This window comes from Ctenopharyngodon idella, chromosome 18 (genome assembly GCF_019924925.1).
Source record: "Ctenopharyngodon idella isolate HZGC_01 chromosome 18, HZGC01, whole genome shotgun sequence".
In the NCBI taxonomy this organism is placed as follows: Eukaryota; Metazoa; Chordata; class Actinopteri; order Cypriniformes; family Xenocyprididae; genus Ctenopharyngodon; species Ctenopharyngodon idella.
Genome location: NC_067237.1, coordinates 22,523,871 through 22,595,959, shown reverse-complemented (window position 1 = coordinate 22,595,959; position 72,089 = coordinate 22,523,871). Strand labels below are relative to the sequence as shown.

The 72,089-nt window shown below is 40.1% G+C and overlaps 1 protein-coding gene across 2 annotated transcripts; it reads left to right on the top strand.

The window, feature by feature from the left end:
- Positions 1-27,567: 27,567 nt before the first annotated feature.
- On the top strand, positions 27,568-53,523 carry tle3a (TLE family member 3, transcriptional corepressor a). Of its 2 annotated transcripts, XM_051870533.1 has the most exons (21): positions 27,600-28,003; positions 28,419-28,579; positions 29,254-29,354; positions 30,511-30,574; positions 32,335-32,379; positions 39,466-39,528; positions 39,699-39,803; positions 44,153-44,351; positions 44,836-44,843; positions 47,386-47,508; positions 47,597-47,647; positions 47,801-47,953; positions 48,602-48,731; positions 49,032-49,195; positions 50,365-50,435; positions 50,695-50,944; positions 51,151-51,398; positions 51,484-51,631; positions 52,047-52,197; positions 52,428-52,504; positions 52,929-53,523. In XM_051870533.1, exons 2-21 carry the CDS (start codon positions 28,556-28,558, stop codon positions 53,034-53,036), a joined length of 2,283 nt encoding a protein of 760 aa, XP_051726493.1. In that variant the 5' UTR covers positions 27,600-28,003; positions 28,419-28,555; the 3' UTR covers positions 53,037-53,523. The 2 variants fall into 2 exon arrangements, with proteins under 2 accessions (XP_051726491.1, XP_051726493.1); XM_051870531.1 differs by lacking the exons at positions 44,836-44,843; positions 48,602-48,731; positions 49,032-49,195; ... (5 more) ...; positions 52,428-52,504; positions 52,929-53,523 and having other exon boundaries at positions 27,568-28,003; positions 39,699-39,773.
- The last annotated feature ends 18,566 nt before the right edge of the window (positions 53,524-72,089 follow it).

The following is a 72,089-nucleotide window of genomic DNA, read 5'->3' as shown; positions in this document are numbered from 1 at the left end:
ATCGCGCTGCACTACTAAGGCAAATGCTACCCATGCTTTTGAAGGTTGAGCATGGCAAGCTCATTGGCTACAAAATACAGCAGGAACCAATCAGCTGTGTCTTATAGTTAATGATGTGATTACGAGCAGGTTGAGTTAAAGGACCTATTAGCCTGTGTCATCTAGAGTTTCATGACAGAACTTTGTATTTATATATTTTTCATTAAATGTTTTTAATATAAACTATGAACAATAATATATTTTTAATAATTAACATTAAATAAATGCTGTAAAAAGTACTGTTTGTTGTTAGTTGATGATACTTGAAGCATTAACATCATACATCTTTTAGCTTATATATGAAGGTAATAATGTTTTTTACTCTATTTTTAGGATAAACACCTCATTTTCTTAAAAATAAGTAAATAAATAAATCAAGGTTTTCTATACAATGACATAAAAATCTTTTGCTCTTGCTAGCAGCATAATTGTTACAATTTTAACCACAATTTGTAAGTCTAGACTGCATGAGTAACTAATAACGAGTTATTAAAATGCAGAATATTCTATAATTTGAAGTAGATAGGCACATTCCTATTGCATAATGCATGCAGGGAAAGATCAAAGGGAAGTCATGTGTGAGACATGGTGAGATTGTCTCCTGTTGCTAACAGCCCCCGTGTAATGGTTTCTGTTGCTGTTAATGGAGGTTTTGCTCTCCTGCACTCCCCTGGCTGTATACCTGGGGGGTTGAGAGGAGGAAAACTAGCACCTGATGAGCAAGAGGCCCTCCCTTTTCTCTCCGGAGAGCACGAAGAGACTAGTCATCATGGAGCAATTCTTACAGGGACAAGACACGTTGCCCCTTTATCACGCCTCGTGGGGAAGGAGGGGTGACAGCGGGGGCAAGGACGGATGTTGCAGGGATCAATAGAGCTGGAGGGGGTGGGAGGAAGTGCTGGGATGGCAAGGACAGGTGTGGGGGGTTGTTCTAATGCCATGCTCCATTAGAGACTGGAGACTCTTGTGACTCATGAGCAGACAGCCTGATAAACAGCCTTGGGTTCTGATAATAGTCTGTCTGATCAATAGCCTGTCCTCCCTCTCTGTTCCCTGGGGGGGAGGCATGGGAGCGGGGCGGGACTGGCTGGTGACCCTGGGGTCAGAGGTCGTGGGTGCTTAAGGAGTGGAGGTGAGAGGGAGGAGTCAGTCATAAACATCACTCCAGGCCTGTTTCTCATCACACCGCAGCTCTGATCTCATGTTTTCTTAATATCTCTGTGTCTTTTCTATCTCCTTCTCTCTCCAAGCAATCATCTGTCCTTGTTATTATTGCCTCACCCCTTTCAGCTTATTGATCATGTGATGAAGAGTCTTCTAGAGGAGGAGGAAGAGTCATCGTGGCTCCACTGATCTAATGGTTTTCATTTTGCTGCTGTGGATCTATGGCGCAGGTTATTGATGGATATTCTCAGCTCCTCAGTCACTCCATCCATTTAGTTTATTTCCAGTGCAGTTGTTGGTCTGTTGTGTTCTATCGCAAACTCACCCCAGCTCAAACCCCTGATATTGGCTTAAAACCTATATATATTATTATTTTATGGAATTATCTGTGGTATTGGGTGTATGATTTATTACACCCCAAATTAGGCTGATTACTCAAAAAAATTAAGTCGCTCCAACTACCTGAGTTGTAGCCCTTGAACCAATTAATCTTATCTATTTCAGTTCAAATCAATAAGCTATCATAGCACATGCTAACATAACTTATTTAACATGTATACTTATTGAAAACTAAGATATTACTTGTCACTGGCATTAGCTCAGTCATTGCTTACAGAGTCAATAGTTTTTACCTTCATGTATCTACTCTTCAGCACAATGGTAACCACGAAAACTTTAACATTACAGAAACACTTTTAAATGTCAAACATAACAGCACTAAACACTAACAGGTCTTTCCCTTCACTAAAAACAAATAAATTAACACTTAATTTCAACATTTATTCTCCTTATCTCCTTATCCAGTCCTATGCAAAGCATTCTGGGAACTAGAAATCCACTACCTAATTTTATCAAGTTATCAAGACAGTTTCAATACGTTACTACAACTAAAAAAATTCAATTAACGCAGAAATTTGAGTTTAAATTACACATAATAAGTTGATGTAATGATCAACATTATGATTTCAACAGAACTAAACAAAATAATGTTTTCAACTTAAAAGGATTAATTAAAACAATAAATTAAAATTTTTAACTTGTAACCATGCATTTATTTAAGTTGTGGTAACAGGTCCCCTGAATTACTTAGTTCTTTTATAAGGGCTAGTAGTTGTTTTACATTTTCACTAGCCCCACCACAAAAGAATGATCAATGATTTTATTTTTAGCAATGCATTTTTAAATTTGCAAGAAATATATATATTTATTTATTAAATATTAAGTTTTTTAACATTTCTACATTTTTGTTTACTATTTTTATTCTTCACAAAAAGAAAATATGCTACAACCAACAAATTAATAAAAAACTATAATGTAATTCCATAAAGTCATAAACACATGACACAAAACAAATGCATAGAATGCAAAACATTACTGATTGATTTATACTTTATATTTATTACTCTTATATTCTTACTGATTCTGCCCTAAAACTCTTAAACTGGTCCCTTATTGTTGAACCTACTCTGAGAGTTTTAGTTAAAAACAAATTTTAAAGATTAAATCCTGTGCAAAACATCCATTTATTGATTTGTTTACACAAGTCATTAAGGTCATGTTGCCTATCTAAAAATAGCCAATTATCTTAAAGAATCTGATGTGTGATATTCCATGTCATACTATGTGGGCAGGAGTTTCAAAACAAACCAATTCACTTAATATGGTATTGTTTTTTTTAATATGGAAGCTCTGAACTTTCTGAACTGCTGGTAAACTCCAACAGAGTTTATAATTAGATATTTCTACGTAGGTTTTATAAAGGTCAGTGCTTTGGAGGTTTTCACTATTTAATCAAGCATGTTCAAACAGTGTATACAGTCAATTTAAAACTGAAGATGCACTTTAGGGGCCTCGCTGAGTCTATGGAAAATTATTTGTCTTGTTTAATAGAGTTAATGATGTTTTAGCATGCATATTCAAAGAGGATGTCATATGTGGCACAGCCGCGCTCACCCCACTGCTTGTTTTACATAGGCCGGATGGAAAGATGTGAGTCAAAGAAGCCCGCACTTTTATCAAGTTGTGTTGCGGTGTGTAAAAGTCATGAGTTTAGCAGAACTAACGAGGTTAAAAGAACAAGTTCCCTTTCTTGAGGGCAGAGTGTGGGAGGAAGTTAAATCTCCAGAGTGCGAGTTTGCAGCCTTGCACTATAACTCAGAACAGGAGGTGGAAAAAGCGCTAGCTCGCACAAGTACACAAGCTCATGTTGTCGCTGAATGAGTTGCGACCACAAGGCTGTTTTTAAAGTTCCCCTTTTTTTCCCCCTTCTATCGCAATGTGCCGCTGTTATCTCTGAGTGACAGTTGTGGCTTGAACGGTGGCGATATATCCTGACTAGGAAAGTGAGACACCATATCTTGAGAGAGAGAGAGAGAGAAAAAACAACCCACAGACCATAAACCACATGCGAGCAGCCTCTGTACTGCAGCGTGCCTCGACTTCAAACACTAACAAGTTGGAATAACATTTTGCTTGGGGAGGCTTCTGCTGGCGGTGGTGGCAAGCTGATTTGAAAGAAGCCAGATTTATTACATGGCTTGTAGACCTCAGATGCAGGCTAAACCGCATTGCATAAATAGCGGGGGTTGGGGGCGAGGGGTGTCGCTGGTGGAGTTCCTGATTGCTCGACGCAGACCCTCAGTTTTTCACTTCGATTTTCCTGCATCTTTTTTGTTTGCTCTATATTAGGCCAGTCCTCTTGGGAGACGGTGCATGCTTTCATTTCGAGCTGCGTGCAAAACATAGCGGTGCTCTTTACTGGCGCATCCGACGAGAGAAAAAAAGAGTTCCGGGCGTGTCTGATTCTTTCTGAATATGCTGACAGGGAGGTAAATTATGCCGAAGGGGGGACTGGATGTGTCAACTCGCTGTGGCTGGGGCGCAGCTAGTTCTGTGACAGCATGGGGCAGAGTGCTAGGCTCCACACTAAATTCCACTTACGCTAACTGGCAGGGCTGTCTGTTGTCATGGCAACAGCCAAAAATGTTCACAACTGACCTCCCAGCATTTCTTGCCAGAGTGTACCGTTTACCACGCTTCACAGATTTCTATCTCTTTATCTCCTTTTATCTATGACTGTCTGTTCCTTAAGCTCACTCTCATTTCTCTCTCTCTCTCTCTCTCTCTCTCTCTCTCTCTCTCTCCCTCTCTCCACACCTCTTCCACTCGCCCGGTTTCTCTGATGTGATAACAGGAAGTCAGAGCCAATGGGATCCAAACGTCTCTGTGCACACTCGCAATTGCGCCATTGCACGTAAGAGCTTGCTCTCATCTGCACCCACATAAAAACCAAAGCAGCTAAACAGACAGCAGGGCCTAATGCGATAACTGCTCGCACATGTCTGAACAAAGTTGCGGCTTTGCTGGTGGGACATCTACTCATGCGCCATCTGAGTTGCCGAAGCGAGTGTGAAAAATGTAAGCGAGAACACGCTAGTTTAACCACAACACACTAAAGGAAGTGGCATGGAAAGTATGGTTGAGACGTAGATGCTGTTTGTTTTGTTACAGAATAAGGTCAAGATCTGAGTGTGCTTTCAGTTCCTCTGTAATACGATTCCGATCTATTTATGTTTTTCCATCACACAACAAAAGAGAGAAATCACACCACAGAGAATAGTCTAGCTTTACTTTCACCTCAGGCTTTGAAAGCCAGCTTAAAGCTTTCAAGAACACTTCAGTTATTTGGAGATACGTCCTTTCAGTGGATTGTGTATGTTGCAGTATGCACAATGTGACGTTCTTGAGCTTTTGCCAAGTATCTTCGTAGTATATTTAAACTTGAGAACTTGCATGTCACTGTAGGTCAAATACATTATAGAAGCCCAAACGTCTCTATTTAGATGCTTTTCTAAGGATGAAAAAGTAGGTAGTGGCTGGAAAAAGGCAGCGGAGGCAGCTCAGACCACCCACCTTGTGACGGAAGTATAAATTGGGCAAAGTGTGGTCTGGGTGAAATGAAGCCTCAAACCAGATAAGTCTGTGCTTTCATCAACCACATTAGAGGAACCTACATCTGCAGAACATTTCCGCCTTCATACAACTCAACAAAACTCTCCATTTAGACATCACAGAGTTGGAAATTAATGATTTTATTGATGGTGATAGGAAAAATGGGCCTATTTAGTTTAATGCCAAAAAGAACACGCTGATGTTTAAAGGTGCATTCAAGTTTAAAGTCAAATAATCCATTTCATTCATCAATAGAAGATCAGTAATTTAAAAGGATTGGCTGATATAACAAGATCATGAAAAAAGGTGCTTCTTAGAAAGTGAATCAACTTTTCAAATGTAAATTGTTTATATGGCAAAGTTTTTTTATTGTATTTATAAAAAAAAAAGTTTATTATATTAAAGGAAACATATCATGATAATCTGACTTTTTCCATGTTTAAGTGCTAAAATCGGGTCCCTGATGCATCTACCAACCCAGAAAATGTGAAAAAGGGACAACCTAGTAACTTTGTTTTGGCTAGCCTTTCTCTGCAAGCATGTGAAAAAAAACGAGCCGCTTGTTGTAACTTCTTCCTGAGTCTCTCCATTGTCCGACTCCGGTTTGAACAATGTAAGGCTGAACACCGTTATTGACAATCCTCATTTTGGCTGCGTGAGATTCTCCAGCTTTGTTGTTTTTGAGAAACCGAAGCGTGAGCTGTTAAAGCTCCGCCCTCTTCTGGAAAGCAGGCCGGGAGCAGCTCATTTGCATTTAAAGGGGCACACAAAAATGGCATGTTTTTTTTTCACAACCAAATAGGGGCAAATTTGACAAACTATAATAAATTATATGTGGGGTATTTTGAGCTGAAACTTCACAGACACATTCTGGGGACACCAGAGACTTTTATTACATCTTGTGAAAAGGGGCATAATAGTTCCCCTTTAACACGTAAAAAAAAAAAAAAAAAAAAAAAAATGATGGCAATTTTCATCAAAATGTGTATATTTGTTTATATAGCCAGGAGTAGTTGGAAGCACAGTGGCAAGGATAGGACAAAAAGGCATCTTCGTGTCAAAAATAAGAAATAAAATTCTTTGTTAAAGTCGCAAATGTATATGATAGACAGAAATAGTGAACATTTTTTACAAAAAATGCATGTGCCAACCTTTTGAAATGAATTGTGTAATTTGTGTAACCACTTATGACTGTTTTCAGACAGATTTCCTAAACACTCTGTCATTGGTTAGATAAATACTGTTTCATGTATGAATGGCGAACATTTTCTTCAAAAATACATGTGCCAACCCTGTTTTGAAATGAATTGTGTAATTTCTGTACCACTAATTTTTAAACAGGTTTCCTGAACAGTGTCTGTCATTGGTTGCACAAACAGTCCCGCCCCAAACTATATTGGTTTCGTAGGGGTGCTGATAGCATCTAAGAGCTGCACTGTATACACTTTTTAAGGGAATCAACCTACGCATTACTTAGATGTTTTGGTTAGTGTTGGGGAAAGTTACTTTTAAAAGTGATGCATTACAATATTGCATTAGTCCCTAAAAAGTAACTAAGTTAAATACTTAAGTAACTTAGTTACTTTTAATGGAAAGTAATGCTTTACATTACTTTTGTGTTACTTTTTCTCATCTTGGCTGGGCTGTTTGTTTGTTTATTTTTGTAAGTTCTATTTTTGGCAAATGTAAAGGCCCTTTCACACCAAAAGTGAAATGAAAAGGCCACAGAATGGATGCTGCCATTCTGGAATGTAGAAGAATAGGACACAGGAGAAGTAGTAAATTGACTAAATGTATGCTTTCATTTAGTCTAGAACTAGTCTAGAATAAGCATTATGTTCACACAGCGCAGACAACGCCTCTGCACTCCCGATTTCTCTTAACATGGGGACAGGAGAGCTGTCAGTCAATAAATGGGAAAACAAACTAACTTGCGTTACTTATTTGAAAAAGTAACTCAGATATTTTGTTGTAAGTTTAAAAGTAATGCGTTACTTTACTAGTTACTTGAAAAAAGTAATCTGATTATGTAACTCACGTTAATTGTAATGTGTTACCCCCATCACTGGTTTTGGTGTATTAATACAGGAGAAAACTTTTAAAAGGATTGTTTCCATTGTACTTTTCTTTCTTGCTTTCTCCTTTTTGTGAGGACAAACACTAGCTGCCAGGTTTTTCTAAAACTCTCTTGTCATGGGCAATCAATACACAACCATGATTGTAGTGGTTAAGAGCTCCTCTGTTGACATGCTGAGACCTCTCCTATTCTTATTCTTGAGTGGTCACACCACAGTGTTCACTGTATTGGATGAATGGCCAAAGTTCAACCCAAAGTGGGTTGAAGACGGCAGAGAGATGAATTACGGGAGCTTGATGTCTGTGTGGTTTTTATCCTTTTCGTATTTCATTGATTTACAGCAGCGAGGCAGGCTCATTGTCCCAGCCACTAAAAATAACAGAGAAGGAAAACAACAACAGTGACACGGCAGCGGTATTGATTTTAATGGCTGGCCGCAGCCTTCCAGCCGCCCCAGGGTGCTTTTTATCGAGAGCAGTAAAATAACAAAGGAGATGGGCTGGAAGTTTTCCATGTATACCAATCAGAGTTTATAAATTGCTCCATTACCTTCATTTCCCTTGGTTACTCTGGGAACATTAGCAATTATTTTCTCGCGGGCTTCGCCCATGAAACTAATAATCTGGTGATTTAGTGCCTTGTGGCATAGTGCACCCTCTCCTGCCTGCCTTAATCCATTCATCTTGCCACCTATCAGTTTGACTTTTGTGGGGACAAATTGCTTTTCTGAGTACATCCGGGAGAAAATGGGTCAATAGGTGACTTCATGATCAGTATAAAGGTAATTTCTCTTATAAATAAGCTAGGACTGGACAGAGGGTGGAAATTGTGTGTGTGTGTTTCCTGTATACATCATGTACAAGCGGAGAGGCTTATACATTGTCTGTTTGCCTGTGTGATTATCTGTGAGTATACTAGCGTGCAGGGCAGCAGCTTATTTTAGTTCTGTTAGTACAGTAGATGGATAGCAGGCTGTGGGAGCGGAGAGGGCAGCTGCGGTGTTGTGGCTGCAGCATGCTGTCCCATTAGCACACCCCTGGGGAGGGACAGACCTGGAGGACAAGGAGACAAGCCTGGATTAGCTCATAAATCACAGCCCGGGGGACTTACGAGAGGCTGTGACATCATCATTTAGAGACAGACGACTGCTCCACACAGCCCAGCTGACTGAACACTCCTCCTGGTGTCTGATTTGGATGCAGTGTAGGCTGTGCTCCAAAACCAGCATTGTGCAAAATTTAGAAGTGGCTCACTTTTACTTTTGTTCATTCGTTCGTTCTGTCTGTTGCTCTATCTGTCGTTCTGTTTGTCTGTCTGTCCATTGATCCATCTTTCTATCCGTAATTCTATTTATCTAGCATTCTATCTATCTAGGATTCTATCTATTATTCTCTCTGTTCATAAGGCCTATAAACCTCAAGGCATTTTGAACTTTTTTCCAAAACCTTTAAGAAGAAAGCTTAATGTAAAAAGCTTATGAAAAATACAGTAAGAACAGTTATATTTTGAAATAGTATTACAACTTATAATAGCTATTGTCTATGTAAATATACTGTAAAATGTAATTTATTCCTGTGATCAAAGCTGAATTTTCAGCATCATTACTCCAGTCTTCAGTGTCACATGATCCTTCAGAAATCATTCTAATATGTTGATTTGCTGCTCAAGAAACATTTATGATTATTATAAATGTTGAAAACAGTTGTGCTGCTTCATATTTTTGTGGAAATCATGATACCATTCAAACATTTGTGGTAAGATTAAAAAAGAGAGAAATCAATACTTTTCAACACTAATAATAATCAAAAATGTTTCTTGAGCAGCAAATTTGCATATTAGAATGATTTCTGGATCATGTGACACTGAAGACTGGAGTAATGATGCTAAAAAAATTCAGCTTTGATAACAGAAATAAATTACATTTTACTATATATTCACATAGAAAACAGTTATTTTGAATTGTAATAATATTTCATAATATTGCTGTTTTTACTGTATTTTTGATTAAATAAAAAAAAAAATGCAGCCTTGGTGAGCAGAAGAGACTTCTTTCGAAAATATTTAAAATGCTGTCAGTTAGCACTGCATTATTCATATACGTTGTTGTCAAAAAATACCTTGAGATGGCTTGAAAAACACACATAAACAATATATTGTCACAATCGTGTGTTTATTGTCTTCACGTTTCATCAGTCAAAACGTTTCTGCTCTTTATTCAGCTGCTGCTACAGCGAATAGCTCGATTCCTTTGTCCATATAAGGGATTTCCTGGAACGTCATAAGTTATTACTTCTACGAATCCGTTTTGGACTTTCTGTGAGAGAGCGCCCTCCGGCTTCATGTATGAATGAAACATACATTACACAAGAGTGTTAGTGCTCCATAACGTTCAGATCGCCTTGTTTTAGATAAGAATAAAATGACAGGTCATGCATATACTATCTTGTCTCTTTGAATTTAAATCTAGATTTATTCACATTGGCATCTACGTGAACACACTTGCCAGAAAAAAGTGCATTCCCTGTATATTCTACGCCCATGTCGAATGTTATATAGTTCTATTCTATATAGTAGTCTGTGTGTAGATGGTAAATATTCTTTTGGAAACTTTGAGGTGGACGTTTGTGTCAGACATTTTGTGTTTTTCTTTGACTAGGTAAGTTCGCTTTTAAAGTTGGTGTGCGGGATGTGTTTGTTTTTATGGAGGCCTCAAATTTGTCCAGTTCTCAGTCTGTAATAAGGCTTGTGGGTCTCCCTCCTTCACACAAACTCACACACATGGATCTGTGGTAACAGAGTGATCCAGCATTGGCTGACGGCCCTGACCTCAGCTCTTCCCAGGCTGGGTGGGATGACGACCGCTGCCAGGCCGCAGTTTTACCAAAATGGGCTGAGAGCTCAGACACCACAATGTGCATATGTGTGTGTGTCCATAGCGCAAGGGGATGTGGCTGTTTCACCAGTGACCCTGTTATACCAATGCCACATACCAGCGTAGCCCACCCAGGAGCTCCTGAACACCAGTAACCTAATTACCCACCCAGCACCTGGCTGCAGCGGCTTGGTATGTGGCTGTGCATCAAAGGTAGAGGGCTTGAGCAAATGTGGTGCTTTCTGTCCACAGTAATTCATGTCACCTCCGAGGCCTTTGTGCTCACCGTAACAGCAGTGCAGTGCTGTGGGATGAAGGCTCTGTGTATAATAGGAGTCGACACCCCGCTCTTATACCCATTGGCTGGGGGGTGATGGAGTGGAAGAGTGCTTCTCTCCTAGGTACCGCAGACCCAGATCTCTCATCGAGCCATCTCAAGGCGCTGGGGGCAGAAACTGTGTGTCACCCAGGCGCGAGTCACCACTGCCCTTTGTCCCTGTCATATTCTGTTGATAGAATCTCTCAGACTAAACTGTACATTTGCACAGGATATAAGGCTGAGATAAGATTCCTTGAGGGTCTGACTTATCTGGAGGTATCAAAGGGAAAAAAGCAGGAGTCGGGCCAACTTATCTTCCCCCTCTGTCCCACCAGTGTTCACAGGCCTGCTGACTGTAAATGTTAGTCAGCTCGTAAATAGTTTTTAAATGTAACTGTAACATTGTTATATATTTATGATGCACACACTACTGTTCTAAAGTCTCTTATGCTTACTAAGGCTGCATTTATTTGGTAAGAATACATTAAAACTGTAATATTATTACAATTTAAATGAACTGTTTTTTATTTTAATATATTTTAAAGGGTTAGTTCACCCAAAAATGAAAATTCTGTCATTCATTACTCACCTTCATGTCGTTCCACACCCGTTGTGTTCTTCAGAACACAGATTAAGATATTTTTGATCAAATCCAATGGCTCAGTGAGGCCTGCATTGCCAGCAAGATAATTAATACTTTCAATGCCCAGAAAGGTACTAAAGACATATTTAAAAGAGTTCATGTGACTACAGTGGTTTAACCTTAATGTTATGAAGCGATGAGAATACAAAAAAAAAAAAAATAGCGACTTTATTCAACAATATCTAGTGATGGGCGATTTCAAAACACTGCTTCATGAAGCTTCAAAGCTTTACGAATCTTGTTTCGAATCTGTGGTTCGGAGTGCCAAAATCACTTGATTTCAGTAAATGAGGCTTCGTTATGTCATAAGTGTTTCGAAATTTTAGTAGTTCACACATGACTTTGGCAGTTTGATACGCGCTCCAAACCACTGATTCGAAACAAAAGATTCGTAAAGCTTCGAAGCTTCATGAAGCAGTGTTTTGAAATCACCCATCACTAGATATTGTTGAATAAAGTCGCTATTTTGTTTTGTTTTTTTGGCGCACAAAAAGTATTCTTGTTGCTTTATAATATTAAGGTTGAACCACTGTAGTCACATTAACTGTTTTAAATATGTTTTTGGTAGCTTTCTGGGCGTTTGAAAGTTTAAATTAACTTGCTGTCAATGCAGGCCTCACTGAGCCATCGGATTTCATCAAAAATATTTTAATTTGTGTTCTGAAGATGAACGAAGGTCTTACGGGTGTGGAACAACATAAGGGTGAGTAATAAATGACATAATTTTCACTAACTAACCCTTTAAAATGTAATTTATTCCTGTGATAGCAAAGCTGAATTTTTAGCAGCTGCATTTCATCAATGTTGATAACATTTGTGGTGCTTAATATTTTTTTGGAAACTGTGATACTTTTTTCCAGGATTCTTTGATGAATAGTACATAAAACAACAGCATTCACGTGAAAGCCTTTAGTGTCACTTTTGATCAATTTAGTTTATCCTTGCTAAATAAAATTATTTAATTTCACCAAACTTCTGAACAGTGGTGTGTATATATATAAATATATATATATATATATATATATATATATATATATATATAATGTGAAAAAAGAAAGGAAGGAGGAAAGAGCTTGATATAAATATTAACAGCTGTCACAAGTTTACTGCTCTGCACATTCCCACATGTAGGATTGTCTGTGTTTTCTGCTTGTTTGCAGTGAGTGCAGGCGAGGGACATGAACGTCTGTCTGCCTCTGGGTTTCAGAGGAAATGCTTCACTGCTACTTTTTACAGCTTGCTACCATATGAAATATCAAAACAGAGTCTGAGCAGGAAGGAAAATAAGACATCACAGTGTAAGTAGCAACTGCGCACTCATCTAAATACATCCTGTGATCTGGATGCCTATGGAACCATTATAATAGTCTGTATTACAGCCGAATCAATCACATAGCCATAGACATACCATACAACTGCAGGGGCCCAGGCACCACTCAGCACTACCGCAGTCCCAAATACAGGGTAGTCGGCTCCACGCTAAACCCCATGTTAAGCGGCTTCCCGACCTCAGCACTAGGGGTCAGAAGCGGGAAAAAACATCACACAAGAGCCACAATTACAGGCCTCAGACATGAAAAGTGTCTCTTTTTATTCCCTGACAGGGCTCCCGTTGTTAATGGCTGGGTCTGCATGCTGCGTAAACAAACTGGCAAGCCGAGGCCAAGCCGCGTCTGTATTGGCTGCCAGCAGCAGCGGCAGTGGTTTCAGTGGTGGGGGCCGATTACAGGATGCAGCATGGGCTGTGGCTGAGATGGCACACAGTTCAGTCCACTTTGGGCTTCCGTCACATTGTAAAGTGCTCTCTATCTCTCTCCATTTCTTCCTGACCCTCAGTCTCTCACTTCTTTCCCTTCCGATTTCTTTCTGGCTGTGTTTTTCAGTGGTTCTTGCTAAGGAAAGCATCATTAGCTATGTTTACATGCACTCAAATAATCTGTTTGTATTCAGATTAATGGCTCAATTGGCTCTTCACACCTCAATCAATCCGATTGAAACGGGTGGTGTAGACCTGGAATAATCCGATCAAATAATATTTGCTAAAAAAAAAATAAAGAAGCTCTTCTGACATAAATGTCAGTTTTCTTTTTAGATGTCATCAAGGCATCTTTGAGGCCAGTAAGTAATCACATAGCAACAACCCTAAATACTGTAACATCATGGAGGCAAGGCAAGCACCACTCACATTTTCTTAAAAAAAAAAAAAAAAGTTTTGCTTGATGTTTCTCTTTCTTCTGCTCTCCCTGCTGCCATTGAATATCACAGTATTTTGGAAGAGCCTTTGGGCTTTACACAGATTTAAATCAACTATCTTTTGGTTTAGGAACTGTGTGTTGTACATCTGTTATGCAGATATGGTCCCTAAAGGAATGACTGTCGTTATGCTGATAAAGTCCATGGAGGAATCACTGTTACCCACCATCAACTGAAAAATGATGCTAATGTACAATATCTTTAGTGCTGAGAACATCATTCCCCAGAGTTGGGAATTATCCTTGCAAACTTATCTTATCCTTTACATATTCAGCACAAACTGAGCCTTCAAACCTGACTTTAAAGAAGTATAATTAGGTGGAATTTGAGTTCCATGTCCTTAATTCCTTTATATGTAGATAGATGAAGTTTCTTTTCATCTTTGTGGAACATTGAGAATGGAAATATATATAAGCGCAAGCCAAATTACATATTACATTTAAGCTATCATTAAACGTAAAAAGGAAGTAAAAACAAAAAGTTGGGTTTAAAGTGCATATTGTTGTATATGCAGTTTAGATTACAAGCATCCAAAGTCCAAGATGTCTTTTAGTGCTCCTTGTAAAGTTAGCTCTTATGTTTACCAAGGCTGCATTTTTCTAAAATACACTGAAACAGTAAAATTATTATAATTTAATGATGTTCTATCCAATCTTAAGGACAGAATGCAAGCAGCCCATTTATGGCTACGTCCTCAGATAAAACAAGTCTTGTAATCTATCATACGTGCTTTTAAGGCCCCTCAACTTTTTTATTTTAATTTTTGTTTGAGCGACTTAATGATGGCTTAAATAGGCTCCTTCCGTAACACCTTTGGAAAATGTTTGATGTTAGTTTGGAGTAGACAAAAATGAAAATGAAAACACAGGACATATTGAATGGAGAAGATTACAGCAAATACAGCCCTTCCATTAGACATGCACACACAAACATCCGTAGGCTTACACACACCATTCCCCCAGCGGCCTCTGAAATAGAGAGAGAAGTGCAGCTGGTGCACCTGCCTGTGTTTGTCTCCTCTCCCCTCCTAAGCTCTGCTAATGAGGGGGATTTTAATTACTGATAGCGTGTCCCAATCCCTCCGCTAACTGTACTCGGCTTCATTAACCGCCATCAACAGGAGAGTGCTGAACATAAACACAGCTCATTAATGCTGCCTATCCTCCCGCTCAACTCGCCTCATTTTTCTCTTTCTCTCTCTCACACACATTCTCCCTCCCTCCCTCTCTCTATTTCCCTCTCATTCTCCTTAGTGGCATTCCTGTGGGATGCGAGGTCACAGTCCAGGTCAGCCCTCACTTAGATTAAGATGCAGAGTGCTGAGAAAGTGATGTTTTTTGTTTGTGCAAGGTCTATTTCAGGGAGTTCTTGAGGCAGGTCAATATTTGTCCCCATAGAGGCCACATGACTGTATAATCTCCACAGGAGAGATTCACCTTGATAGAGAAATGCTGGCTGTTGTTGTTGCTGAATTATCTTATGAAATGTCACAGAGCAGTTTGAGGAGCAAGTGAGCAGAGAGCACCCAGTGGCACGTCAGATAATATGGATTAATCTGCCTTTCACACTCCAGATACAGCGACAGCATGAGTAGACCCGGTCCCGCTCCCTCTCTCTCCTCGCTCTGGACTGTTCAGTGGACCTGAAAATGTATTTTCGCATCTCAGCCATACAGAGAGGGATGGTGAGAGGGAGGGAGAGTGCTTGGGCAGACCTCTCGGATACAAGAAGCACACAAGAGCTGTGTTTTACTTTCTCCATCTTCCTCTTTATCTGTGTACACACTCACACACAATTCCTTTACACTTTATCAGTCTGACAGACACCCCACACTGAGTGGGTAGCTGCTAAGCAGCACATTTTCTTTTGTATTCTCACCCAGAAATTTAGTTTTACAACTTTGTGAAAATGACAATAACAACAACGTACTAATGACTTGTTCATGACATACACACTGTAAACCCTAACACTCAAAATAATTAACTGGTTTGAGTAGGACAAACTTAAATTAAACAAATTAGTTCAGCCAAATGAATTTAGCTATTTAGTCTTTAGCACTTTCTTTCAAGTTCACAGAACTGATATATTTTAAGTAAACTGAACCGTTCATTGTTTTGAGTTTTATGAACTTATTTCTTTTAATTTAGACGAAGTTAAGTTTAACTGAAACTCTTATTTCCCAGCATGCTTTGCCCATGGCACTCGAAAGTTGTGTTTGTTATGCTAATTTAGAAGAGTTTTAATGTGAGTTTTTGGAGAGTTACCATCATGGTGACGAGGTGCAGGCGGTAAACGAAGCTTCAGTAAACGAAACTTCGTTACATCATAAGTGTTTCGAAACGTTTCAGTGGTTCACGTGACTTTGGCAGTTTGATATACGCTCCGAACCACTGATTTGAAACAAAAGATTCGTAAAGCTTCGAAGCTTCATGAAGCAGTGTTTTGAAATCGCCCATCACTAGATATTGTTGAATAAAGTCGTTATTTTGTTTTTTTGGAGCACAAAAAGTATTCTCGTCACTTCATAACATTAAGGTTGAACCACTGTAGTCACATGAACTGTTTTAAATATGTCTTTAGTACCTTTCTGGCGTTTGAAAGTGTAAATTAACTTGCTGTCAATGGAGGCCTCACTGAGCCATCGGATTTGATCAAAATATCTTAATTTGTGTTCCGAAGATGAACGAAGGTCTTACGGGTTTGAAACGACATGAAGGTGAGTAATTAGTGACAGAATTTTCATTTTTGGGTGAACTAACCCTTTAATTCTGAGGCAACTGATTGCCTCAATTTTTTTGTTTTGCCAACTTATTCGGGTTTACAGTGCATATAAAAATAATCACACAAACACACACACACACACACACACAGACACTGTATGATCTGTCCTTTCAAACTTGTTACTTGAACTATACTCACATTCACAAAAAATAAAGCGTGTCAATCAAAACATGCTCCTTTCAAGTGTTGGTCACTGTGTTGTTGTTTTTTTTGTTTTTTTGTACCTTTACTCTATAAAGCATGACCATATATAAGATTGGAAAAAAGTCAAACCTTTTGACTTGCACAACATTTGGATATACATAACAGTTGAATAATGCTCGGAAACCTTTGTATTGATTATCTCGACATCTTTCATAGTCCAATTTGAATCTCAGCGGTAAACCTTATACGATATGTGTCCTTGTGTGATATCAGTGCTCCAGTAAAACCAGTCTTGGCTCTGGGACGAATGATTAATGTGGCTACAAAGAGGGAACGTTTATGACATCATTTTCCCCTCTGGAACATGAAACGTGTCAGATGTAAATGCAATCATTTGCCATTCTAATTACTCTCTAACCAATCTCTTTCTCCATCTCACTGGCAGAGTGATACATTGCACCAGCATTCACGCGGCGGCACAGTCATTAGGCAAAAGTGGCGGCAATATCACAGGCCTGGAATGTCGGCCCACGTATTTGGAGCCGCATGAAAATGTTTTGGACCACGCTCCGATTCCTGCCCGCCACACGTCATCAAAGCCTTTAATGTTGGCTGGCTTAGGCGTGCACAATGTAGCAGGTACACTGTGCTCTTTGTTTACCCTCTTCTCTTACCAATCTGGTGCACAGATGGCTAACAATTATTTCTCTGTGTGCTCATTGCTGCTGGCAAACTACCAGCATGCTCTGAGATTGGTGTAATCTTTTATTATTTATGATTGTCTTAGATTTCTGGATCAGTATTTGAGCACAATCTGTTGAATAGCTGAGAGGCGCGACTGAACGGGGGAGGCGGAGGAGTAAAATTGAGTGTAAACAGAGCCGAGAGAAGTGGAGGAGCTACCGTAATGAAGCTGTGATATTGGGGCCGTTTAAACGCGAGACACACTCCTGAATTCAGCTGAATTTAATCCCATTACCACACGCTAAATATACAATTTGTTTTAAGCTTGCCGTCGGTTGTGTGTATGTTAATAAGCGGCATGCTGCAGGCGCTTTCAGGGAGACTTTTGGAGGGCACAGGCTAATAATTAGATTTCAAAAAGGAAGTCAATTTAAATCCTCATTTGAAGGAAAAATAAGAGGCTTAGTTTCACACTGTAGAACCACATTAATTTGCATGACTTCTATTCGCTCTTATTAAGATCCTCGTGCTATATGATATCAAAAATCTTAAATTAGCAAACGTAATGACCTCATTCCAGCGATATCAGTGTTGTGAGGATTCAGTCCTTATCACATGGCTGTTTTTGTTTGTTAAATGGCCGAACGGCGAGGGAAGCTATTGCGTGAACGTATAGGTCTCAGACCTGTGATCAATGTCATTTCCAGCTGATTGTTTTGCAGGCCCACTGGTGGGATCAGAAGTGCTCCGCTTCACGGATCTTCTCGTCCCAGTGAGCGGTCTCTTGCAGAAAGGCCAGAGTTCCAGCTATAGGCTAGCTCTTAACACCAGGCCTCATCTCCTGTCAGAAATCCCACTCTATCCATCGATCTGTTGTTCCACGTAAAAGACATCTCTCTCTCTCCCTCTGCCTCTTTTCTCGCTCTCTCGGTTCTCTATTATTCTTTGACTCTAGTCGTCCTTCTCATTTTTCTCCTCCTCTCTCACCGTATCACTCTATTACATTCCCTCTCTATCTTTCTCTCTCGTTTTCAACTTAATAATGGAATGGAGTCCCCCTCGGAGGCGGCACAGCACCGTAGATGGAGGAGTAATTTTTTTAGGGAGCATGTGTCAGTCAGCAGCTATAGGAGTGCTTGTGCACAGGCAATTTTGCCTGGAGGAGCAGGGCTTTATTGCTTTTGTGGCAGGAAATAAGAAAAGAGACTCTCCATGGTGTGGAAGTCATGAAATTACAGTATCTTGGAAGAAAATGAATAGGGGCCGTGTGAAGTAAGCACCAGCCTTTGTTCTGTGAAAGCAGCACGCACTGGCTGCCTGAACCTGTCCAAACGTCACCGCTTCCTGTCAAACTGAGTACATGGTCACCCTGATGGAGATGCAAATGGCAAATTTAGTTTTTTCATCAAAAAAAAAAAAAAAAAAGAAGAATTTAAAAAATTTCTTTTAAAAAAAAAGTGTAGTTATGAAATGCAAAACGTTAACGCCCTATAGTCTCAACAATATATTGAAAGTATTGCACAGCCTCTTGTATCTTATTGCTTAAAGGGTTAGTTCACCCAAAAATGAAAATTCTGTCATTAATTACTCACCCTCATGTCATTCCACACATGTAAGATATCTATAGATATCTAAGATATTTTTGATCAAATCCGATGGCTCAGTGAGGCCTCTATTGCCAGCAAGATAATTAACACTTTCAAATGCCTAGAAAGTTACTAAAGACATATTTAAAGCAATTCATGTGACTACAGTGGTTCAACCTTAATGTTATGAAGCGACGAGAATACTTTTGGTGCGCCAAAAAAAGGAAATAACGACTTTATTCAACAATATCTAGTGAAGGCCAATTTCAAAACACTGCTTCATGAAGCTTCGAAGCGTTACGAATCTTTTGTTTCGAATCAGTGGTTTGGACTGTGTATCAAACTGCCAAAGTCACGTGGTTTCAGTAAATGAGGCTTTGTTACGTCATAAGTGTTTCGAAATTTCAATGGTTCACCACTGGGGCGTGACTTTGGCAGTTTGATACACGCTCTGAACCACTGATTCGAAACAAACGATTCGTAAAGCTTCGAAGCTTCATTAAGCAGTGTTTTGAAATCGCCCATCAGTAGATATTTAGTAGATCGTTTTTAGTTGAAAACGATGTCGTGTAAACAGCCCCTAAAAAAATGGTATGTTCCAATTAGTAAGAGTGGGAAAGATGTGTATATAAGATGGCTGTTACTAGTAGCAAGAGACTGGTTGATGGATTGTGGTTTTAGAGTAAATTTGAACAAGGTTATTGTAGCTCTGCTTGACCAGAGTGAAACCCCAGCCTCAATTGCTGAAGAAGGGAGTTGGTATTGTTTTTAGTGCCAATATTGTTTTTATGAATAACTTTTGTACTATTTATGCTCTTAACCATATTTATTTGCACATTTTGCACATAATAATAAACATCTTTTTGGATGCCAACATGGCTCCTGTGTTTACATCTCAGAGTGATTGTTCTTGTGAAAGCTCGGGCCCTTATCACAGGAACTGAGAACTGGTTCTGAATGTAATTTAAAAAAAAAAAAAAAAAAAAGAATACCAGAACCGAATGTTTTTGACATTCGGTCTAGTTAACAGTTTTCGCATGTGCCATCGGAACACTGCTAAAATACTCTGAAAGTGTCCCCTGAATTACTATTCAGCGAGAAACATACACCAGTGAAGTCTTTTCCTCAAATGAAACAAGAACATTCAGTGCGATCGGTGAAGTCTGATTCTTAAGTTCTTTTTAGTGATTCAAACACATATACTGTGTCCACTTAAAGGGATAGTTCACCCAAAAATGAAAATTCTGTCATCATTTACTCACTCTCAAGTTCTTTCTTCTGCTGAACACAGATATTTTAAAGAATGTTGGTAACCAAACAGTTGATGGACCCCATTGACTTCCATTGTATGGGGGAAAAAAGAATACTATGGAAGTCAATGGGGCCCATCAACTGTTTGGTTACTGACATTCATCAGAATATCTTTTTTGTGTGTGTGTGTGTGTGTTCAGCAGAAGAAAGAAACTCATACAGGTTTGGAACATATTGAGAGTGAGTAAATGATGACAGAATTTTCATTTTTGGGTGAACTATCACTTTAAGTCCGATTTCTCATTTAATCATTTTACAAGTGAAAGACTCCCATGACCTGTTGGGAGAGTTTCTTAAGTAATCTGATTCATTCACTGAACCGCAGGGTTGTACTTCCCTTGAGACCCCTAAATCAGCAGAGTTATTGACTGGCTGTTGACAATGTGTAGATAAAGATATAAATTATGAGTTTTTGAAATAAAAGAATTATTGAAATATTTTACCACATTTTTTATGTGTTATTTTACATTTATTACTGAAGTGAAATTATCTCATCATTTGACAGCAAAACGGCATTTTTGTTTTCGAATCATTTCTTCTTCAGATTCAAAAGAAATGTTGATGGAATTGTTAAGAAACCAGAATCATTAAATTCCTTACAGTTTCCATCTCAAGATCTGTCAAAGCGTTCGTCTGTTCCTCCCACAAGTGTGGTTTGGCAGATTCTCTAAACAGAAGTCCTCTGGCCTCTGGAGCACGGGGTACAATTTTTATTATTGTCATATCTGCGTTCGGTGCTTGTAATACATCTCTATAATCACACAACACCACTGTTGGCCAGACAACTGATAACTTAATCTGCCTCCTAATCCTTCTCAAAGCATTCACTTGCGCTGAAAGCCTTTTTTTAAAATATTACTTTAATGCATTACTTTGCATAATCGGTTTTGATGTGTGGTTATCTGCCTGCAGTTGGTAACTTGTTGAGTCCAGGGTCAGGTTGACTGGACAGCCATCCTTTCATTTCATTATAAGTCAATTAGAAGAATGAACCGCCAGACTGCTTATCTAGAAGTAGCGAATGCATTTTGAAAATATGAGTCATCGTTTATCATACGAACGTACGCTGTTGTTGTTGTTTCTTTTGCCGTGGATTGCACTTTTCATACTTGTTCCCATGGCAACTATGTACTGCACCTTTACAAAGAGATTATGTTTTGACTAAAGCATTCTTAAAGGGATAGTTCCCCCCAAAATTAAAATTCTGTCATCATTTACTCACCCTCAAGTTGTTCCAAACCTGTATGAATTTCTTTGTTTTGCTGAACACAAAAGAAGATATTTGGAAGAATGTCAGAAACCAAACAGATCTCGCCCCCCATTGACTACCATAGTATTTATTTTTCCTACTATGGTAGCCAATGGGGGGAGAGATCTGTTTGGTTACTGACATTCTTCCAATTCCAAATATCTTCCTTTAACTATCCGTTTAATTCCAGGTTTGAAAATGAATATAATTTGTTTTTAGATAATAAGTCTTTATGAACAGATGAAATAATAATCGCTTTTGATTGAACAGTAGCATTCCGGTGTGTTGGTGTGTGTGTGTGCGTAGCGGAAAGCAAGCATAGCGGCGTTCAGTGCATATGACATTCTGGAAGTGAGTAACAAGCACGTAGGAGATAACAACTTGGCATGTAGACAGCACTCGAAACCTGCGGTGAGTCTCCTGGCATGGAAAAGCATCCAGCGACAGAGCAGTTATGAGAGCAGACAGCACGCAAAAGCTGTTTGTTGCAGGGGGGTGGAAACAAGCTGCGCCTGCATCTTCTTTCAGCATTAGAGAGAATTTCTGGATGGACACGGGGTCTGGAGCCCCCTAAAGTCTAGAGTCCATCAGGCTGGCACGTGAAAATAACAGCCTTACTGTTTCATGCTTATATATTGAAAGTCCCTGCTATGGTTTCTGGCACATTGATGACATGATGACCCAGTCAACCACCTGCAGCGCGCCCCGAGGGTGGCGTTCTCAGCTGCAGACAGACGACTCCCCCTTCTATCTGCTCAGACAAGTCTCCCTGTGATTGACCCACAATCCACTGGGCTTTCAGTTCCCATGGCAACAGATCTCCATGCAGTCTTGAAGTGATCTACAAAATAATGCACATCAACGTTCCTGTAATATGCTCCGCTGTCTCTCTTCCCAGCAGCTCAGCGCTCGCAGACGAGCGCGCACACGCTGGAAATCTGTCAGACAATTAGTTTTGCTTAGATTCATCACAGAACTGTCAGGCACAAAGCTTACATCAATCACACTCCATTGATTTTATCTAACTGCTACGGCAAGAAACGAGACCTTCGCAGATGTACAACAGATAGTGTTGATTTGTGCTAAAATACAAGAGAGGCAGAATCTAATTAGAATCGGATTAATCTTTTAGGGGGGGTGGATGTAAACTGACAGTGAACAGAGAGGGGGAGGCGTGTGAAAAACAGCCTCCCCCATTTTTAAGATGCTAACGGCTTCATCTTGTAAGGTGTGGTGGGTTTACACCTTGATTATGGCCCATTGTGTTCTTCATCCTTTGGGGACAATTTGAGCTTTTACGAGCCCAAAGAAAAATAGCGAGAATCTGCGGTAGCGGTAGTTTGGGGGGAACAGTGGCGAGTGAGAGGGCCTTGTTGATCAGTGTGGAATAATAATGACACAATACTCCATTAAAATCCCCCTCCCAGTGACTAATCCCTCTCCGCTTTAATGAGAGCGAACGAATCCAACAGAGACACGGAGCGGTTTGTGCTCCGGGAGTTCAAAGGAAAGGCTCTGGGAACTTTAGCGGCTCATTGTGAAATTGATGTAAATGCCGAAGTAAGTGTCGCTAGCAATTATCTAACGGCTCTGCTCTGGCCTAGTCTGAGTGAGATGTGACTCGAAGAGAGCGCGGATAACAGAGGGCCCTTTTGCCGCTGCAGCCACGGGTTTGACGCTAACAAGAGAGCGGAGGGGGTCGCGCCATGTTTACAACAACACTGAAATCCCTTCGTAGGAGAAAAAAAATGTATTCTCAAGTGCCATCGTCTCGCTGGTTTGCGGTTAACCTGAAGCTACGTGATGCTCTATATTAATGGATTGCTAATCAACAATGGCACAAGAGAGGCTTTCAGTAGCTTTTTGTAGCTAAGAATGCCTGACAGGAGGTCAGACTTCAAGGGTTTGATATCACACAGTCTGCCAGCCTGAGCGGAATAAATGATGGCCGTTACCATTATGGAGGAGGAGAGGCTTTGTAAATGGGAGCATACAAGCCTCTTGACAGATGAGTCAGTCGCTGCGCACAATAGTCATTAATGCGGCTGTGTTCTCAAAACGGGACTCATTGTAGCATTTTATTGTCAGAGGCTGAATAGCATTAACCCTTGCTCTGAGAATATGAATATACTCTCAACAGATCCTCCAAATGAGGAAAAAATGACCATCGGACTGGTAGTGAAATATTAACAGGCCGGAGGGAGAGTGTGTGTGAGAGGCGTTTCTTTGGCCGTTAGGCCCCTTCTAAAGCCAGTGTAGACAGGGCTATTGATTTTTACGACAACACAGTGAGAAGGTCATTGTGGTTGAGAGGTTTTGGGGGATCTTTACTGTTCATGCTGCCGGCATTTTACCCTTGGCGGTTCCAGCAAATTGCCGAGGCAGCTGTACCTTTCAGACACTCGCGTGTAATGAGATCTTCACTTGAAGTGATATCAAAATGCTGAGGAATGAGTAGGATTGCGTTCATTAGCGACAGCCAGAGAAAATGATACAAAAAATTAGACGACTTAAGGCCCGTTCACACCAAGAACGATAAAGATATAGTTCTAAAAGTCGTTCTAAATATAAAAGAATAGCACTGTCCACACCACAGCTATAACGATATAGAGAAATTATATCGTTGGGATCACTTTCAGAATGATTTTTTTCCAGCTGTTGAACGATAAAACACTGACAGCCAATCAGAATCTGTTGTAATTTAAATTGCGGAGAAGTTAATCGCAGAGGTCCAGAAAAAGCCACCACTTTTTGACAAGTCAACCCCTCTTTTCAAGGATACTTTAAAGAAAATGGATATATGGAAAACAATCGGTCATACCCTCGGAATAACTGTTGAGAAGTATTAATGATGAGATCATTATGCCAGGCTAACAGTGTAACATAAAAATGACCTCAGGTATCCAGCGCTAGTTTCGACAACATTGTCTTGCCTCCTTTGACGCTGCAGTAAAAAAGACTAGGCGTTGTTTTTAATCCACTATATTGACTTTGTCAGCTAAATTCACTGTTAGATTAGATCAATTACACTAGCTATCGGGATCGGGAAAGGTCCACAAGCCAGGACTCGAACGCGGGATGCCCGAAGCGCAACTGCGCTTCCCACGAGGCTATTGTCGCTGACATGTATTTTATTTTATGATGTTTTATTAACAAAATTCGGGAGGAGCAATGTTCAAATAATCTGAGTAATCATCACGTCATTTCAGCCAGCTGTTAGCAATCAGTAATCAACATATCTTCCCAATCAGCATGAGTGAAAGCATATATATATAGACACAGTCGACTCACCCATATTCCTCACCAAATACGCATACTATTTACTATTTGCTAAATTAAATCTATGCTAACTATATATGACACATATTGTTGCATTTTAATATTGTGACACAATATATTGTTACACCCCTAATGACTAATCATCATAAAGACACATTCAGCTAAAGTATAAAATAATTTGCCTATCAGACAATCTAATTTGTGTACAGTACAGTGCAGAGACAATGCATTTCCGTTTGCTTGCGGCACGTAGTGCTAATGCCTGTACTTGAGGCTTTAAGATATCAATGAGTGGCTGTTGATGTCAGAGAATTAGAATTTCAGAGTAGTAATTGGCTCCGTTTCCCCGCTGCTGGCTGCATTCAGCCTGGACTGGAGCCTCTGCCAACGGCTCCATCCCTTTTTGTTTGGCGACACTGTTCATGTCTGCATTTGTCCCTTTTGATAAGGCCTTTCATCCTGTTTGCATTGATTACAGCCTGACGAGTCACCCTGATACACTGTGGCCCATTCAATTCCCTTCACCACACACTGGGCCCATTGTGGGCTTGGAATGCGTGTGTGTGTGATTGCACTCTCTGTTCTTCTGGCTTTTAGGTACCAAAGCACAAGCATGTCAGTGCCCTGGAGACAGCGCTGCGACACAATACTCACTCATCACGGAAATAAGCCCCCCATTTTATGCTCCATGAGCGGGAACCTTCCAATTGAATATGGTGGAGAGTGTGGCGCATTACTCATTTATGGGCTGAGAGTTTACATTTCACCCTGGCTTCTTATATGCGTCACATTAATGACCACATACCGAGCAATCTGCATAAGGCACCAATCGGATGGTGATGAATGCTAGTGCAGATTCAACAATTTATCTGTGCCTCGTTTTCAGCGTACACACATTAATGGGGCTCACAAGATGTATAGCCTCCTTATGAACTGGCATTATACTGTATGTTTAACAACAGCTGAGCCAGAACTGGAAAGAGCCATCTATAATGACGAGAGGGAGAAACATCAAAACACACAAGACGACCTGAATAACTGGAATCTGTGCACATAGTTACTCAACCATCTGAGCGTGACTGGATTGTTTTCAGTCATGTGTTTAGGTTGTGTATACGTGTGGGAACCGGGCAGCGGCTCAGGTTGAGAGCGGGGCAGGCCATCCTTGTTCTGCGAAGAATTAAAAGCACCTCTGCAAATAGCGGCATGTGTAAATTCTGGGGGGTGGGAGTTTCACAGTGGCTGGGGTTTCCGTGTAAATAAACAGTGAGGAGGTCTGCGTGGGTGGAGGGGCCCTGGCCTTCTCCCTGGGGTTAGGCCTAGTCTTTTGTTGCTCTAAATCCAAGCACTTTCTATTGAGGAGGATGGGGGGTTGCCTGGGAGAGATTAGTCTGCCAGTTCTGACACCCACACACACACATACATTCTCCTTCTTTTTCAGCCAAAAGAACAGCCCTGATAAGCACCTCCTGATTTTTTATCAAAAGGATGGACAGAATCAAGAGTATCAGTCACAGGCCAACCACAGAACATGACGTGTGTCTCTATGCATGACACCCTCAATTCAAAACCAAAACCACAGTCCATAAATACTAAAGACTTCACATCACTGAGCTGTAAGTAGTCCCAGACCTGGAATAAACATTAAGAAAATTCATGGTGTATTGTGTTTTTTTTTCTTTCTACAAGACCACCCTAGTGTTAATATATTGTGCATGTTGATATGCATATTATAAAATAGGAAAGTTTGTAATATGCAAATACAAAAACAAGTAAACAACAATAAAAATATAACAATAAATAAAATAGGAATAGCGGAAAAATAGGATAAATTTTATTTAAAAAAATTTTTTTTTAAACAAAATAACATACAATATTAAATGTAGTAATTGCTCTCTAAATACCGAATAACTTGTTTGTAAACAAATAGCATCATGTTCAGACATCATTTTATTTTTTATTTTACTTTATTCCCTTTTTCAAGAAAAAAAAAAATACTTGTACTGCTATAATGTCTTTAAGTTGCATTAATAGCTGGATGTTTGCTATTAAAAACATGAGGAAATACATGTTTAATAACTGTACCGAAATGTAGATGACATTAATATGACTTTATTGATATGTGAGTAACATGTGATTATGAGTGATTTTTTTTTTTAATGTTATTAAGTGTTTGCATGCTCCTTTGCTCCTTTGTTTTATGTAAGGCTCTCATTACCACGTGGTAGTAACAGATTGTTTGAACTGGAAAGAAAAGCCATTCGAAGCTAATTAAGCAGCCATTCCAGGCACTATTCACGGGCAGAAGAGCGAGAAGCACAGGCATTTGTCAGCGCTTGACCCCGCGTGGTATTGATTGACAACAAACCTTCTTGAATGACAGCCTTAACCTTTACTGTCCAATTGCAGTCGAGAGAATATGAATGCTACTCTGCGATTGGATGAGAAGCTGTAAAGCCGCAAAGGGATCCCACGTGGGTGCAACAGAAGAAACTGCACAGGATTGGGCGCTTCTTCTTCTGAGTTCAGACATGGCCGTTGTTCACGGAGATCAAACCTGAACAATCATCGTATTCCCAACGCTAGCTATCTGTCCATCTCGACGATAGGTCATATTCGTATAGATGTATACGCTAAATTATGTTACGAAAGGGGCATTAGCTTGAGAAATCTGAAAAGTAGTGTTTTGTAAACACTGACTGAACCTGCGTTATTTAAATAGGGAAATTAAATAGATTAGAAGTTATGACGTGTTATATATACCAACTTTAAATTGTGATTTTTCTTAACCGTGAGCCAGACGATGTACACAAAAACGTTAATATTGTGTGTGTGATCTCATCGTAATCATTTCATAGACCGTTTTCCTCTTAAAAACTTTAAGGCAGATTGCTAACCTACTTTGACTAAACACTTAATGTTTTAACCGACATAAATAATAAATAATACTGTTTGTAATACACTATATTGTTGTTGTTTTTCTGCTTAGAACGATGTCTGTGTCTATACTGTGACTGTATTAGATCTCCAAACAAAGACATTCACTGTGGCATCGGTCCACTTTGTTCAAAAATACCTAGAAATGTTCACAGGCAGCATTACGAGCTACCTGTTCTGATCTAAAATGGCGAGTATGATGTCATGCATCAGGATGCAGTCCCCACGTGGGGACGCGGCCCTGCAATTGGCAGGCAGGGCAAAACTCTCAGTTCTCTCATCTCATTGGCTAGCAGGAGGCGCTCTCTCAGTGGCTCAGCCCTCGTGTCAGTAGACTGTCTGTGTGTGGCACAGGGTTGCATTGCTGGACGAAGGGGGAAATGCTCGAGCGGCGAAGAAGTACAACGTTACACTTTTAAACGTCCCAAACCTCTTCAAATTCGGAAGTATATTTTTGGCAGTGTTTTCTGGGGATTACACGAACATTTTTTTCGCGCCGTGGAGTTTGGCGTCTCTTTATTTCTTTGCTTCGGAGAAGCTGATTCTCATCGAGTCGCTTCTTGCGATAGAGCGAGCGAGCGCGTGAGAGATGTTCGCCACCGTTCGCGTCTACCAGGAACCGTATCTTTCTCTCAGATATTGAAGCCGTGATTAACATTTCAGAAGTTACTGGAACAGTGGAAGTGATTCGGCAGTTCGGACGCACAAAGACAGGTACAGTGGGCTAGCAGGTTAGCTAACGACAATAGCTTGTTATCCAACGAACCGAGACTTGAAACGCTTCTCACACTCATACACACTGACTGAGCTCATCACTTATCACTTTGGCGACTCATTCACGGGCTTCTTATTCGGTTACTTTCAACTAATGTGAAGTGCTAGATTAGGTCCTGTCAAAATATGAGTTGTTAAATACCAAATTTCTTCTCAATGTTCGTGTTTTTTTGTAATAGTAGAGGTGGTGTCGGTGCGCTCGAGCGCATGTAGTTTTTTCCTCTGACACAATGAGCCGAGTTGTTGTTAAACTGCAGGTGAAAATACGCAAGTTTAACCGTCATTTTAACCCTCTGTTTGAATGTAACGGTCTCCTCCTCGTCTGTTTGTTTATTTTTCATTGTTTGGGTTGCAGCAACAGAGATCTGAGAGGATTTTTGCCCCCAGCGTCCAGTGGGCTTCGTGTCCGGCTGATTTTTACAGTACAGTGGCGTGCCAGTGGACACCCCCCCCACCAAATAGACCTCCAATAAATAAAGGATACATTTCAGAATGTATCCACAGGGCCGGCATCCGGTAAGTGCATCTTGAACTGATATGGAACATAATTGCTACATCTGCATCAGTTTAGCTGGAGAGCAAGGGCAGAGCCACCCGTCCATGACGAATGACATCCTGATGTGCATGATGTGCACCTTCATTTGATTTGCTAAGCCCTGGTGCCTGTGATAATGCTTTGAAGTGAAAGAACAGTGCGGTTGGAAGCACAATCAAGTGGGGTAAAAACCTCTGACGCCTCTTGTCAATAAAGTAGTTGACGTTGAATGGTAAAGAAACCGTCTTTGTTCTCTAGTACGTTTTCATGTTTTTCACAAGCACCTGGTTTAGAGAGAGAGAGAGAGGCTGAAAACAACAGCTTTTTTTACAGGCGCAGTTTGGCACGCTCAGACCTATCCAAGCGAGGTGACCCCATTTCTCCCGCCGGTGTTTATGTGAGGCACTAAAACGGCGGACTCAGAACTGTAAAGATTCCCCCCCGCCTCCTTTGTCAAAACGCTACTGGTGCTCCAGCTATCTCCCAGATGTCACTGTAGCGTGGATGTCACCCCAGCCCTCATTCAGGCTGAAATATTAGAGCTGCTCTCCCAGGGCCCAGAATGCATTAGAGGCTCGCTCTGCAGTCGGTGGAAAACAAATTTGGTTCTCTGAGGATGTAATTGAGTTTGATTGATGTGATGGCTGTCTTTCAGGCGCCCCACCAGCCTGGTCAGCCAGGCTTCAAATTCACAGTGGCAGAGTCGTGTGACAGGATCAAAGACGAATTTCAGTTCCTGCAAGCCCAGTATCACAGGTAATAATTTAGAGTTATATGCCCGTAAAGTAGCTTGTACAATTACCGCTTGGCCTAATTGTGTTTCACAGGCGAAAGGGTGGAAAAATAAATCTAATTCATGTTGTAAAATAAAATGTGATGTAGAAGTGCATGTATTGGCACAATATCGGTTATTGGTTAATGTTATGGATGTTTTTTTGTGATTGTTGATTACAATGAAGATTTAAACTTTAAGAGCACAATTTCTTTAATAGTGTTTTTATATTACAGTAAAGACATAAAATTACATTTTCATTCAGATATCTATTTCTTTAGTAAATTTCAGTAAATTTTGCTTATTATTATGATGTTTGAATTCACTTTAGCATTACAAAGCTTGAATGTTTGGTGATTTGAGAGTGACAAATTTATGTTATTTGATTTATTTATGCTTTATTATTACTCTTTAGAAAACAGATTTTTAACATCAGCCTAATATGAAAATAATTATTGTATTGGCCCAAATATGAAAACATATGTCATATATATATTTAGTAAATTTCAATTAATTTTGTTTATTGTTATGTTTGCAAAACTTGAACATTTGATGTTTTGAGAGTGACAAATTTGTTAATTTATTTATGCTTTATTATTACTCTTATTGTTTTAGAAAACATAGTTTAGATTTTTAATATCAGACATAATATAAAAATAGTTATTGTATCGGCCCAAATATGAAAACATATTTGTCATATATATATATATATATATATATATATATATTTTTTTTTTTTTTTTTTTTTTTTTTTTTTTTAGTAAATTTCAATGAATTTTGTTTATTATTATGATGTTTGAATTCACTTTAGCGTTACAAAACTTGAACGTTTGGTGATTTGAGACTGACAAATTTATGTTATTTGATTTATTTATGCTTCATTATTACTCTAAAAACATAGTTTAGATTTTTAATATCAGTCATAATATGAAAATAATTATTTTCATTGAGCAGAATTTTAATATCGGTGCATCCCTAATTTAAAGTGTTAAAATTGATTTTACTGCTTATAAAATGAAGCCCTGTAAAATGTGAGTTTATTTGTTTAGCTTCATGTTTGCACTGTGGATTATTTTTGTGGGTGTAAGCAGTGAAAGCACATGTTTGTTCAGTAGCTAATGTGTTTTGTTTTCATCCCAGTCTTAAAGTGGAGTACGACAAACTGGCCAATGAGAAGACAGAGATGCAGCGCCATTATGTCATGGTAAGATTAGCCAATATGTAAGCTGCCATTACTAGTAGCTGGGGTGAAGGCAGATGCCTTGTTGCGTGTCTCTCTGTATGTGTGTGTTTTAGAATGTGTTTGTGAAACCCCCTCTGGTGCTTTTAGTTCAGCCTCCTGCTTTATTAAAGGGCCCTGACTGACTGCTCTTAGCCTCGGGCCCTTTCATACACCAACCCTTAACCGTAGGGGTCAATGACCACAGCATTGTCCCCTCTTCTCTCTCCCCCCTCTCTCTCCCCCCTCTCTCTACCTCCCTCTGTGTGTGGATCTGATTATTCTCCAAGGAGACGCTGCTCTCAGACAAATGCATGGCTGTAAATTGGGTGAGGGGTGATGGAGGAGTGCCAGAGGCGTCTGTGGGAAAATACTAGATCGCAACAGAAATCCAAAGTCTCTGCAGCGCTCCGTCTTTGATAACCAGATTTTACGCACAAACAAACGGCTACATAAATTCACTGTTAATCTTAATCACGGGCTTAATCATTTACACAACACCAAAGCTCTAAATTCAATCGTAGACGTTCAGGAGATCAAAACAGCCTCATGTTAGGATTTATGATAGGGAGAGGGAAAAACAAAGCTTTTCGTGGTGTAACTAAACAAGGTTAAACTGTGGAAGTGTATTCTCTTATCTTGTGTAAACATGCAGGCAATGACTTTAACCAATACCCAGGGACGCTAGTTAAACATTCCATTCACAGGAAAAAGCATGTCAGTCAGAAAAGAGGAGGAGAGGTTAGGTAAACACCATGTAGAATCCCCATGCTGACTGTTTGAGCTGATAGTGTCAGAATCTAGACTTGTAGAGGACTTCAGGGTGTTTTTTAATCTTCCTTTTTTTATTATTTATTAGGTTTTGCTTTAACAAGATGACTTGAGCATTTTTTAAAAAAAAATATTTTTTAATATGGATTAAACTTTGATTATATAAACAGTTTTCCCATAGTCATGGAAAATTCTAAAATTGTCACTTTCAGTCATGGAATTGATATAATGTTAGTGGAAATGTTATACATATTCCTATTGTCCCATATGTTTGTTTTTTTTTCTTCTTCTTTGTTTCGTCTTTTTCGGCTAGAAATTCTTCTTTGTGAGAAATTATTATGGTAACACTTTAGTGTAAGGTCCAATTCTCACTATTAACTAGTTGCTTATTAGCATGTATATTACTATGATATTGGTTGTTTATTCATACTTATAAAGCACATATTAATGCCTTATTCTGCATGATCATATTCTACATCCCTTAATCCTACTCAGTACATAAATTTAACAACTACCTTACTAACTATTAATAAGTGGTAGTTAGGAGTTTATTGAGGAAAAAGTCATAGTTAATAGTGAAAATTGGACCCTAATCTAAAGTGTGACCATTATTATTATTTTTTAAACTTTTTGACCAATAAAATACTATATTTCCCATAAAAAGATTTCTGTGAAATATAGTGTTTTATTGGTCAAACCGTATGGGAACTCTGACCTCAAAACCAAGTGGGATTTCCTTTGTAAACTTTTATCGTTATCATACAGGGAAAAAGAAGCTGTGCAGATATGAGAGGCTGTTATGGGACATGATTTTGAAGTGTGCAGCAAAAGCCTGTTCTCTTCTTTTCCCCTCATGTTTCACTAGAATCTGACTTTCTTTTCTCTACTCTCTGATGTGAGGTGAAAATGTTTGATGTGGCTCGGATTGAATAAAAAAAAAAACCCTGACTATTTTTCATTTCTCTTTCTTTCAGTACTATGAGATGTCCTATGGGCTGAACATTGAAATGCACAAACAGGTATGTAGCCCTTTGATCCCTGTTCACACAATCTTTGAGTCACAGAGGATCCATGCGCTGTGTGTGTAGACGTCAGTCATTGCAGTCACACCGGTGTGTTAGGAGACAAGTGAAGTGCACTCCGTAGAGATGATGAGAGAGAGACTGTAGACTGTGTTCTTTTGAGCAGTCGTTAGAATCAGATAGAAGTCAGGACATTACAAGAGCACACACACACAGAGTCAAGTCTTTTTTCCTGCTTGTGCTGAGTAGAGTGTGGTCAGACAGCTTTGATAAGATTAAAGTCAGGACTTTGGCAGGAGGGGCCGTGTGATTTAATGACTAAAGGGAGCAGAGTCTGTGGAGTCCCTATTATGTCAGCACATTTAAGACACCCTTTATAAATTAATGCTAAGGGAAAAACAGACTGCCATGAATTCATCCCCTCCGATCAATTCTTGCCCTGCATTTTCTCTAGGGCTGCAGCTAACATATATTTTAATAATTGGTTAATTGGTCATTTATTTCTTTGATTTAATCGTATATTCCATGTCTTTTCCAATAAGCGCCTGAAGCCAGCAACATGAAACTATATGACCTATTATGACCTTCTTTGAAGCATTGGGCAAATTGTTGTGACCTTTTTTTCTCTCCTCTGCCATTTTTCTTTTTTTTCCTTTTTTTTTTTTTTTTTTTTTTTTTTTGTCTACTGCGAAGTGACATCAATAACAAATGTTATCTGTGCACAGCATAAGAACTAAGTGACTGTTTTCATATTGTTATCAACTATTGATTTTATAGATTAGTTGTTTCTTTCTTAATTTCCGTCCACCTTACTACTTCAAAATTGTCTTTTTAAATTTAGGTTACTCTTCCACTGTAATTACAAAGACTAATTTGATGTCCTGACTAGCGCTGCATGATACTGGAAAAAAATGACATTGCGGTAAATTGTTTTGTCTGCTATTTTATATATTGCGATATGGGAAAAAAATAAAAAAAACTTCACCAGATGACTTGAATAGCTCTATTTGGAAAGAATCATTCTAAAATCATTGGGGTGATTATGTATGTGAGTGAATAAACAAAGAAAATGAATAAACAAAGAAAATAATGAACAAATTACAAGCGTAGATAAATATAATAGAACAAAGATACAAAATAAATACTGCTTTATATTTTTCAGGTAAGCCTAACAGTATTCAGGTACAGAAATTGAACAATCAAATGTAAAATAACACTGCATAGTCTTCACTGTATAAATTAAATATAATTCATCTGTGTTAAAACTACAAAAGTTATTTTCTCTTTGTCTTTTGTTGTTTTATTAACATTCATGACACAGAAATCAGCAGGAATATTAGGCTGCTGTCACTTTAAGACCGAATGCGCGATCCAAAATACTGTTACACATCCAGTTTTCTTTCTTAACTTAGTTCACCTAAGCCATAAGCAACTGTGTTTTACGAGGATACTCGATGTTTTATGCTCATTTTGACAATTTTTTTTGCATGTATGTGTCCGTTCAGGCACAAATAGAAGCGGAAGAGAAGGGCATTCGGTGTTCACATGCGTCTGCGCGGCTCCGTGCGCGCACAGAAAAAAGCTGCACATTTAGAATTGAGTGCTCTTTCACGTCTTTGCGCTTGAATGTTTAAGCTGACAGGACCTAAAACATGCAAATGATAAACTTTCATTGTATGATGGTCAAACTTTGCAATTAATCCAAGAATCAGATGCGTTTTGAACCGTATGGATTAATGATCCCTATACTAGACATCGAACATCCTGCGATGTGACTATCGTGGATGCGCACATCATGATATTGATGCTGAAACAATATATTGTGCAGCCCTAGTCCTGACATTATTGTGACGCATCGTACATGTCCTGTCCCCTAGATAATAATGAGATTGTGCTGTGCACCAGATGTAGTTAGGCCACCTAAGAGACAACCCAGCTTTCTCAGCCTGCTCCCCTTCTCCACCTTATGAAGGTTAATGGCATCAGGGAGGAGCTGGTGGATGCCGATCCATCAGTGTCCACAGTGTGAGTCTCTGCACTCCTCTCTCTGTCAGGCCTTTTGCCCCTGCGATGCCTCCTGTTAACCACTTATCTCCCAACTGGCAGCTGAGGGACAGAAGTGTGAGAGAAAAGGAGTAAAAGGATAGAGGGTGGGAGGGCTGGCCTTGTGTAAATGGGTTAATCGACTGATCCATTTTAGCGCCTTGACTTTTATCAGGAACCGCCACAGAGCCTATGGATGCACTATTGAATTATTCATCCAATGCTGAGTCTAACCTACTGAAGAGGAGGGAGGTATTGGTGTTCATAAGCAAACACACAGATCCCTCCCTTTTATCCAGGCCTGTTGATCTGGGTTAAACTGAACCCAGGAGCGGATGCCAAGCGGGGAATGGTTAACCAACTGAGGTTGCGCAGATTGCCGGATCCGCACCGCATTATTCTCAGCACTGAGGATTTAATTCTGACCGCTAGGCAATCTGTTTCCTCATCCATTTGGTGGTCTCTAGGCACTTTGTATTTTAAACAGTCGTGGAGTAATGCGGATTTCAGGATGCACGCTAGCATCTGATACCTGCAGACAACCAAAGTGAGGGAGGAAATGCAGCTGCTCCGTGTCAATGAGCCGCTGTGATGACTGAGGTGCACTCACAGCGTGGCTTATTTTGTTAGTTTTTCTCACCTGTTTTAAGACTCTGAGGGAATCTCCTCCCCTCTCATCGCTGTCAAACCAAAATTGAGCCAGTCAGGCCCGGCTTGACACGGGGATGCTGATAAATGATTTATAAGGGGTGCCCTAGGAATTGTTTGCTAACTGCTGGATTGTCCTTCTCTATGTGAGCCAAAGCAAACTGACTGGCTCAGTGAGATGAGTACACAAAGCCTCTGATAAAGAGGTGGGAGGATTGGGAAACACAGGCCTGCTCTGTCATACTGTTTATGGTGGTTAGGTCATGAAACCAGGTGAACCTGTACAATGACACTCCAAACACATGCATAATAGAGCAGGGCTATTTGCAGAGGCTGACTATGTGAGAGACGGCCAAAAAAAAACAGTTGACAACATAAGCTAGCCACCCGTGCAGACCTACAGCCCAGCTCTACTAACGCCGATCAATGCAGGTAAATTTTAATGCCAGTTCTCAACAGTGCTGCAAGTTAACAACACTGTTAAGCTTGTGTGCTCACCTCTGGCGCGCACATATATAGACCTTGTTATACCTTTACTACTGAGCATGAGGCTGTCAGAGAGCATTACCACCCTCTCGCCCTGGCAGAATACAGGGGCCCATCAACCCGGCTAGGTCAAGTATTGTTTGTGATGGAGACACATGCCTGGAAGGGCCAGTTGTTTTCCTCTATATTCAATGCTCATCAGCGTCTCACTCCATTCCGCTGGCGCTGATGGCAACAGACAAATAGCTTTCAGCACGCCATTGACAGCCTGGCCCTGGAGTGCTCTTGAAATGGTGCTAGACAGGTCCGAGTACCTGTAATTGTGTACCAGAGCGTGAAGCTCGCCACTTAAGAGGCAGGCTTTCATCTGCTTAAAGTGACATCCTATTTTTATCTGCAGTTGTAGCTAAAAGCTCTGCTTGTCCAGCTCAATGCACAGCACTGCTTTTCATCATAGATTCATATATTACGCCCAGCGAATGCCGACTTTTTGTATACGTCACTGCCATCGGACATGTTTTCCCCCGACAGCGGGATTGTTTTTGCAAGATAAAGCATGAAGCTTTAGAGTGAGTGTCAGATAAGGCAACCCTTGACCTCACTCGGCCAGCTGTCAACGTCGCGTTAAGCCCTTAAGGAATGTGTTCGATGCTCTCCAGGCCTCTCAGCAAATCCTGTCAAATGTTAGGCTGCTATTGACGCGGTTTATCTCAGCAAATAAGGATTATACACTGAGCTGGCTTTTCAACCAGCATTTTGTTGATGCATTCTTCTAGTAATTTTTTCCAGGGTATAGTAGGGTGTCTGAAAGCTAAACTTGTACCCTGCTTGTCACACAAAGTTTGACTATAGCTTTTGAGAATGTGTAAAGTTGGTTTAGGGATGCACAATGTTTTTTGTTCTTTTTTTTTTTAGTGCTGTCAAACGATTAATCGCATACAAAATAAAAGTTTGAGTTTGCATAATATATGTGTGAGTACTGTGTGTAATATGTATATATAAGTACACACAAATTAATGTATATATTTAAGAGAAATGTTATTTACAAAATATTTTTATTCATATATAATATAATTTATATAAAAATATAAATAAATACATATACTTGTAAATATTTCTCAAATATATACATGAATGTGTTTGTATTTATATATACATAATACTTACACACAGTATACCCACATATATTAGGCAAACTCAAACTTATTTTGTATGCGATTAATCGTTTGACAGCCCTAATAAATATATATATATATATATATATATATATATATATATAATATGTCATTCTAACCTGTTTTTTGCCTTTAAAAAAAAAAAATCTAACTAAAGCTTCAATTTTCAATTTTTTCAATTTTATATGCAAGCATCAAGCACTTAAACAACAAAGTACTTATTTTGACTAACAGCAGTATGGTCAAATATATATATTGTGCTTTTTTTTTCAATATAGTCTATTGATGTAGCAACATGCTTTTGACATGGACTAATATCCATAATCTCAGATTATGCTTAGCATTAACTTAATTTTTTATGGTTGGCTGTAGTATTTTTTTTAATAGTGTGCATGGTTTATTTAACCATATTTCCACTATAGCTTGTCCCAGCGTACATTGGGAGGGAGTGAAACTTACTTGGGTGTTACAGAGTATCTTGTAAAAAAAAAAAATTGTGTCTGGCTTCTGCAACCGCTTGGCATTTTCGGCAATATGTTCTAAATAATTTCCTGGTCGGCGCAGTGCTGCGTGTTTGCCATTGAAATGAAAAATAGAGCCGAAATCCCTGTGATGTGTTTGTGCTCCGTTCTGGCCCTGGGTTGAACTGAGCCTCATAAATTCTATAGATGATGTATCTGTAGCCGAGTTATTTTTCAGAGGCTTTCCTCCCCCTTCTCCTTTGGTCTCAGTCAAAGCCAGTGCCAGACCTGTGATGTGAGCTCCTTTCATCAGTGGAAGAGGCTGTGATGTCGGCCGTGCTGTGTTCCTGCTGGCGTCTGATGATGGAAAGGAAGAGGGATAGAGTACATCCTACTGTAGCTGCATGTAGCCTTTGGGTGGAGAGCCCTGGCTTTGCCCCACACCCCTCCTTTTACCGTCATGTGTTCTCACAACGACCCCACATCATCCTCCGCTATTGCTCGCCTTTTTATCCACCATTCGTGTGCGGTACTCAGCCGATCGACAGGCCGAAAATTCAATTTAATGACCTGCCTGTGTGCACGTAATATGATTTTACAGGCTGTTACGGTCAAGCTGAGGTACCATTTGCATAATGATCGGCGCGCGATAGGAGATGGGGCCTGCTCGGCTACAGTTGCCATGGCAACGGTCAGGCGGGTGGAGAGAGAATGAAGGTCGGGTCCCTGCGGTGGGCTAGATGAAGGAGGGACTTGGGGGTGGGTTGCTGAGAAAATGAAAAAGGTGGGGTCTGGAGAAGGCAAAATAGGCCTTGGCTCCTGACAGCTCTGGACGTAATCCACCTTTGTTCATTAGACACGTTATTGTGATGAACAGTTTCTGTTCTGTTGTAAAGGCTCATCAGAATGCAAATGTTAAGGTGTCAATATTCCTACAGACTAGGAGTGTCACAATATATCGTGTCACAATATATCGCAATACAAAAATGCAACAATATCGTATCGTGAATGGTGACAAAATGCGTTGTGTATAGTTCACCGAAAATTAAAATTACTGTGTGAGGGGAAAAAATTCAAGTTTACAGAGTTTTAGTGTCAGTACTACATTAAACTACTATATATAATGTTGAATATAATTTATAATAATGCAATGGGGGAATACTTGTGGGTCCTGCTAATGCCAAATGTCTTATGTTACCAGTAAAAAGTGGCCTACATTATTTTAAATATTCATATTCAACTAAAATAAATCTGTGTTTCAGCGTTAGAATCATGAATATTTTTATTCTGGTGTCACCATTGTCCTGTGCATCGGGTTACCAGCACCAAGTCCAAGCCTATTCATTCCAACCCCCAATGTAATACCAAATTTAACATTTTAATCAACAGTACATTTTTTGTTATCCTATTACCATATGTTTTGGAGTATCGCAATAATATCGGATCGTGAGTTCAGACATGAGGGTACCATTACACCCCTACTACAGACATTTGGGCCCAATTTCCGAATAACTTGTTTGACTTTAAATGAATATGGTGCGATTTAAATGCGTCTTCTGTTTTGTTTTTTGTTTTTTAATTATTATAAAAGCACTAAAGCATAAAAGATGCTAAACATCTTTTGGCTCTGACTGCTGCTTAGACCATGTGTGTACAATTTTCGGATGGTGGAAATTCATAAATTTGGGATTTATAAAACAGATTTTTTGTGGTCAGCCCTTAAGTCTTTTATCACATTCGTCTGCTTCCAACATGTCCTCAGGGACTGTCTGCATTATTTAACATCTGCTAAACAACAGGAGTTGGCAGTCATTTTGTTGTGGAGACATGTGAAATGAACAGAATCAACTTCTGCAGGCTTTTCTTTTTAGTGCAATTACATATCAGTGGTGATAATGGTAGAGGTGAAAATGTGTAGTTCAGAGTGCAGAAGAAAGTCTTGTGTGCTAGTAGACTGTACCTGCAGGCTGATGGCAGCTGAAGTGCAGTGCTACTCTTAACACAGCTCCAGTGTATCTGGCTCGTTCTTCGTGTGGTTTGGAGTATACACTCATCGCAGCTGTGCTCTCTCTCTCCCCTGGGCTCTCATAATGTTTTAAATATTTCACATGTCAATATCACGCAGTTTGGAGTGTGCCGAGTCAAGCGGTTCTGATTGCCGTGGTAATTGGCTTAATCGTTGGGAAACGCTAAAAAAGGCTTAGTGGTGCACTTTAACAGAAGTAAATTAACCCTTTTTTAACTTTTCCCTCTTCCTTTTCCTTTTCCAGACTGAGATTGCCAAAAGGCTCAATGCGATTCTAGCCCAGATTATGCCTTTTCTGTCACAAGAGGTGAGCTTGATTTCAGTTTTAAATGTAGTGTTTTGAGCTTTATAGAATGCTTAAGCCATATCTTTTGTCCTAAATTGTATTGTTTATTATTATTTAAAAACTTTTAGGTTTTTGAATTTCCTTCGACTCTGAATTTAACCAGATTTTCTCTCTCTCTCTCTCTCTTGCAGCACCAACAGCAAGTAGCACAAGCTGTTGAACGTGCAAAGCAAGTGACAATGACTGAACTGAATGCTATCATCGGGGTACGTGGACTTCCCAATCTGCCTCTCACCGTGTGTATACCCCTTTAATTACTTTATTTGACCCTAAGAACGGGGCAAACCTGCACTGTTGTTGATGCAAAATAAACCTATTAACTGATTTAACGATTAATTTTGGAATTATTAGCTTATTTTAATCGTGCAGGTTTGCCCCTACAATGAATGCCTTTTTGATGTTTTAAAGATATGTACATGTATACTTTGTGCTGATTAAAATGTATTTGTGGACTGAATGAGGAAATGTATGCTTTTATAGGTATATTAGAGTGAAAGTTGGCATTATCTGTCATAAACTGAATTTACAATATTTTACAAACTGATTAAAAAAAAGACAATGATGGAAAATGTATGTAATGGATAATGGTTATTTGCAGCACAATCTTTGATTCGGTCTTGCTTGTATTTCATTGTTTTACCTATTGGCTCATAGGTGCATTATTGTTTATCTAATGCACAGCCGGACACTGTTGACCAAGCTTTATTTAGTCTCCTCTATATGTGGCATGAGTGTGCTTAACGTCCTCTGTCCCCTGAGTCTGCATCTAGAAGCTGTTCAGTGCTCTCTTTGAGCATTAGAGGCTGGATACCTTTAATTAGATCAGGTTTTACAAGGGAGGCTCATTCCTCTCTGCTGACCTGGATTGCGCTGGGAATTAAAGACAAATAGGATCTTGCACACACATCCCTGAGCTACTACATCTATTCCTTTCTTAGAATTGCCCACATCTGCCTTCTAAACGTCACTTATTGATCAGGGGCAAGTGACCCAGATCCCTATCAACATATAGGGAAGAACAAATCTGACCCCTGTACATCCAGAAGTAAGGCTAGCTCTGATCTGACCCTGCTTTGATTCACCTTCTTAAGAATTGCTCTACAGCTGAAGAATCTGATAATGGTGAGGTGAAGGTCTGAGGGTGGATTTGTGTTGTCTGATATTGGAATTCAATTAGATCCTGTGCATTGACACTTGCTCCGAGATAATTCCAGGAATCAGATCTGAACGGTGCAGTCATGTGGTCGTATGTTATCTCCAGGAAGGATCACCGTTTGATAGCTTTGATGTTATATTACAGCAGACCAACTTTAATGACTCTTATTCTTTTAGGACTCAAAAAGTTGAAAAGCAGAAAACATACTTGCTTGTCGGAGATTTTTTTTCTTTGAGTAGGCGGATATTTGTAATTCACACAGTAGGCACTCATGCAGGTGCCAGAGTCCTCATAAATAGTATAAGGCAGAGGTGAGATGTGAGCTACACATACACACACACTCTCCCAGAGCAAAAACCACCAGCATCTCTTATTGATGAACCTCAGGGCTGGTAATAGGATGCATCTAGGGCAGCGGCTCTTTTTTCTGCTGTGCTTTGACTTTGATCAGAGGTCTTAAGATGGCCTCCTTCGGCAGCTCAGCATTTCTGCCCTAACCAACAGTGTGTGTTTATCTACAATAGCCCTATTTATTTTAGAAAAGCTTAAGTATTTATATACACATTTTATATTGTTCTCAGTTCTTTCTCCCCATGCTTAACTTCCTCTCTGTTTTGTTTGGACTGGTCTGGTTATCAGGAGTTTATAGGCTGTGGTTGAGTTTGGAGCTTGTAGCAGTAGGTCTTGGCAATATATATGTTAAATATTCACAATTTGCTGGGTGTATAAAATTAAGGAGCTTAGTTTTATGTTGATTTTAACATGCTTCTTATTTATTCATTAGGTTTTCTAAAGAGCATGTCATCAGACTTTTGCGATCTTGTGACTTTAATAGCGTCTTTGATTGACACTTTAGTATATATTGCATTAGAGATGGTAAGTTTGATTTATTTCCGGGAATCAGTTGAAATTGTCATATTCAATGAAATGATTTAGTACTCTAATTCAACAATTTGCGAAAAGTTTTAGTGAAAGATTTGTTCTCTTCTACTATGTACCATGTTGTATTGGTGCATATAAATAAAATAAATAGGCAACATTTTTTCCTTCTGTTTATTCAGTGAGAAACAGTGGAAACATGCATTGGTTATTTTTATTTTAACTAATTTTTTTTTTTACTGTATTTTACTTCTTGAATTATACGTTTTAGCCAATTTAATTGGCTACTTGGTTGAAATGTTGATTCTTCTAATTAAAAGAGAATTCAGTGTTTTCAAAGCTAAAATATACAGATGTAATATAGATATATGTATTGAATGTTGTCCAAAGACTAAAAAAAATCAAGATATAATTGTTTTTGCTATATTGCCCAGCTCAATGCAGTGGGCAGTCATCTGTTGTGGATGTATAGATAGATCTCTATTAAGACTGCCCCCTGCCTGTGCTGTGGGCCCAATTAAGTGTGTTTGTGGCCAAGAGGGCAAATCATGGGGTTTTATGTTTTTGAATCCCTGCAGGCCTGCATGTTGCATGGTTACAGCACTAAACTCAGGATGGGGTTGTTTAACATACACACCTGAGAATAGAAGCAGGCGCTTGTCAGATTTAGCCACTTATCTTTTTATATGTCCATTGTTAATTGTTCACACTGGCCCTAGATTCATTGTTTTGCTGTAAGAGGGAGAGATTAGCACCAGTTGAGACGGTCTTTATGCAGGAATATTAAATTACTGGAGACATTTTATTTCTTTATTTTCTTGTCTTTATAGCCGGGTCTCTAATGAGGGTTCTCTTATTGTCCATGCATATTACACATCAGTGGCTCATTAGCTGGAATGAGCAGGGAGGGTTCTCCCCCATGAATCAACGGCTTCTTTAATTTCCCATGTGGTCAGTCGTCATCTCTTAAAGCCACACACACACACACCCCCACCCTTTTCACTAGCGGTTCACTTCACTTCCTGACACATCCACACGAACACCCTAGCACCTACACTGTTTCTCTCTTACAATCACTCACTTCCACTCTTTTCTCACTATCTCTCTTCTTTTCTCTTGCCCTTTCACTCTCTCTTCAAGAACATGCGCCCACCACCCACGCTCAGTGCCACGGTACACACACACACCTCACACACACACACACACACACTTCCTTATCACATCTCCTCACAGATCCACACTCTGAGGAACAGCTCATAATTGGCTTGGCAGCTCTGTTGTGTTGGGGAGGGTAAGGTTGCAGGTTCAAATCCCAAGCGGAGTTCTTCTATATACCATTCGCTCTCCTGCCAATCTCAAAGGCCCCGAGTCTCAATATACAGCCAGCTGTGCAAATAATCCGCAAAGCTGTTAGCAATTATACTCGCCCCGAATAAGGGCCTGTGATGGACATCTTAATAATGATTTACCCACTGGAAAAGGGCAAGCTTTTGGAGCATTCCAGACTTATAAATAAGCCTTTAGTATTGATATTTACTTATGGCATGGCATTAATGACCTGCTGATAATTCTGAAAGGTTGTACCACCGTGATGGCCGTACATAGCCAATAACATCTACCCTTTCTACATCAAGCCAAAAAAAAAAAATATCAGGATTCTTGAAGAATGACCGTAAATGGTCATTGATTGAATGGTGAGGTCTGTACAGAGTTGGGCGGTATTTGCTCTAACTACCATGTGAATAATTCATTCTTCCTGTGGATGCTAATAAATTGTGGGCGCTGGGTTTTTTTGTTGTTTTTTTTCTTTATTGGTGGCTCTGCTAAGTATTATTTAACCTTGCTTTAAACTGCTCGCTTCCCATGCTGAGTGGTTTTTAACTCTCGTCAGTTTCCTCCAAGCTTTTCAAATATTGATGGAGGTATTGGAGGCTTGAACGCGTGCCAGAACAGGACCCCTCGCTCTTGGCCGCCGTTGCCGCAGTCGCTCGACACGCACGCACACACAAAAGCGTGGCCCAGCTGCTGTTGGAGTGGTGTTTAAAGTTTGGTTTTCTTGAGTGACTCATACTTTGTGCAATAACCAGACCCAAATGTGAGGGAAGTAAATATAGCCGTCCAGCGTTTTGATGGGGCTAAGGAGCAGGTGGTGTTAAGCCAATGAGCTGACAGCATTCCAACGCCTGCTGTCTTTAAACTGTATCTTAAATAGGGCTTGACGGCTCTTTTGGAGAGTGTATGAGTGTGAGAGTTTTATTATTTAACGAGTGAATTTACGTGCTTTTGTGATGAGATTCCACAGATTTTGTTACAGTTGAGTGCACGACACTGCAATATTTCATATGTTCAGGTTAAGATCCAATCAACATAAAGACAGGGTTGTTTGCAGGATCCTCAAATATGTCTTTCAAGCATGTGAGGACGTAAATATCCCAGGACCCCTGCCTGTGCTGCTGAATTGGCCTCCCAGAAGCAGTGTGTTTTGATTGTGGCATGAATTTCTCTACTTTTTTCCCTCTGGCCCACTCGTTGTCTGTCTCTCCGCAGCAGCAGCAGCTCCAGGCCCAGCACCTCTCTCATGCTGCCCACGGACCTGTGGCTTTACCTCCCCACCCTTCTGGCCTTCAGCCACCAGGAATTCCACCAGTCACCGGCTCTGGCTCGGGCCTGCTGGCTCTGGGAGCCCTGGGAAGTCAGCCACACTTGCCAGTGAAGGATGAAAAAAACCACCATGACCTGGAGCACCGAGGTAAGGAGCAGACTCACACACTGCTCTCATTTAAAGCCAAGAGAGTGGAACATTAGTCGCTCAGCCATACAGAACTTGTGAATCAAATGCTTGTTACATAACACCCTCCCCTACATTATTATTGCAGCTCTTATAGGCTGCTGACATTATTGACCTTCTTAGGTTTGCTTTATAAGAGTACGCTACTCTCATGGTTTGCCATTTAAGGATGTAGCCAATTTTCATAGAAGAACCGAGAGTGTATAAAGCGATTGAACATACACAACACTCTCTGTGGCTTGAATGATTGGCCAAGGTTAATAAAGGACACATGCTAATGGTTTGCTAGCTGTATTGTGTACATAACAGACATATTCTGCCTGCTGATGAAATCCTCTCTTAACTCTGATTGTCAGTCAGTCTGGGTAACTGACTTTTGTTTATCTCTGTTTTGTCTTGCCGTTCTGCCTGTCTTTCAACACCAACCGGGGTCTGCTGACTACAGAGAGCACAGTGAGTATCAGGTTTCCTGTTGCCTCAGTTGTCCTCTCCTTTTTCTCTGTCTTGGTAGCTTTCTTCCGAAACCTAGTGAGCTGTCTACATAGGCAGCAACTCTGCACAGGAGATTCAAGACTCTGCTGATTTCAGTAGAGTTTGGAGTTAGCATATTGCTAAACATTGGATAATATAAAAAATTACAAATAGATTATTTTATTTTTAGCTGTTTTTATCCATGCTTTTCTGTATTGAATAAGATATATAATACTTTATAACTTTAAACATTATGGCCCGGTTTCACAGACAGAGCTTAGATTAAGCCAAGATTAGGCCCTAGTTCAATTAGGACATTTAAGTAGCTTTTATAAACGTGCCATAGAAAAAGAACATTACTGGTGTGGATCTTGAGACAAAACAATGGCATATTTTAAGATATGTCAGTGCAAGTTGCTTTCAGTTAAAACGGCTCAAACATGCATTTTAGTCTGGGACTAGCTTAAGCCTTGTCTGTGAAACCGGGACTATATAATACATTTTTCTCACTTTGTCCGCCATTATGGTTTTATTTACAAATTCTCTTAGAAAGCAGCAGTAAGTTGCATAGTGTTTTGTACAGCCTTCATGTCTGGAGCACACCTTAAATGATACCTTAATGTTTCCTCCATAGGCGGCTCACTAGGTTTTGAAACAGAGCCAATATGTCTTAGTTTTACTGGGTGAAAAGCACCTCTTGGCCCATTTCATGCCTAAGAAAATTTCCATTAATGTAAATGTCAAGTAAGATCCTTCATCCTGAAGCACACGCAACTCGTGCACGAAATGGTAATCTGCGTTCATTAAAATGACTAATAGAGAAACAAGCTTTTTATGAAATAAGCACTCACATCTCTCCGCAGATGGGAAATGACTCGTATTACAGCGCGCAGATTAGCGCGGCTCTATAATTTCATCACAATTAAAGACGACGTCTACTCCCTCCCTCCTTTGTGGGATTTATTTTATCCCTCTCCCCTCCTACCCACCCCTTCGCTATCTCCACTTGTTTACCGCCCCTCTCCGCTCTCTTTTGCTAGCGTGATAAATATGTATGAGCACAGGCGCGGGAATTGTTTTCCTCCCTCTCATCTCTGTGCCCTTGTAAAAGGCATTTATTCGACGGGGCTTAAATCTCTCTGATGGCTGATTGTGGCCGTGAGATTGGGTTTCTGCTGGCCCGGCGAGGCCTGAATGGGTGCAGTCATGTCTGAAGGAAGGGGAGCTCCTCTGGCGGTTAGCAGTCCAGGCGCTGTTGTGTGTTCGCTGCTGCCGTTGTCTAAGGTCATCTGATAGCACGCTGGTGACTCTCCTTAATGAGTCACGCTAAGCATCTCTTTAGAAGGTCAGACATCATGCAAAGAGAGCGAGAGAAACAGAGACTATTGGGCGTTCGGCCCAGTCTGCTACTTCATCTTCTCAGCTGAATCCTTTTAGGCTTCCTGTGATCTGGCCACATTTTCCCCCTGTGAATCTTGTTGCCTCACACTGAGTGAAGGCTCTTGGGACGGAATGAGTAAAGCTCTAGGAGAGGGATTGTTTTGAGAAAGTGCCCAGAGTGCACTCAAAGTCCTGTTGCATATGGAGCATGCTTGCTAAATCCTGTAAATTCATGAAATATTTTTACATTATTGTGAGTATGGACAGTGGCCACAGGCAGAGTCATCCACAATTTCCTAAGGATGTAAGTCCCTTTTTCCATTTTTCCGCCCTGTAGTCAATGTCTGCTGGGACTGCAAGCCCACAGTGTGCTGAGGGAAGGGTACTGGGTGATGTCCAAGCACGCTACAGGGATCAATGGCTATTACATGCTCCTACACACACAGCCCGAGTTGGACTTCTCACAGATAATGGGCCGTTGTTCGACACTAACGTGCTGCTCATGTCTTCCTGAAGCTGTTTGTTGTCTCTTTTAGAAGATGGAGGGAGTGAGGTGGGGGAAGGAAGGGAGGGCGGTGGGGCAGTGAAAACAAGCCCCTCTTTGCTCTGGTTAACTGTGTCTACTCTGTAGTGCAGCCAGCACATTTTTCTGTGTTTAGTCTACTGTGGGTTGTTAGATACGGCTTGGCGAGTCTCACTATATTATGTTAGGCCTGTTTTGGGTTTTCGAGTCGGATAGCTGGAATAGATAAATCGCTTTTGGCTTTTTAAGTGTGCGGTTTTGGAGTGATAAGAGCTACTCTGTCCTTTTTTTTTTCTTCTTGCTGTTGATTTTCCAGCTTGGATCTCTTTCTAATCCGACAGCTGTGAAGTACCTGTCATTGTAATGGTAATAGTTTTTGACTCTGAGCTCAAATAATTTATTTGTCACATTACATGAAACCAGAAATAAACTGGAATCAGGTTTGGATAAAAACTATTGTGTGCTGAAAGGGGTTGATGGGTGCTTCGGACTATTTTCAAAGCAATTTTGGCGGTATTGTGGAACAAAACGGCGAAAACCACCTGCTGATCTGCATGTATAGATAAAAGAGTCTGCAGTCTGATGGCACATTTTCATATTTCCCCTCTTTCTCCTCCTCAGAACAACTCCATCTCTCCATCAGACAGTCTGCGCACAACCAGCGAGAAACACCGTGGCTCCTCCGATTACAGCTTGGACTCCAAGAAACGCAAAGTGGAGGACAAGGACAGCATGAGCCGATATGTGAGTGATGTGACGTGAACCTGTAATAAAAGATTCTTTTGTAACAAAATGCTAGGGATGCTAACTAGTTGACACATTGTGTTTTCAGGACAGTGACGGAGACAAAAGTGATGATCTGGTGGTTGATGTATCCAACGAGGTGAGAAACATATTTTATGTTGACATGTTATTAGAAATTGAATTTAAAATTGAATTTTTGCTTTTATTTTCATTAATTCAACTGAAATGTCTTTTGTTCCTTGCAAATATGGTCTTATTTTTAAGTCCTTTCTGTTATATATTTGTGATGTAGGACCCTGCCACGCCCAGAGGAAGCCCTGCCCACTCCCCTCCTGAGAATGGCATAGATAAGCCCCGCCCAGCAAAGAAGGATACGCCCAACAGCCCCGCCTCTGTGGCCTCTTCCGGCAGCACCCCCTCTTCTAAAAACAAGGAGCATGGCCATGTACGGATCTCTCTCATACATACACACACACACACACACACAAGCTGGCTACATTTAATACAGAATGCTGCATTTACGTGTATCAGCTCTATTTATCCAGATTTTTATACTGTGATAATCAGTGGCAAAGCATATAAGATTTGATAGAATATGGGTCTGTGCCACTGAAGCAGAATTATAGGATATGTTTGATGGGAGGGGGCAGCTAGGGAAGCCTGAACGCCCTGTGATCTTCCGCTCTCTCTAATGGCTCAGGAGTGAATGTCTGTTTCCCAGCCTCAGCTTTAAATACATCTGTAAATGTCAGGGATAATGCATTCCCATAGCTGGATCAGTCGTGTCTTCCCTGCTAATAACTCAATGCGTTTAACCATTCTGGGCCTCTGCATCAAAAAAAAAGATTAGAGGGAGAAGCGAGGGAAGGATAAAACGAGCCTCATCTCCATTGTAGCAGTAATGGGTTTGGGGATAAATAGCAGGGTTTATAGTTTCGTAGGAGTAGTGAGTTTGTCAGAATTGGATTGGATTAGGTTCTGGCGGCACTTAAATCTTCTGCCTGGATGCTGCCTCGTTTGGGGGGATTTTAACTCTGTTTTCTCTATCTCTCTCTTTCTCCCTTCTCCTCCCTCTCTTCTCTCACATCTGCAGAATGACAAATCCTCAACTCCCGGTCTCAAGTCCAACACCCCCACGCCTCGTAACGATGCCCCCACCCCGGGTACCAGCACCACCCCTGGGTTGCGGCCAATCCTGGGCAAGCCTCCGATGGAAGTTCTAAGTGAGTTCATAATCAACGTCTGCAGAGGTGTACTGTCGCCTCCTGCATCATACAGCACAAACGCAGCCAATATTGTAACCAAAAGAGAGGAGTTTGCATATGGAAATAATCCAAAGCTTCAGCAAATTTTTAAGCTCGCCTTTTTAACAGAGCTTAAAGCAGCTTTCGGAAAACTAGTCTTTGAAGCAGCTCTGTGTAGGCAGGTCTTTGATTGAGATTTATCTCCGTTCCCGAGTTCAGCTCCTTTCCCCGCGGTTGACTGATGCTGATTTATGATTGGCTGTGTGTCTGTGTTTGCAGCCGCCCCTGCTCTGCGCACCCCCCTCTCTTACCCAACTCCCTTTGCCATGATGAGCCACCATGAGATGAATGGTTCTCTGACCAGCCCTGGAGTCTATGCCGGCCTTCACATCTCTCCTCAGATGAGTGCGGCCGCTGCTGCTGCCTATGGACGCTCGCCCATGGTATGTATGTGAATAAAAGCCTTCAAAGTAGAGGTGCAGGGAAAAAAATGATAAAATTAAATAAAATTTAAGGTTTCTCTAATGCAGAATTGCCATATGTATACAAATGAAAGCTGAACAAGAGTTAGTGTATCTGCTTATTCTGTTTTATTGGTGTGTCAGAGCAGGCCTATGTTTTATACATGATATTTACACAGAATTTGGCAATAGGCCACCTTAACTCCCCAAAGATTTGTGCTGCTGCTGAAAAATTGAGATGTATTGAGAATTATTTTGCAATCAGATTGTGACTCCCTGAAACAAAATCAAATCAAATTCTGAGGATTCCCACCCCTACTCCAAAGTTGGCCCGTTCCCCACCTTACCTTTCTCTTCCAATTTCTTCCTCTCATTTCTTTTTATTTTCTTGCTCGATTTCAATCTCTCTCTCTCTCTGTCACCCAAAGTCCCCAACCTGAAAGTGGAGGGAGTGCATGAGGTGATGTAGTGTGTGTGACTGGGTGTGAAATGAGCGTTACATTGACTGGGCTCTCAGGCTACCTGACTGCCTGCCGTCTGATTGCTTCATCCTTTCGGTTAAATGAAGGTGCAGGGCACAAATCATTCTTCTGTGGTTGCATGGTTGTTTTTGCAGTATACATTGATCTAGTCAAGTTAAAGGAATATTACATTCCACAAAAATCTAAACGGTCATCATTTTCTCACCCTTATTGTTCCAAACTTGTAAAATGCCATGGATAAATTTTGAAGAATGTTTTTTTCTGTGCATAAACAATAAATGGGCTTTCAAGCTTAAAAAAAAAAAGGCAAAAAAAATAAATAAATAATGGTACATTCGACTTCTGAAACCAGAAGTAACACTCTGAACTATATCAGTTCAGTTCAGCATATCATTCAGCCTGGTCCTGTTAACTGAATTCATTGAAAAATAATGATTCATTTATAAATTTTGGACATTTTTTACTCGCAGTTATTGTAATAAGCAAGTAATATGTACCACTTTTTTGATAAATACAGGCCTTATAGGTTTTAAAACTTCACGAGAGTGAGTAAAATAAAGTAAATCTATGCACAGGTCTGTACTGTATAAGGCTTTGCTTGTGGTGTTTGTAATGTGTGTTAATTCAGATCCTTGTTGTAATGCAGCATGTTCTGTTTTGTCTCTTTAGGGTTTCGAGCACCCTCATATGAGAGCTCCCGGCCTCCCTGCTAGCCTCACCTCAATCTCTGGAGGAAAACCGTAAGTGTCCGTCAAAGATTAAATGATCATAAATAACTCGTAGCTGCACTAGACCGTTTTCTTTCCCCACACTATTTATGTAACGGTTCCGTGAGAGTGCTTAAGAGCACAACCTTTTCCACCTCTTAATACCTCATTTGAAAGTACTTACTCATATTGCTGTAATTGATTTAATTAACCCACTTCAATCAGTGCGCTGTTGACTACTAGATTACTAACGAGGTCTCTCTCTCCCTGTCTGTCTGTCTCTCTCTCTCAGAGCCTACTCTTTCCACGTTAGCGCTGACGGACAGATGCAGCCCGTGCCCTTCCCTCCAGATGCTCTCATTGGTCCAGGGATCCCACGCCATGCCCGTCAGATTAACACACTCAGTCATGGGGAGGTTGTGTGTGCCGTGACTATCAGCAACCCCACTCGCCACGTCTACACTGGTGGCAAGGGCTGTGTTAAGATCTGGGACATCAGTCAGCCTGGAAGCAAAAGTCCAGTGTCTCAACTTGACTGCCTGGTAAGGGCCAAAATCATACTTACTAGAACTATTGCTCCAACTCTTATTGTTTATATTATATTAATAAAGCTATACATGCTTCCAGTACCTTTTTGGTTGCTTCTGAAAAGTAACATCTCATAACATTGATATACTTGTGAGTATAATGTGGGAAGCTCAAACTGTTTTGCCCTAATTGTTTGGAATATTTTTTTGTCCCTCTACAGAACAGGGACAACTACATTCGGTCCTGTAAGCTGTTGCCTGACGGCCGCACTCTTATCGTCGGAGGGGAGGCTAGCACTTTGACCATTTGGGATCTTGCCTCCCAGACACCCCGCATCAAAGCCGAGCTGACCTCCTCCGCACCGGCCTGCTACGCGCTGGCCATCAGCCCTGACGCCAAGGTGTGCTTCTCCTGCTGCAGCGACGGAAACATCGCTGTCTGGGACCTCCACAACCAGACCCTCGTCAGGTGGGTCTGTTTCAGGTTTTCTTATATGTCTTTAAGATTAAAAGCAAGGCAATTTCCTAAACCCTTTACTTTTTGTGATTTGCAGGCAATTCCAAGGCCACACAGATGGTGCCAGCTGCATTGATATCTCTCATGATGGCACCAAGCTCTGGACAGGTGGCCTTGATAACACAGTCCGCTCCTGGGACCTGAGAGAGGGCCGGCAACTCCAACAGCACGACTTCACGTCTCAGGTTAGGCCACGGCACAATGACTTTTCATCATGGAGTTTTAAAGTCACGATGAAATGGAAACAGTAATGCAACTGTATTTCTACTGTATTGTGACATACATCTGAGTGTATCAACACTGAAAAAGAAAAAATGTATGGTAGGGTTCTATACATCAGTTGTTGATTTAGATTTTGAGATATGGGCATTGCACTTAAAAGTGTAGGCAAATGAACGTGAGCATGCAGGGGCAGGTTTAGGCTGACTAAATGATCTGAGAAGTCCTGCATATGTCACTGTACAAAAATGAAACTTACATGGATCAGTAGTTCACAATATGACCTATAACATGCATTTGGAAAAAAAAACATTTTCATTTCATGCTGACTTTAAGTGCAAAACTATGGTGCTCAATTTATGTCTGTTCCCCCAAACGCAGATCTTCTCCCTAGGCTACTGTCCTACGGGTGAGTGGCTGGCTGTCGGCATGGAAAGCAGCAATGTGGAGGTGCTCCACCACACCAAGCCTGACAAGTACCAGCTGCACCTTCATGAGAGCTGCGTTCTCTCTCTCAAGTTTGCCTACTGTGGTAAGAGACTTATTCAAGCGTAACAGATTGAGTGCAGGCACTCTATACATATCTTCACTAGAGCTTTTGCACTATCTTGAAGTTATACGGTGGCACTTTTATAAAGCACAACGACAAAACCTTGACTGTCCTTTTCTGCTAGGCTTTCCGTTTTTTGGCTTTCTGTGAATATCTCCATTTTGCCTGTACTCTGAACAGAGCTCTAATTACGTTTGATTTCCCTTGACAAGGTAAATGGTTTGTGAGCACTGGGAAGGACAATCTGTTGAATGCATGGAGGACTCCCTACGGCGCCAGCATATTCCAGGTACAGAGATCAATACAGACTGTCTGCAGGAAATGTGTGGGTTGCCTGAATCAGTAGAAAGGGCACGGTGACCGCTGGCTGACAGGCCGGGCCTCGATCAGCGGAAATGGGCTGGAGTATGTCATTAACGCTGGGTTCTGACCACTTAGTGCGGATGTGGGTCCGCGTGTGTAGCTCGCATCTACCAGCTTAAGAGTAAATAATGATAACCCTTCAAGTGTTTATGACTGAAGGGGCTCGGCATGGACACTAATGCATCATTTGGTGGAGAGAAGTGCTTATGTATACAGCTGTCAGCATTTTCTTTGAGTAATAGAGGATGTCTGAAGAGTTTTATGCAGGCCCTTTGTGGCACATTTGAAGTTAAAATTCCAGTCTTTTTATTTCACCAGATTTATTGTGGCTTTTTTTTTTTTTTTCGCAGTCAAAGGAATCATCCTCTGTCCTGAGCTGTGACATATCAGCCGATGACAAGTACATTGTTACAGGCTCTGGAGACAAGAAGGCCACGGTGTATGAAGTGATCTACTAGACTGAGAGGTAACAGACTGGAGCACTCAGGCCTCTGGAGGAGGAAAAGGGGACATACAGCTTCTCACTCCAGTGACTCTCCTAGTCAAACAGACAGGAACAGCCCTTGTCTGTCTGTCTGACTGTCTGTCTCACACTCACTGACTTTTTACTGACTGACCGCGGAGGTGGACGAGTGGATACTGGGGTGACCCTGGACTGAGCTGCCTGGACTAAGACACGAATGTGCAGCCCTACAGACCCCAAACACTCGGCCCAGTTCATATGGCACTAGAGAACACTCAATGTTTCCTTTCTCGCTGTTTTTTTTGTTTTGTTTTTGTTTTTTGCTTCAAATCTTTTTGTTTTCTTATGTTTTTTTTTTCCTCACTATGCAGTGAGAACGTTCCATAATGCATCGTGAAGCAGCGCTTCGTTCTGAAACATCTGTGTGGAGGGTATGTGAAAAGTGTACATAATGGAGTATTAAAATGCCTTTTATAGATTTATATTTTGGTGTCCTGTTACACTTGTGATGGTTCTCTTTCTCCCTCTCTCTCTCATTCTCTCCTTGATGCTTCGTTTCCCCTTCGAGGTTTGGAAATTAGATTAAGACGTTTTTTCTATGAGGATATTCTATTCCGTTTTCCCCTCCCTTTGAGAAGTTCATTTTCCAAGCTGACCTTTTATGGAAATCTAATTTACTTTTTTTCCCTCCCTCCTGAAAAACAATTTTGAGCTAAATCGCATTACAGAGGCGTTTTTGTAAAATGTCCTGTGGATTTCTTTTTTTTTTTTTTTTGAGTGGCTTAAAACCGATGCAAGGCACCTGAGACTGCAGTAGACTCCGCAGGGAGGGGTGTTTCAGTTCTCAAACAAACTCGCTGACTGCTCCGCCTTCCTGTGAGAACAGAAACCCTGCCTCGTACAAGCAGAGAGTTCCTCAATGGTGCAATCGGTCCTGGATTTTGATATTTACCGATTAGTAGAGGACTACTCTCAAACCTGTGACTTCATTGTGCTGTTGTATGACCAGGACATGACATCTTCTCTTGTGGTGGAAGACTTGGAATTTGGATTAATTGGTTATTTTTCCCCCTTTCTTAAGTCCCAAGTGACATACACTGTGTTTTGTGTGCATAGTGTTCTATATACAGGAAGCACAGAGTAAAATGTCTGCCGATAAGCCAAATGGTCTGTAACACCCTAGCCTAACACACAGGCATTTACTTACTGTCCAGCTTGTTTATAGCATCACACTGTTAGTATGCCCCCTCCTGAAAATAAAGAGAAAAGAGCTGCAAGAAATGGACACGTCTCAAAATACACACCAAAGTATGTAGCAAACTGTGTTGTCACTGAAGATATGTACAGTTGTTGATAATTCAATAAACTGTTTTTTTTTTGTAAAAAAAAAAAAAAAAAATGAAATATTTAAGAATGTCTTAGTGTTGTAATGTAGTCTCTTACCGTTGGCCTGTTCAGTGGGTATTGTAATGGTGCATCAATGGAGAGTTGAACTTCAAGGCACTTGAGGGGAAGCATGACGCAAACCCTGCTCTTCGGCCTCTCTGAATGTTCTGTTGGTAGTGGAGCACTCTTATTAGGCGGTCAGCTGAGATGAATGCCCTCTCCAGCCCTTATTTTCTGTCTGTTCCTCTGTATAGCGAGGGGCTCTCTTTGAGAGCTCCATCCCTTCGCCTCTTTAGTGATGTTTTTGTAAGACTATAAAAGCAGAGACGGATGGTTTTGGCTCTGAAACGCTCTCTGTCTCTGCTTTCCTCTGCTTGGTTCCCTCTCTGTAATGCCCCCCCCCCCAACATAGACACAAGTGTGCATTTCCTGAGTGCATCTATATAGCAACCCCTCTGCTCTTCTGGAACTTTCTTCCTCTCAATCAAGAGGTTGAGGGGCCGTACAGGGATGAAAGCTTTTGCTCCCTCTGAGTGCCTGACACTGGACGAGTGGATTGGTCTGTCAGTCGTTTCCGTCCCTTTTCATGTTTTCAACAGATCTGCTGGAGATGGAGACAGCTATTCATTTACATCTTGTATTTCTTATTGACAATGAAATCAGGTAAGCCTTCAGAGAGCTGTGATCTTGGTTTCAAGAGAGGCTTGATCTTTGTAGGAGCTGCTTTCATCTGATTGGTACATGGGAAAGAACATCCGTTTTCAATACTTTTGCCCTGTTTAGACTCGAGCTCTGTTCCAAAACCTAGTGAGCTGCCTCTGTAGGTAAAGGGGCGTTCCAGAAATGACTTTCAAAAACGTATCCTAATATGGATAATTGTGAAAATATTTTAAATAATTAAAAACAGACTATTTTATCTAAAATTTGCATCCTATAGACTATATATTTATATTTATATTTATAGTGCTTTTTTGTGCAGTATTAATGCCTACACTACTGTTAAAAAATAATTATGGTCAGTAAGATATTTTTTTTTTCTGTTTTTTAAAGAAGTCTCTTATGCTTACCCAAGGTGCATTTATTTTTAGTAATTTATTCCTGTGATGCAAAGCTGAATTTTCAGCAGCCATTACTCAGTATCACATGATCCTTCAGAAATTGTTTGGTGCTACATTTCTTATTATTAGTGTTGAAAACAGTTGTGTTGCTTAATATTATTGTGGAAACCATGATGAAAAAAAACAGGATTGTATGGATGAATAAAAAGTTTGAAAGAATGGCATTTGTTAAATATATTTTTTGTAAAAAATAATGTAAAAGTCTTTATTGTCACTTTTGATAAATTTAATGAATTTTTGCTGCATAAAAATATACTATATAGACGGTTTCATCAGACGTGTGCGCGTTGCCACAGTCTGGCTTCGGCCTTCGGAAGTTAACTTCGGCTTGGCCCGAAGTTAACTTCCGTTCTGTGTTTGTTGGACGGGTCTGGTAGTAACTTTTTCACATTTAAGTTTGGCCAAGTAAGAGTTATTTTCTTCTACTGGTAACCCAAAATAATACTGGCTAGCTAATCTAATTTACTTATTAATTTAGCTTGTTATCAGAAATAATCTACTCTAGAGGGACTCTGTTATTGATTCTTTGTGGAAGTCTACCGGAAGTTAAGTTTGGGCCACAAAACGTATGTTTATGTTGTTGCCGTTGAAACAGTCTATACTGATACATGTATATAGTAAATTGATATACTATATTTATATATTTCAAACAAATCTTACTGACCCTAAACAGTAGTGTATGTAGAGTGTTCCAAATCAGTCACTTATGAAGTTCCATTCTGGTTAGGATGCTACCTATGTAGGCAGCAAGGCACCTCACTAGGTTTTGGAACTGAGCTTCGGTTTCTAAATGACAGACATCTTGTTCTGGAATTAATCACATTTTGATCATGCAATGAAGTACACTTTTATATATATATGTATGTGTGTGTGTGTGTGTGTATATATATATATATATATATATATATATATATATATAATATAATATAATATAATATAATATACACACACACACACCTTTACTGGTAGCATGACTGCCAATGCCTAACTGGATTTTTCCCTGTCCATTTTGTGATTATGGTGCTCCTCATACCACATTTCTCAGCTTACAGTTGCAGCATTTATGGATATGGATCAACGGCAATGTGCTTCTGCTGGTGTGAAGTTACCTTCCCTTGTAGCCAGTGGAGATGGACGATGTTTCGACTGGCAAGGTCCTGGCACGGGGCTGAAAGACTGTAATAATGGCCTAATCACCTGAGCATTGCCAGGCTTTGGCTTTATCTGGCGTGGATGCGAAAGCCCCCTCGGTGCTGTGTGATTACAGCGTTTGATCTGGGTAATAATGTCTTTACTGTGGCCCTGTCTGAGCCCTGCGGGCACTGCTCTGCACTAATCCACACAGTGCATTCTAGTGGAATCGCGTTACACAAAGACCACCAGAGTTCTCTGCAGAGGAGTGGGAAAACGGGTGGGGGGTGGACGACTGTGGTTGCCATGGAGACAGATCCCTTTTCTCTGCTTTTCAATCTCCCCTCCTCCTTTTCTCTCCCCTCTGCCACCTCCTCGCTCTTTTTCCCCTCTATCCCTCTCCTCTCTGGCTGTCTCTCTCTCCCAGGACAGATAAGCATGAGGACAGGTTTCTGTGTTTACTTGACACAGTAGGGCCCTCCAATCCCCGAGCAGGGCTGACCCTGATAACACCGCCTGTTACAGCAGCAAACCACTGACAGTTGATAAGCTGCGGTGCAGGCATCTCCCTTCCCCTTTCTCCCTACCCGGGATAACCACAGCTACGCACGCTGTGTTCATTTGGATTAGTGTGGATTCAATTGGATTATTCCTCCTGTGTTCAGAATGTTGATGTCCGAAAGCATGGCACTGTTGCTTCCTTTTTTGGGAGGCTGGAAGGATGAGCTAAATGTCATAGCCAAGAATCTGCGGTGAAGTTATCGGCCAACTTTTCCTCATTTGGATTGTGTGGTCACTTACACAATCGGATGAGAACAAAACTTGAACTGAATTGAGCTGGATGATGACACTGTTGGCTTCTGTAGAGCTGCTTTATTTATTCCTGAATTGAATTTGTTTCAGAATTGGCAAATTGTGCAACATCAACTGTTATTAAACTGAATTGAATCAACATTGAACTGACTCGTATAACGATTTGAATATCTACTTATAACTAAATTGAACTGGTTTCATAATTGATGAACTTTACACAGTTATTGAACTCTAAACTGACTTGAACAGAATGACGCTATTGTCTTTTTAGAGAAGATTTACAGCAGAATTATTTGAGGAAGTTGCATTGATTCTTTTACTAAAGCACTATATAAATACAGACTTGACTTTAAAAAGCGGCATTTCACAGACACCTTGAAGTTCTTGTGAATAGCCTGCATTCCTGAGTGTTTATCTCTTTAACTGCTGGGCTGTGATCGTAGTCATATGATGGTCCTTTCCGTCCTCTTGACATGGGGCTAATATGCCTTGATCAGAATCACACAGTGTGGCTGTAAAAGATGAGGTATTTTAAGGCTGGGCTGTCAGACTCAGGCTTTGTATTCCTTCCAAGTAAGCATTGAATTCCAGGCAGTAATTAGATGTTGTCTGTAATGAGATTTGTGTGATACGTTTGCTGTGTGAAGGTACCGGCACTCACTCACTTTGATGTCGAGATTAAGACACGCACAAGAGTGCTTTTATGGCGCATATTAAGCCTACACGGTAATTACATTCTCGCACAAATGTTGAGGTTTTAGGCCCAGCTGGGGGTTAAAAAAAGAACATGCTTAATTATTGAAGCGAGAAACAGATTATTTTGTGAAACAAATGCTCTGTTTTTATTTTAAAACCCTTGCTTCCCGGTGTACATGCAGACTGATTTGATTTGTGAAAAAATTGCCTATACAGTATTTACACCTAGATGTGTACAAATTAAGAGTTATTTGATGAACTATAGGCTGTCTTTGCCATTCCATCAATCATAGCGAGACTATGCAGTTTCTTGGTCTTTACATATTTTGAAGATACTCCACTAAAATTTTATATATATATATATAATGTGTGTGTAATTATTTGTTCATTAGTGGACTTTTTGGTAAATTGTTGTCAGACATTTTAAAATGGCCCTGCTAGCAACCATAAGTAGTTTTAACATTACATTGCTTTCAAATTGAAAAACAGATCCCAGATTGTTTATTTAAGCTCATTCCATTTTTAGCACAAAGTTCATGGACTCTGAACTACCAACAATATGGAAATACTTAGCCGAACAGAATGTTCAATTCAGGTCATAATTATCTCTAATGAGATTCTAAGAGAGGTCAATCCAAGCTGCACACTGGCTAATTTCAAATAATTATAGATGTGCTAGTGTTTTTTTTCTCCATTTTACCTTATTCCTGGTTTAACGTCAGGTGACATTGTTATTGCCATGAAGTTTTAAAGCTCAGGGTGGCAGTCCCAAAACCACTTGGATTTAACAAGCAAATTTTGGCCACCATTCTCTGTTCATCTTGTATATACAGGCAAATATTCTTCAGACTTGATAAGTACATAGTATGTTTTATAACTTCTTCCTTTTGCATCTGAACATTGTTACATGAGAAGGTCTGGTCAGGTTTGATTATTCTGTATGAATTATGGAGTTTATGCTGAGTTATGCAAATATGCAGTGGCAAAATTTGCCTTTCCCAAGGTAGCCATAGTCAATGGACCATCCAATCACACAACATACTGATTCAAGGGCAAATGCACTCAGACAAATATATGTATATTATATAAGGGAAAGGAATGCAAGCTTAATGGCAAAGAGTCTTTTATATTTATTTATCATGTATTTTTCCTAATAAGCATGAGCTGGACTTTGTTTTCGCATGTGAACACCATAAACCTAAGACACCATTTTACCTTCTTTTTTCTCATTTGCATCAAAATGATGCTTGTCCAGCACAAATAGAGTCAGTAAGAAAGTGTGAGAGAAGACCTCTAACACTAGTGCAAAATTAAGGGAGTTTTTGTCAGTCCGACCCATGTGTGCTCCAGTCCAGTTTTTGACACATTTCTTCAAAAATATGTAGCACTGCACTTCATAAATGCAGAAAAAAAATTGGTAAATTATGCACACAAATTAGTACAATGTGGCCAAAAACAGGAAAATTGTGGGAGAATTTGTGACCACGATATCCATTTTTCAGGGTTCTGTACAAAACCACCTTTTAAGTTATATTTAAGCATCGTTTCCCTCTAGTCAGTGGCAGTCCACCACGGTAGAAATGAATCGTAGAGATTTGTGTTATTGTATTTAAATCAACAATAATTTAAGGTGTCAACATCGGTAGATCGTTCTTATAAAGAATTCCTGTAGCTCAACTGGTAGAATTTCCATTTATGCCTCAAAGTATACTGGTAATTATGCATTTTTACATTACCTCCTGATTATATGCATGTAACTGCCAGTTTCTGGGTAGCATGTAATTTTTTATATTATAGCAATTGCAATTTTTATTTATTTATTTATTTTATAGTGGTGGATTTGAGGTTTTCCTCAGTGAGCTCATACAAAATTTCAAAAGTTATACAAAAATCTTGTTAAGAGAGGCTGGAATTTATTTTAGGTCAAAATACTGGAATATTTATTTTGAATGCTGCAGTATTTATTTAAATGCCAACTTTTCTTTGCTAATGGTATCTGTGTCCCGAGGCTGTTTCCCAGTAACTAATGCATTTATTCTTCTAATTGAGCCATACTGCATTTAGATATTCCCTTTCAGTGGCTTGGCAATTAAACTGCGGTGTCAACAACTTAATACAACTGCTTTTTGTTTTGTGTCCTCCTGCCAGGATTGCAATTACAGCCCCTGGTAATGGACACGCTTTGCTTATGGGTCAGTAAAATGACTCGATAAACTTAAATGCTCAAATCCAAGTTGGAGTTTATGATTAATGTATATTTCTTTCGCCTTTGGGCCATTTTAATGTTTCATAGTTTAATGAATGAACTATCTTACCATGTATGGGCAGTTGATGGGTTCTTAGCATTAGCCATGTCAGGTCACTTGCACAACCTAATTTTGACTCATCCCCATCAATCACGATGCTGCATCTTTTAATTGGCTTAGACATGGATTTGATAGTTTGTACTGGTACAAGGTTTAATACTTTATCCCATGCAAGCCCACTTGGTTTCTTAAACAAAACATGAGGAATTAAATTAATTAAATATGTTGATATCTAAAAGAGTATGTAATGTAAGTGATTACTATTAGATACAGCATAGTTTCTCAGGGGGTAAGAAATTGACATTTATTTTATGGAGACAAATGTTCACACAAATTATTTAAGTGGCAATTTTATGGATTCTTTTTAGTAGTTAAGACCAACAGGCATATAGGTATTTATTGAGATGTGGGCAAAAATGAAATATAGTTAAATGTAATACAATGGTGGTAATTTATTATTCTTTTTTTTTAACGTTTCTTTGATAACCTAGAAGGTCTATTTCAAAAGAAATCAATTTTTTTTTTTTTTTTTTTTTTCAAAAGTGTATTTTCAAAAGTATGAGGATACTTCTCTTAAGTGGATCTTTTCAGTTAGTCACTGATGAGAGTCTGGCAAGGCCAAATGCCTCAACGCTAGTTGATATATTGTTCAACAGAACAATACTGAGATATTGTTAATCAGCCATAAAATTTGCCCATCAAATCTGAGTAAAGATGAGACTGACACTCAGACTTTCTAATTCCTAATGGAATGCTAATGGAATGTCACACATTTATTTATTAATTTTTTAATTTTTGTGAATAAGTGAATAATTCTTACCACTGTTGATTTCCCTTTCCATTTTAGGGTCACTTTAACTGACATCCACAGGACTGCAGTTCACGCTGAGTGGAAAACGCATCTACCGCTGCGGTGATGTATTTGTGGCTGTGGTAAAACCTCTCCAGGTGCCCTGTTTGATTCATTGGCGCATCTGTCATCCCCTGCCTCTCCTGCTGAACCAGACAAAAGCAGAGCCATGCTAGATTGAAAAGGCAGAGGAGCAATCTTTTAAATGGATCTCTTTTCGAAAATATATTATGACATAATCATGTTTTCTTCTCAAAGCCCAAGGGAAGGCTGCCTGTCAGACTCTGGCCTTCTCTTCACTCGCCTTCCCCTGAACAAAAAGCAAAAAAAAAAAAGCAGAAAGAAAGTGAAAGGGAGGGAAAAAACGTGGTTGTGTGCTAATAGAACCCAGAGGCACTCTGAAACCTTAGACATTCTGCTTTTCTGCTCTGAGTCGGGAGATTAAAGCTGGGGAAACGTTACAGGAGGCTGGATAATTGCCCCTGTGTCTCCAGCAGACAAAAGCCAACGCTTCGACAATTCCCCGCGGTAAGTCGTCAAGAGAGGCTCAAGGATCCTTCAAGGCTGCAGCAAATTGTATAGTCCTGTCTAACAAACTACCAATCTCTGGATATTATGAGGCACCCATACAATCCCGGGCGTAATGACAGCTTGCACTGCCATAATGGAGTGGAGGCACAAAATGTTTTTTTCCATTTTCCTTTTTTTGTGAGCACACTTGAAATGGAAAAAAGCTACACTGGCTACTGTTTTTTTTTTTTTTTTTTGTCTCTCTCTCTCTTTGTGTTTCTGTTTGTATTTTGATTTGCACATGTCTCTTTTTGTCTTTCTCTGTTTTAATATTCACTATCGCTAGCTGCCACCACCAACAGGTGATTGCAACCTTTTCCCCAAAGGACCACTTGATCCTTTGCCTGAGAAAAATCTGCACGCAGCTAATGAGTTGCCTAGGATTGGGGTGGCTATAAATTAACAAGGGTTTTTGGTGTGATTCACCCCCCCACCCCACCTCCGTCTCTCACGTTTTTCGATTTGCTCCCTCTCTCTACCTGCTTCACGCCTCATTGCCGGCAGCAGCGGCAGCGGTGTTGTCTGGCTCCGAGCAGCCCTTTTTTGTCGGTTCGGTTCATGTTTAGAATTAGCCATTTGACAAGAACAAAAGAAATTAATTGGTGGTTTAAGCCCTAATGAGACGGCTTTGAAATTAACAGGGCTCATCAATGGAAACAAACAAAATCCTTCAGGGCCGTTGTTGAGGGAGCATTACTCTGACAGAGCTTTTGACACAATGATGAATAGCAGGTCAGGAGAGACCATCTGTGCTTATTTAAACCCCTGCAGGAGAGGGGAGGGTTGCGGCCTGGCTGGAAGAGATGGCGATAAAAAGAGGGAGGAAAGGGAGAGGGGGCCGCAAATAAGCCGAGAAAAGCTTCAAATTCACCAGCTTTATTCATCGCCCTTCAGCATGACACCACTGCCCAACTAGGGCTACAAAGGAAATAAAAAGCACTCACATTTGCATGTGAAAGGTTCAGGGACTCTGACTATGCATCCAGAAAGCCAAAGAGCTCTGATTTCAAGGGATATTTAACCTCCATTCAGACTGCAACAAAGGCTTGGCTGTCAGGCTGAGAGCCCCGGCTCGGGCTGATTGGGGAAGGGGGAGGATGGTGAGGGGGGTTTGGGATCACAGACCTCATTTGTTCTCCCTCTTTACTCTGCCCTGTCTCTGTATCCGCCAAGAAGCCCTAACCGCTCCCTCCCGTTCATCTCCTCAGGCACAGGGCCCTCCGCGTTTTGTAAAGGCGTCATTTTGTGACTTTAATGTGTAATTAACACATTAATAATCAGTCGGCCGCACGAGGGGTTGTTCTACTGCAATACAAGTGCGTGATTTCGGGGCGGCTGCGGAAATGGTGCCGCCTGTTATCTCCAGGCACAGCTCAGACTCGATGGCCTGGCCCCTGATCCCCGAGACTGTCCTCCCAGCATGCCTCAGCTATCCCCTGCCAGCTTGTTTGTGGATCACAGGGGAGTGGTGATAAATAAACAGCCCGTGCGGTGAGGGGGGGAGGGCAGGATGAGTGCTGCGGTGTCTGTGTGATGTTTAGCTCTTCCTCTGTTAGATAAGGAAATGTTTGATGAGGTAAGGAGGAACGAGAACGATTTAGGTCATCTAATCTGATTCTCAGAGAATTGGTTGAGCCTCAGTGGGGAGCAGTAATTACATAGTAGGATTAGCGGGTCCGCCTCCCCCCCTCCTTCCAAAAAGCGCTCATGCCCTGTAGGGGTGGCCTTTGAGGCAGGGGGCAGGGTGGCTCAAGGGGACGTTCAACATGTCAGTCAGAGTGCACTCTGGGTAAAGCTGGGGAATGAAGATCTAATAATATAAATAGGTAAATCCTTTGCTTGTTAAGGCAGGGATTGCTCTGTAGCCTAACAAGGATTAGCCCAAAATATAACATCTGATGCTTTTTTGGGTGGGTCAAGTAGTGGGTATTAATCAAGTGCAAACTGATAGCTGCTTAGTCTCTAATTTATCTGGTTAGGAGGAATTAACTAATAAAGATACAGAGAACAGTCTGACTTAGTTACTTGAATTGTACAACCAGGGATTTCTAATTGTATTCATCCGTTTTTGTCTGTCTGGTTTACCACTGTTTTCTGTTTTAAATTAACAGGTTACTATAAATAACCTTGGAAGCCTGTTTCTGCCTCACAGTAAAATAAAATGAGTATGTATATAGGTGGAAACAGACTTCTATAAATAACATATCATAGGGTATATATTTTCAATCACTTGTACTAAATGGTAACATTTTACAGTATCATTCTATGTGTGAACATCATTAGATAATGCAATAGCTAACATGAAATGATAAAAACTTTACACCTTTTATCACTGTTGGTCAGTTTCTACATATACATTTTTTCTATAAATTAATGGACAATAGTATATTTATTAAGAATGCATAATATATTGGCTATATTGGTTAGTTGCTGATATTAGACTTTTTTTTTTTATTTTATTTTTATCCTAATTGGTCAAAATTCGATATTTAATTGTGCATGCTCATTTTCCTACACTACAAAAACACTAATCATTAATGCTGTTAAATGTAATCTTTAGCATATTGATTATATCAGCCTTAACAGGAAAACAATTATTTTCCAGAATTTTAATGTCAATGTGTCCTTAAAGGGTTAGTTCACCCAAAAATGAAATTTCTGTCATTAAGTACTCGCCTTTAGGTTGTTCCAAACCCTTAAGACCTTCATTCATCTTCGGAACACAAATTAAGATATTTTGATGAAATCTGAGAGCTTTTTTTATCCTCCATTGAAAGCAACGAAATTACCTATCTTTCAAGATCCAGAAAGGTACTAAAGACATCGTTAAAATAGTCCACGTGACTACAGTGGCTCAACCTTAATATTATGAAGTGACGAGAATACTTTTTGTGCAGAAAAATAAAGACTTTATTCAACAATTTCATCTTTCCCCTGTCATTCTGCTACGCTATTTATGTTGCAGAGCTTCCGTGTTTACGTCTGAACTCTGGCTCAGTATTGGCCGGTCACGTAAGCAGCACAAAGCATGTGTGTGATGCTGACGCAGGAACCGGCCAATAATGAGCCGGCGTTCTGATGTAGAACCTGGAAGCGCTGAACGTGAACAGCATAGGAGAATGACAGGGGAGAGACAAATGTGTTGAATAAAGTCTTTATTTTTGTTTTGTTTTTGAGCACAAAAAGTATTCTCGTCGCTTCATAATATTAAGGTTGATCTACTGTCGTCAATAATTTTAACTATGTTTTGCTACTTTTCTAGACCTTGAATGTGGTAATTAAGTTGCTTTCAATGGAGGATAAAAAAAAAGCTCTCGGATTTCATCAAAATATCTTAATTTGTGCTCCCGAAGATGAACTTACGGGTTTGGAACAACATGAGGGTGAGTAATTAATGACAGAAATTTCATTTTTGGGTGAACTAACCCTTCAATATTTATGAATTAACATTATCCTTTACGTAATTTTTAAGCTTTTGCTTCACCTAATGTTAATGATTTGAACCTTATTGTAAAGTTTACTATGTAACTGTGTAAAGTTAACTATGGCTGTCAATACAGTTAAAAAAACTTGCATGGCTAAAGAATGTGTGCATGTATACAGTATAATGTATGTAAATGCATCTACATATATTACATGTAACATTGTAAGGCCCCATCTTCGTGCTCACCATTGGTTCTGTAGCCTCACGGGGCCATTTGACGGAGCGCTTTAGCATACAGAGACATACACTGGCCCTGCCCTTCTGCTTACCTTCTGTCGGCACCAGAAACACAGTCTTCAGTGTGCCTTTTGCATAATTCCCAACTGTCAGTCCATTGCATCCAGGGTCAACTGGGAGTTAACTTGTCCCCAAGGAACATTATTTGCTGATGGATACACACAATACATATTGAAAATCTCACTGCGCTCCACCCTCCTCCATTTCATGCAGTTGAGTGAGTGCGCGTGTGTGCGTTTGAATATTGAGCGGCTACTTTAAATCATGCAGAGAATGCGAGCACGCGTGTGACATGACTGTGTTTTTAAATTGCACACATAAATGAGTGCGGCCCTACAAGAACAGCAGCCTCGATTGCAAAAATGCCTGCCACGCATGGCTGCCGTTTGGAAAGGGTAATCCACTCATTGCCGTTTGCATTCAGTGCTGTGAACCGTGGGGCGCCTGCCCGGATGCCCGTGCATAAATTACTGCCACGGAACATAAAGTGCTGGGAGGATTTTCCTTAACGATCGCCCTGGACCGCTTTAAACGCTTCTGCTTGAGCAGTCGATACTGCGCAGCCCATTCAATTATGCAGACGGCAGTCCCTCATTAACAGAATCCCGACCTTGACATGTCTGCCCTATTTCTCTCCCCTGCCAGCCCGTGCTGTCTCCCCCGCTGCACGCGCACACGCATGCCCAACCGCTCTGTTTGCCTCTTCGCTGACCTGGAAATCCATGAATATCGATTAGTTGTTTGCAGTGTAATTGAAAATGTCAGTTATGAGGCCTGCACAGATAAAGATCAACACGGGCAGTGGGGGCTAGCTGTACTACTACCTGCTGCCCGTGTTTATGTGTGTGCTAGAGCGGGAGATGAGGCGGCTGTTGCTAAAGTGCCCTAAATAATGTATTTCATTGACTTGGTGTAAGTGCACAAATGGAGATGTATGTATTCGGTTTGTTTTCATTCTAATAGAGATGTTTGAAAAAATATTCATTGAAACTCTCTGGAAACTTTTCCCCCCCTCCAATTTCATAACCTTTCTATCATTTAATAACCTTTCTCTCTCGCTACTGGGTTTGATGAATTGACAGCATGTCACTTGATTTGAATTCAAAATCAGTTTTTGAAAGGTCAAAGGTTAGTTAGCATTCAGTTCACAGAGGACTCGCGCGGGGTTTAAGATTATGTTGGGCATGTCGATGCCTCGTGTTTTGATCTTCATGCCATCCAAGAGCAGGTACTAAATCTGGTATTAAATTTACTTTTTTTTTAGTTTTAGGCCCTGTTTACACCTGTTATTAAGATGCGTTTTGGTTGATCGGTTCATAAGTAGACGAGGGAGACATTCCTGTTTACACCTGGTGTTTTTATCCGTCTCTTTTGTCCACTTTCAACCACTTCTGTCCTGATTTCTTTGAGGGGAGGGTCTATGGGTGGGTAAATGTATGGGTTTTTCCAGATCTTTCGATCTAATGGACAAAGTAAGCTCACACAATTACACATGACAGGAGATGATGGAAAAACATACAGAGAGCATCAGATTTTGTTTCTGCTCTGATATCCGCGAGACCACTGCGAACAAAGTGAGTGTGTTAGAAATCAGCAATGGTGCGAGAACATGGTGCTTGGTACGTTTTTTTGTCTTCAAACCAAACTTGGGTCTTCAGCTGACAAACTTTAAATCCCGTCTGGCTAGCGCGCTTCCCATAATGTTTACGGAGTAGGTCAGAAGGCAGAGAGTAGGTGGTCTTTTGTGGCTGTTTGAATGCATTTGACCACATGAGCGTTTACACTACAAAAGCGATCCGATCTAATGCGTTTTCAACTACCTCTGGAAGTGGTCGAAAGTGGACAAGCTCAAAATGTTTTAGACTCCGTTTACACATGTATTTAGTGTTGTCCACTTGTGATCGGATTGATAGAAATGCATCTTAATACCAGGTGTAAACAGGGCCTTAGTTTGTTTTATTAGCTGTGAGGCTAAATCTATATGTTAAAATACTCTGAAAAGTTGCTAAAATTAGCATTAAACATACAAATGTTTTGTACTTCTTTCTATTTCATTAACAAGTTTTATTATCTTTTAGTTAAAATTTGAGCCTTTTTTCATTTTTAGAAGTTTTTTTTTTTTTTTTTTTTTTTAAATGTCTATAGTTTTTATTAATTTGTATTTCAGTTTTAGTTATTTTATTACATCAAGTTAAAATTAAAATGAGAAATCTTGCTTTGGCAGCTAGCTAAAATAAAAATGTATTTCAGTAATCATTTAGTTTAAGCAACAAACTTTTTATTTTAGCTAACTATAATAACTTTCATTAAAAACGACCAAAAATAAATTGCGTTGTGTGCTGATTTTTGTCCAATCAAATTCTTAATAGAAAGCGAATGCCCCACCCACCTCAAAAATGGTTTGTTTGTATTATATATATATATATATATATATATATATAAAGAGAGAGAGAGATAGACAGATAGACAGATAGATAGATATACAGTGGTGGTCAGAATTATTGGCACCCTTGATAAATATGATCAGAGATGACTATAAAAATAAACCTGCATTGTTTATCCTTTTGATCTTTTAATTCATAAAATTAGCAAAAATCTAACCTTTCATTGAAGGAAAAGAATTGAAAGTGGGGGGAAAATCACATTATGAAATAAATGTTTTTCTCCAAAACTCATTGGCCACAATTATTGGCACCCTTTTATTCAATACTTTTTGCAACCTCCTTTCACCAAGATAACAGCTCTGAGTCTTCACCTATAATGCCTGATGAGTTTGGAGAACACCTGAGATCAGAGACCGTTCCTTCATGCAGAATCTCTACAGATCTTTCTGATTCCCAGCCTCATGTTGGTGCTTCTTGTCTTCAGTTCACTCCACTCATTTTCTTTAGGGTTCAGGTCAGGGGACTGTAATGGCCATGGCAGAAGCTTCATTTTGTGCTCAGTGACACATTTTTGTGTTGGTTTTGATGTTTGTTTTGGATCATTGTCCTGATGGAAGATCCAACCACGGCCTATTATTGGATTTCTAGCAGAAGCGGTCAGGTTTTGATTTTTTTATCTGTTGGTATTTGATATAATCCATGATGCCATGTATCTAAACAAGATGTCCAGGACCTCTAGCAGAAAAATAGGCCCACAACATTAAAGATCCAGCAGTATATTTAACCGTGGGCATGGGGTACTTTTTATCCATGTGTGCACCAAACCCATCTGGAGGGTTTGCTGCCAAAAAGCTCTTTTTTTTAGTTTCATCTGGCCATAGAAGCCGGTCCCGTTTGAAGTTCCAGTCGTGTCTGACAACCGAATATGCTGGAGATTGTTTCTGGATGAGAGCAGAGGATTTTTCTTGAAACCCTCCCAAACAACTTGTGGGGATGTAGGTGCTGTTTGATAATTTTTTTTTAGGCTTTCTGAGACTCAAGACTCAACTAATCTATGCAATTCTCCAGCTGTGATCCTTGGAGAGTCTTTGGCCACTCAAACTCTCCTCCTCACCACGCATTAGGACGATTTAGACACAGGTCCTCTCCCACGCAGATTTGTAAACATCTTTAGTTGATTGGAACTTCTTAATTGTTGCCCTGATGGTGGAAATGGGGATTTTCAATGCTTTAGCTATTTTCTTACAGCCACTTTCTATTTTGTGAAGCTCATCAATCTTTTGCTGCACATCAGAACTATATTCTTTGGTTTTACTCATTGTGATGAATGATTAAGGGAATTTGGCGTTTGTGTTTCCTCATGTTTTTACTCCTGTGGAACAGGAAGTCATGGCTGGACAATTTCATGTTCATGATCACCCTGGTGTGCTAAAAAAAAATGTAAATATGAATGGGAATATACTTCAGAGATATTTATTCATAAAAAATTCTAGGGGTGCCAATAATTGTGGCCAACATATTTTGTTGGCCCCTTTTTAAATCTTTTCCTTCAATGAAAGGTTAGATTTTTGCTAATTTTATGAATTAAAGATCAAAAGGATAAACAATGCAGATTTATTTTTATAGTCATCTTTGATCATATTTACCAAGGGTGCCAATAATTCTGACCACCACTGTAGATAATATATATAACCTTTTCAAAATGCCCTGCCTAAGCTTCCTGTTTAGGAAAAAGTCAAAACAGGAAAGTAAACTGTACTCATTTGAGTAGGTTTAAGTTGTAGTTTTAAATGCTCTGCATTATTTTAACATAAAGACTTTAACTTTAGTCTGTTCCTCTTTCAGACACACCCAGGCTTCCCAGGATGCCACTGCCTGCCTGCTGGTTCTCTAATCGATTGCTAATGGCTTCAGTTCCATCACTGCGGCGCAGCTTGGAATCTGGCCCTGGGACTGAATGGAGCGGAAACACCATTTTCAGCTCTATGAGCCGTTATACTGCATTGAGAAGCCCATTCTGCATGCTCCATAGCCCTGCTGATGGCGAGTGCATGGCTGCTAGATGGCTTTTGACTCTGACTCGCTCTCTAATGCTCTCTTTTTCATTCTGTCGATTTCTTTACAAGTCGTAATGGTGAGGGCGCGGATTGCTTCGACATACAGCAAAATAATCTCCGCTGATCTCTGTCAATGATTGCAAACGTCCTTGTTGTTTTCTCTGTTGTGTTTTCAATAATGTTATCGATATTCATAACTGCATTACTGAGCGCTTTTTAAGTTCATCCTTGATGTGTTCTCTGATTTTAGATGACGCGATTGTTGGGCCTGTCATACAGAGTGTCGGTGTTTACACGCATCAGTTGGCTCAGTGTAAGGTCATGCTGGCATTAGAGCTGCAGGCTCTATAGGATGTTATTCAGCAGAGTGTGTCAGTAACCCAGGCCTGTGTTAATCTGGGATTTCTGCAATCCGGGCTCGCTGTTAATGAGCACCTGTGGATTATGGCCGCAGGCGCCCCTGTGGACCACTAACAGGCCTCCAACCACAACACCACATGCTGATGATCATCTCTGCTCTGCATGCATTTTAAGTTGGGTTTGTGGTTTGACACAGCCTTGGGCAACTTATGATAGTGTTCACTTATTTTAAGAATATTTTGGCCTGTCAAGAACCAGAAGATTTTACAAAGCCAAGGGCAATTAATGTTTGTTTATGTTCTTGTATTTTCATAATGCATGTTTATTTATTATCTTGTATGTTCATATTTGTTGTCTGCTTTATCATCATGATTTTTATTTATAATAAAATTTATCGTCCTGTATCTTCCACCATTAATGTAATATTTTTTTCAAATCGTATTACATATTAATGTTTAGTACAAATAAATGTAATATTACATTTAATAATTTAATAAATACAGTAATTTAAGCAATTTGTCGATATTAAAGGTATAATTCACCCAAAAATGAAAATTATCCCATGATTTACTCACCCTCAAGCCATCCTAGGTGTATATGACTATCTTCTTTCAGACTAACACAATCTATATTTTTATATAATATTTAAAAATATTCTGCTTTAGCCAAGCTTTATAATGGTAGTGAATGGGGGGCGTGATTTTGAAGCCCAAAAAAATGCGTCCATCCATCATAAAAATAATCCATACGGCTCCAGGGGTTAATAAAGGCCTTCTGAAGCGAACGATGGGTTTTTGTAAGAAAAATATCCATATTTAAAACTTTAACTATAATAACTAGCTTCTTGCAGATGGCTGTGTGTCAGAAATATGTCAGATGTCTAATTCAAAGTAAAATGGGTTGCAAACAGCAATTAAAGTTGTTTTTAAAGTATATGTTTGATGAAAATACAAACATGCAAAATGATAAACATGGTTATCCATTCATTGACAAATCATGACCCCCTTTCATGACCCCCCCTGCTATTAAACCTACATTAACCATGTAACATTTCCTTCTCACATTAAACGCGCCTTTAGATTTTCCCTCCGAGCCGCAGGGTGGCCGCAGGCTTGCTTTTCCCTCTTAAAACACCCGTTTGTACTTACAGTACCTTGTGGGGGAAAACGCATTAACATCCCAGACTTCCTCTTGGGAGGCAACCAGAGGATGCTGAGTGTTCAGAAAAGAGAGAGTCATGCTGGAAGAGAGAGCAGTGTGTGTGTGGCACAGTGACGTTTCAGAAGACATCCAAACGTGATGGACTTCTTTGAAAAAACAACTGTTCGCACTCTCTTCCAGAGAGCATCTGAATAAAGGATTTGTGCTTATGAATATCATTTGTCAGGACTTTGGATGGGATTGTAATCGAATGCATGTTTGTTGTGCTTATGGCTGTAGATACTGCATCTTTCTACTGCCTTGCATTTATTTGCTTTTATATCTGATGGTTCTTGTGTATCTTCTGATCCCATGATTTGCATTAATTTTATGTTTATATATTCAGTGCCTAGATCTTTCCTTGGAATGTATGAACACTGTAGAGTGTATTATGAATTCATGCTACATATTTCTTTACATTGGAAATAGCATAATCGATGAGTCAGTATATACTAA

What these genes read in the sequence shown, in the direction of transcription:
- tle3a (XM_051870533.1), top strand. Translation starts at nt 28,556, where the DNA reads ATGTATCCACAGGGCCGGCATCCG. An exon ending in TCAATCTCTGGAGGAAAACC is followed by an intron (nt 50,436 to 50,694) that starts GTAAGTGTCCGT and finishes TCTCTCTCTCAG; the next exon opens with AGCCTACTCTTTCCACGTTA. An exon ending in TGTCTCAACTTGACTGCCTG is followed by an intron (nt 50,945 to 51,150) that starts GTAAGGGCCAAA and finishes GTCCCTCTACAG; the next exon opens with AACAGGGACAACTACATTCG.